We start from the raw sequence: 69,013 nt of genomic DNA, 5'->3' as shown, positions 1-69,013 counted from the left end.
ACTCAGACACCAAGCTGGACCCCAGGGCCACGGTGGAGCTGGTGAAGGTGTTGGAGGCCAACAAGCACTACGGAGCCGTGGGGGTGACGTGCGGATCCTGAACATCTCCGACTCCTTCATCAGCTTCATGAGCAGCTTGCGCTACTGGATGGCCTTCAACGTGGAGCGCGCCTGCCAGTCCTACTTCGACTGCGTCTCCTGCATCAGCGGGCCCCTGGGTGAGCCTGCCAGGGCGCCTGGGTTCTCCCACGCCCTGGGAGGGGAGTGGGGTCCAGTGATTAGAGCCGGGGGCCTGGGTTGTCAGAACTCCTGGGTTCTCTCCCCAGCTCTGGAAGGGGAGTGGAGTCTAGTGGTTAGAGCGGGGGACTGGGAGCCAGGACTCCTGGGTTCTATCCCCAGCTCTGGAAGGGGAGTGGGGTCTAGTGGTTAGAGCGGGAGGCTGGGAGCCAGGAGTCCTGGGTTCTCTTTCCAGCTCTGGAAGGGGAGTGGGGTCTAGTGGTTAGAGCGGGGGACTGGGAGCCAGGACTCCTGGGTTCTATCCCCAGCTCTGGGAGGGGATTGGGGTCTAGTGGTTAGAGAAGGGGGGCTGGCAGCCAGGACATCTCGGTTCTCCACCGCTCTGGGAAGGGAGTGGGGTCTGTTGGTTAGAACGAGGGGCAGGGGCTGGGAGCCAGGACTCCTGGATTCTCTCCCCAGCTCTGGGAGGGGAGTGGGGTCTAGAGGTTAGAGTAGGGGGGCTGGGTGTCAGGACTTCTGGGGTCTCCCCCTCTCCGGGAGGGGAGTGGGGTCTGTTGGCAGGAGTAGGGGGTTCTATCCCGGCTCTAGGAGGGATGGGGAAGGGAGTGCTGGGAATTCTGGCTTTGCTGACCCTGCGCTGCCTGCTGCCCCCTGCAGGCCTGTACCGGAACGACCTCCTGCAGCAGTTCCTGGAGTCCTGGTACAACCAGAAATTCCTGGGCACCCACTGCACCTTTGGTGACGACCGGCACCTCACCAACCGCATGCTGAGCATGGGCTACGCCACCAAGTGAGTGCACGGCCCACCTGCGCCCCAGAACCCCCCTCGGGAGGCTCAGAGCCAGGAGTCCCGGGTTCTCCCTGGCTCTGGGAGGGCAGTGGGGGCCAGCAGTTAGAGTGTGTGTGTGCGGGGGGGCTGGGAGCCAGGATACCTGGGTTCTATCCCCGGTTCTGGGAGAGGAGTGGGGTCTAGTGGTTAACAAAGGGCGGGGCTGGGAGCCAGGACTCCTGAATTCTCTCCCTTGCTGTGGGAGGGAAGTGGGTCTAGGGGTTAGAGCAGGAGGGCCGGGAGTCAGGACTCCTGGGTTCCAACCCCAGCTCTGCATTAGCTAAGCCCCCCTCTTGTCCCGACCAGGTACACAGCCCGCTCCCGCTGCTACTCAGAGACCCCCGCCCAGTTCCTGCGCTGGCTGGCCCAGCAGACCCGCTGGACCAAGTCCTACTTCCGCGAGTGGCTCTACAACGCCCTCTGGTGGCACCGGCACCATCTGTGGATGACCTACGAGGCCGTGGTGGCCGGCGTCTTCCCCTTCTTCGTGACGGCCACCGTCCTGCGCCTCTTCTACGGCGGCAGCCTGTGGGACGTGCTGTGGGTCCTGCTCTGCGTCCAGCTGGTGGCCTGCGTCAAGGCGCTCTACGCCTGCTGGCTGCGGGGCAGCCCCCGCATGATCTTCATGAGCCTCTACGCCCTGCTCTACATGGGCGGCCTCCTGCCGGCCAAGTACTTCGCCATCGCCACCATGAACAAGAGCAGCTGGGGCACCTCCGGGAGGAAGAAGATGGTGGGCAACTTGATGCCCCTGCTCCCCGTCTCCATCTGGGGGCTGCTGCTGCTGGGGGGGCTGGGCTACACCCTCTACCAAGAGGCCCTGGCCGACTGGACCAGCCTGGTCAAGCAGGCCGAGGTGGGCTACCTGGTCATCGGGGTGGGTGTCTACCTGGGCTACTGGGCCGGCATGGTGCTGCTGTACTGGGTGTGGATTCGGCGGTGCTGCCGGAAGCGGGCCGATCACTACACAGTCCAGGTGTGAGGCCCGGACGCCGGGGTTCCTTGTCATTCTCTTCCTACCTCCCACTCCCGGCCTGGCTATGGGGAAGCTGGAAGGCCGGATTAGACAGGGAAGTGATGGCTAATGGGGAGTGAAGGGAGTGAGGGCGCCAGGACTCCTGGGTTCCATCCCCTGCTCTGGGAGGGGAGTGGGGTCTAGTGGTTAGAGCAGGCGGTGTGTGGGAGCCAGGATTCCTGGGTTCTATCCCCAGCTCTGAGAGGGGAGTAAGGTCTAGTGGTGGGAGCAGGGGACTAGTAGCCCGGACTCCCGGATTCTATCTCTGACATTCACAGGGGAATGGGGTCTAGTGCAGGGAGTCTCAAACTGGGGGTCATGACCCCTCAGGGGGTTTCAAAGTTATGTGGGGGTCACAAGCTGTCAGCCTCCACCCCAGACCCTGCCTTGCCTCCAGCATTTATAATAGTGTTTAATATAATGTTTTTAGTAAAATAATAATTTAATTTTAATAACATAAAATAATTTATAAAGGGGGCGGTCACTCTCAGAGGCTTGCTGTGTGAAAGGGGTCACCAATGGAAAAGTTTGAGACCCACTGGCCTAGTGGTTAGAGCAGGGCAGCTGGGAGTCAGGACTCCTGGGTTCTCTCGTCACTACGGCCATGTCTACACTACAGGGACTATAGTGGCATAGCTCCAGTGGCGGAACGATGCCAGCCTAACCCCGTAGCGTAGATTCAACCGACAGCAGCAGAGGGGGGGGGTTCCCTCTGGGACACCCCCCCCGAATGACGCTAGGTCCACTGCTGGACGCCTTCTTCCACTGACTGTTGGGCATCTCTTCAGCGCTCGGGAGGCTGGGGGGGTGGTAGATTTTTCACCCCCGTCAGCCCCGTAGCTCTGTCAGGCCCAAGACACAGTCGCTCGGAAACTTCAGTCTTTCCCCTAGTACCTGGTTAATGTTCAGCTCCAGGCAATTGTCTGACCTCGTTTTATTTATTAATCTCATCGTCTGCGGCTCCCACACCCGCACGTCTCCGTTGGGACTGTCTTAAACCAGTGTTGAAATGCAGCTGCCTCTGGGGTGGGACGCGGGGGCTGTTTACACAGGGAATCCCTTGCCAGGCGCTGAGACATCGCTGTTTCTGCTGTCGGGTGCAGGAGCTGTTTATCTAGTATGGCACTGAGAGGCAGCTGCATCTGGGGTGGGGCAGCTGTTTACACAGGGATCCCTCGCCCAACGCTGAGATTCATCCGTCTCTGGGGAGGAGCGCATCATTGCTGGACTTTATGTTGTGGATGTCGTTACGTCTGCTGAATGGCCACGCTCATTGGTCAAACCTCATCTCTTCCAAATCAGTGATGTCTGCAAGCTTCGGGAGGATCTCCCTTCACGGCGGTAGTAGGTTTTTATCCTGCCCTGCGCAGTTTGCCCACTCCAGTCCGACAAATGCTCCAAACTTTAGATCCTGTCGCCGTTTGCTCGCACTGAAAAAATCCCACCCCAGATTCTGAGTTTGGGGATGAAGGTTTGGAGGGGAAATTTGCTGCTCTTGCTGGGTGGATCCTTTCACCTCGATAAACTTTACAGATTGTGAAGGCGAGAGGAGGCCCCTCTCCAGCAGGGAAATGAAGGAACGTAGTCTATTTATTTGTCTGTAATAATTACAAAGAGCCATTTAAGAGGAGAGATTTTTATTGGATTTATTTTATACAATGTGGCAAATAAAATGTATTTTTTTGGTAAAATCTGTCTCCTCGACCCTTGTCATTAACTTTCCTTGTGTTCATTTGGATTATTATTGATAAGCCTTCGCTTTATACATGGACCCCTGGCCCGGTGCTGAGATGCAGCCACTTCTGGGGTGCAGTGCGTGGGTTGTCTATCCAGGAATCTGACCTCACTCCCTGCAACACAGTAATCCCTACACCACACTGGGTCATTGGGGCAACCAGCCCTGACTGCCAGGTGTCACAGACTCATAGGTCGTGCCCACTCTTGGCCCATGCAGTCCATGGGGGGTGCCCCTTTCAGTGAGACAGCCCTTCTCGGGGGTCCACTCTCGGGGTTAGGCCCCTCCACCTCCTGGAGCCACACCTCTCTGAGCCTTAGCAACGTCTGTCTCTCTCCGTGGGCCCCCTCAGGGAGTCCCCTCGCTCTGGACCCCTTGGGCCTCCACCCCCCAAAGGGGTTGATGCAACCCCGTTCTCTAGACCAGAGCGACTCTCAGCCAGCGTAAAACAGGAGGGTTTATTGAGTGCTGAACTCAGCACAGGAAACTCTCAGGGCCTCAGGCCTGGCTTCCCTCAGCCCAGCACATCCCAGTCTCTCTGCATCCAGGTGGGCTCTGCCTGCTCCCCCTCTCCAGCCCAGAGCCCCCCTGCTCGCAGCTGGGCATCTGATCTCACCAGCCCCAGGCCCCGCCTCTGTCCATTGTCTTCTCTCCAGGGAAACAGGGTCGTAAACAGGGTCGCCTGGGCCTCCTCTCCTCTCTTTGCAGCCCATTGTCCTCCCACTGGCCAGAAGGGCTGTGACTCCTGAGCTGGGTCTCCGGGTCACCAGGTCACCAGTCGCTGGGGTCTCCATTCTCCAGGCCAGTGGCTGGGGTCCCAAGTTCCCTCGCCGGTCCTCTGTACCAACAAACTGCCTCTCGTTAAACCCGTAGCACCCAGGGAAACTGAGTCCCACCCCCTCTGCATGCAAACCATTGGAAAACCAAGAAAATCCCCCATAGGAAACAAGGAAAACAAGAAACTCCCCCACTTCGTCACATCTCTCCCCCCCTTCGAGGCTGAACGGAGCAGGGTCACTTAGCCAGTGACCCGGGGAAGTTCAGGGCCTCCGCCCCGTGATAAAGCATCAGCTATAACATTGGCCCACCTCCATGTCATACCCCTGGAGGAGCAGGGCCCATCTCAGCAGCTTGGCATTAGCCCCTTTCATTGGGTGCAGCCACGTCGGGGCGAATGTGGTCGGTGCACACGGTGAGGCGCCGCCCACATAGATCTGGCTGCAGTTTTTTAAGGGCCCACCCCAGGGCCAGGCATTGCTTCTCGATGGCCGCATAGTGCTTCTCCCGGGGCAGCAGCTTCTCGCTCAGGTACACAATGGGGTGTCTCTCCCCCTTAGTATCCGTTTGCATCAGCACCGCCCCCAGCCCTGTGTCCGAGGCGTCGGTGAACACCAGGAAGGGTTTGTTCAAATCCGGGTTTACCAGCACCGGGCCCTGGATAAGCGCCCCCTTCAGCGCACAGAGAGCCCTCGGGCACTGCTCGGTCCAGACCACCTTGTCCGGCTTTCCCTTCCGACACAGCTCCGGGAGGGGAGCTGCCAGGGAGCTGAAGTGGGGCACAAACCTCCGGTAGTACCCACCATCCCAATGAAAGCCTGGACCTGCTTCTTAGTCTGGGGAGCGGCCAGGCCTTGATTGCCTCCACTTTGGCCGTCTCCTGCTTTAGGTGCCTGCCCCTCACCTTGTGGCCCAGGTATGACACCTCCGCCATCCCCACCTTGCAATTTTCCGCTTTTATGGTCAGTCCTGCATCCTGGAGACGACCCAGCATCCTCTTCACCTGGGACACATGTTCTTCCCAGGTCTGGCTAAAGACACAGATATCGTCAATATACCCTAGAGCAAAGTCCTCCATCCCCCTTAGCAACTGATCCACCAGGCGCTGGAAGGTGGCAGGTGCCCCCTTGAGGCCGAAAGGCAGGACCAGGAAACTCGAAGAGCCCTATTGGGGTGGTGAAGGCAGACTTTGCCCTGGCCTCTGGGTCCAAGGGCACATGCCAGTAGCCTTTGGTAAGATCCATGGTAGTGAGGAACCGGGCGCCCCCCAACTTGTCTAGGATCTCATCGGTCCTCGGCATGGGGTAGGCATCGGACATGGTGATGGCATTGAGCTTCCGATAGTCCACTGAGAACCGGATCGACCCGTCCTTCTTGGGGACCAGCACCACTGGCGAGGCCCAAGGGCTGGAGGACGGCTGGATCACCCCTAAAGCCGGCATGTCTCTGACCTCTCTCCCCAGGTCCTGGGCTGATGGACGGGTTGGCTCCCGTCTCCACCTGGTGGACAGCCGGGTTAGTGAGCCCAGACCAGCTGGAGAACAGCTGCCGGGATGAATGCAGCAACGGCTCTGATCTCTGCCTGCTGGGCAGGGGTTAGCTGGTCTGAGAGGGGAATTGACTCCCGCGAGGGGTTAGCCCCAGCCTCAGGGAGGAGTCCCACCAGGGGGGGTCCTCTCCTTTCTCCTCCCACTGCCCACACACAGCCAGCACCAACTTCTCCCTGTCCCAGTATGGCTTCATCCTGTTGACATGATACACCCGGTGGCTGTGAGCCCGGCTGGACAGTTCCACCACATAGTTCACCTCGTTTACCTGTCTGATGACCGTGAAGGGGCCGTCCCAAGCAGCTTGCAGCTTGTTCTTCCTCACGGGGATGAGGAGCATCACCTGGTCCCCGGTAGCATAGGAGCGGGGACGTGCTGAGCAGTCGTACCAGACCTTCTGCTTCCTCTGGGCCCTGGCTAGGTTTCCCATGGCCAAGCCCATGAGCTCCACGAGCTTTTCCCGGAAAGTCAGTACATACCTCACCACTGATTCTCTATCGGGAGAGGCCTTCCCCTCCCACTCGGCCCTCATCAAGTCCAGGGCCCCCCTCACTCTCCTCCCATACAGCAACTCGAACGGGGAGAATCCTGTGGATTCCTGGGGCACTTCCCTGTAGACGAACAGCAGGTGGGGTAAATACTTGTCCCAGTCCTGCAGGTACTGGTCCATAAAGGTTTTCAGCATCATCTTTACGGTCCCATTGAACCTCTCCACCAGCCCACTGGACTGAGGGTGGTACACCAAGGCCCAGGTGTGTCGGACCCCACACTTGTCCCACAAGCACTGGAGCAGGGTTGACATGAAGTTAGACCCCTGGTCTGTAAGGACCTCTTTGGGGAACCCCACTCTGCTGAAGATGGTCAGCAGCGCATCTGCCACGGTGTCTGCCTCGATAGAGGACAAGGCCACCGCCTCGGGGTAGCGCGTAGCAAAATCTACCACCACCAGGATGTATTTGTTCCCTGACCGGGTCACCCTGCTGAGGGGCCCCACTCTGTCCACGGCCACCTTCTGGAAAGGCTCCTCTATGATGGGCAAAGGTCTCAGCGGGGCTTTACACTTATCCTGGGCCTTCCCCACCCTCTGGCAGGAGTCACAGGACCTGCAATACTGTTGGACAGGGTCAAAGACCCGGGGCCAGTAAAAGTTCTGCAGCAGCCTCTGCCTGGTGCACCGGATGCCCTGATGCCCCGAAAGGGGGATATCGTGGGCCAAGTACAACAGTCTGCGGTGGTACCTCTGGGGAACCACCAGCTGCCTCCTGGCCTTCCAAGGTTCAGTGTGCCCTGAACCAGCCCATTCCCGGTACAGGAATCCCCTCTCCCACAGGAATCGCTCCCGGCGGTTCTCCACCTGGGACCCTGCACCGCCGTGGCCAGCCAGGGCCCTCAGCTTCCCCAAGGAGGGATCCTCCTGCAACTCCGTCTGGAATTCAGCTGCTGGGTTTAAGGGCACAGCCCTGGGTGATAGTGCCCCAGTTTCCCCATGTTGGGACGGAGGCTCCAGCCCAGCCCTGTCAAGTCCTACCCTCAGTGCTTCGGTCCCCCCTTCGGGAGGTCCCGCACCCCTTGCTGGCTCTGGCTCCGGGTAAGGACCAGGGCACTCTGAGTACCATCCGACCAGTTCTCCAAGTCATTACCCATTAGCACCTCGGTATGCAGGTGATCATGCACCCGACCTCTTTGGGTCCCTCCTTACCCCCCCATTTCAGGTGTATCCTCGCTACTGGCACCTTGACGGGGGGTCCGAACACTCCCCTCAGAGTCAGGTAGGCATTGGGCACCAACTGGTCTGGGTCCATCCCCTCGGGCCGCGCCAGCGTCACCTCTGTGCCCGTGTCCCAGAACCCCTGAACTCTCCTTCCCCCCACCTCAATGGGGATGATGTGGCGATTGTCCCCTGGGGCCTGTCCCACGCTCACCCAGCGGATTAAGTACAGGCGCTCCGGACCTGGGGCCCCGCCTTCCCCTGCTGGCCTGGCCTGGTGGTCCCCTCCCCATGGCACAGCCCTCTCGACTGCAGCCCCCAGGCCCGGCGGTGCCCCCTCCCGGTGGGCTTCCACCCAGCTGACACCCCGCGGGTTCTGCTTGGCCGCCATTTCCTTCATCTTCAGGCATTGTGCCACCTTGTGTCCCTTTTGGCCACAGTAATTACATTTCAGGTCCCTCAAGTCCCACGAGGGGGGTCGCCCCGCTCCGGCATTCCCGGACACCCCTGAGTTGGGCTTCCTGGAGTCCCACCTTGGAGAGGTCTCTGGGTGACTCCCCTTCTGAGTCCCCGATGTGGGTCTCCCTCCTGCCCCCGATCTGCTGTCCACAAACTCATCTGCCAGCGCCCCTGCACTGCGCAGATCTTTGGGCTTCCGGTCCACTAGCTACATCTTACGGTCCGGAGGGCAGATGTCATACAGCTGCTCCAACCCCTCCAGGTTATACACGTCCTCTGCGATAGTGGCCCCTGCGCCCTTCCCCCACTTGCGGAGATATTCCCCCAGCAGGTTGGCGACCTCCTTGTAAGTGACACCTGAGGTCTGGCGCACACCCCGGAATCGTTTCCTGTTCGCCTCGGGGGTCAGTTCAAACTTCAGCAGCAAAGCCTGTTTGAACAGGTCGTAGTCCCCCATCTCAACACCATCCATTTGGCTGAACGCCTGTATGGCTTTGGGACCCAGCAGGGGGGTCAGACAGCGAAGCCTGTCTGCAGGGTCAATCTGGTTCAGATCACAAGCCTACTCAAAGGCTGTGAGGTAGGCATCAATATCCCCCACTCCCTGAACTGGGGCAGCAGTTTGGTGTCTAGAGTCCCCACAACACTGGCGTCTCGGGGCCCTTCCCCACTCACCCCCCGTCAGGCCCTCTTGGCCCGCCGCTCCTCCAGCTCCAACTCGTGCTTCCGCTGTTCTACACGGTCCGCTCGTTCTCTCTCTCTGTCCACCAACCTCCGACCCTCCAGCTCCAGCTCCTTCGCTTCCAGCTCCAGCTCCAGTCTCCGCAGCTCCTCTAGGGAGGAACCTGACTGGGTCTCCCTGTACTGACTGGGGAGTCAGGTCTGACCCACTCCCGGTCACTACACAGACTGCCCCCACGGCTACTCCCCGGCTCTCCGGGCACCCCGGGAGTGCCCCTGGGGTCTGGAGCCTGCACCTCAGACAGGTCATTCTCTACCAGCTGAGCAATCAGCCGCTCCTTAGTGAGCCTCCCCACGCTCAGCCCCCTCTCCCTGCAGAGACGGGCCAGGTCGCTCTGACGGAGCTGGTTCTAGGCCATTTCCAGGCTGGTAACGTTCAATACCCTCGTTCTATCGCTGGCAGCCACTCACTGCAAAGCGCCGGCGCCCGCAGCCCACGTCTACAGGGTGCATCCGCCAACCATCCTCTGCTACCACCTTGTCACGGACTCACAGATCGCGCCCACTCTTGGCCCCGTGCAGTCCATGGGGAATGCCCCTTTCAGTGAGACAGCCCTTCTCGGGGGTCCACTCTCTCTTGGGGTCAGGCCCCTCCACCTCCTGGAGCCGCACCTCTCTGAGCCTTAGCACGTCTGTCCCTGCCATGGGCCCCCTCAGGGAGTCCACTCGCTCTGGACCCCCGGGGCCTCCACCCCCCGAAGGGGATGATGCAACCCTGTTCTCTAGACCGGAGTGACTCTCAGCCAGCGTAAAACAGGAGGGTTTATTGAGCGTCTGAACACAGCACAGGAAACTCTCTGACCCTCAGGCCTGGCCTCCCTCAGCCCAGCACATCCAAGTCTCCCCAGCATCCCGGTGGGCTCTGCCTGCTCCCTCTCTCCAGCCCAGAGCCCCCCTGCTTCCCAGCCCCGGGCTCTGCTCCCTGCAGCACAGCACCCCCTAGTGCCATGCTGGGGCATTGGGGCCAGCCCTGACTGCTCCCACGCCGGTCTCCGGAGCACAGCGCCCCCTTGTGCCACACTGGGGCATCGTGGCCGGCATCCCTGTGGGCAGCTTGTGAATTGTACAGCCAGTCTCTCCCCGGCACAGGGGGCGATCGAAGGGCTACGCTCAGGGCAGTGCTAGAGCTAACTGCCTGCTCCAACCCCACGCTGCTAAGCGGTGCTATCCGGCTCCAAACACCCCCTGCTCCTTCCAGGAAGCAGCAGCTCCTTTAAGACCCCGGCCTGGCAGCTTACGTCGATCTAACTCCGTCATTGTCCATGCTACAACCTTGCTGCTGCCGATGGAAGCGCCCCGCTACCCCGACTTAACAACCCCAGCTCCACAGAGGCGCAAGGCTTATGTGGGTGTAGTTAGGGTGACACCATGACCCGATAGTGGCTGTCCTTCTTGTCAATTTCACCGCTGGGGGCTGGAGCCCTGAAACTGACAAGAAAGGCTGGTAGGCTCCTGCTGTGAATCCCGTGCCCAGCTCACAGCTTGGGTTTTCCTCCCCAGGTGGGTGTGGGGTTCCAGATAGACCCCCGCGGCCGCCCGGGCTCCCCACTCCCCACCCTTTCTGGGAGCTCCGCTCCCCAGAGGCCCGGCGGCCCAGCAGGGAGCAAGGAAGCCGTGGAGCGCCGGGGAGCAGCCGGGCTCCCAGCCCCACCCACTGCACCTCTTAAGTCGGTGGTGGACTGAAGTTTGTAGTGTAGAAATTCCCCAGTTTGTCCCTTCGCTGCCCTGGGCCGCCAGCTCCAGGCTGAGGCCTGTGCCAGCAGCAGATGAGCTCGGTGTTATTCACGCCGGTTACTCAGCGGCCAGGCTGGGCCAGGGCTGACGGATTAGAGGCGAGACGAGGCTGGTGACGGGGGATCAGGGTCCCTCCCAGCCCACCCCGACTGCTCTGCACAGCTGGGCTCTGGAAGCGGTTTACAGACGTCTGGCCAGGGCGGATTTCTGGCAAAGTGGGAACCTGGTGGGAAATGATCATCCGTCACTGCCTGGATTTGGCGGGGGAGTGAGGGGAATGGGCCTTGGGTCTTTCCGCTCTAGGGGGTGCCAGCTCCCATCCGGCCCCAGGTGGGGGGCTGGCTGTCTCGGGGAGGGAGAGGAATAGGGCATGGGACCCTACCCCTTTAGGAGCCACCGCAGAGGGGCCGCATCTCAGTGTTGGGCGAGGGGTTCCTGTATAAACAGCCCCCAAGCTCTACCCCAGAGGCAGCTGCATCTCAGCACCAGGGAGGAATCCCTGTATCAACAGCCCCTGTACCCCACCCCAGAGGTGGCTGCATAGAATCATAGAATCTCAGGGCTGGAAGGGACCTCAGGAGGTATCTAGTCCAACCCCCTGCTCAAAGCAGGACCAACCCCAACTAAATCATCCCAGCCAGGGCTTTGTCAACCGGACCTTAAAAACCTCTCAGGAAGGAGATTCCACCACCTCCCTAGGTAACCCATTCCAGTGCTTCACCACCCTCCTAGGGAAATAACCGAGCTGCATCTCAGAGCCAGGTGAGGGATCCCTGTATAAACAGTCCCTGTAGCCCGCCCCAGAAGCGGCCGCATCTCATCACCAGGCGAGCCATCTCCATGCATCCAAGGCTTTGGGGAGCTCCCACGGGACCTGTGGGGGGCTGTGTGGCTGAGCCCATCCCCATGCTGTAATTATCCCTTATCAGCCATGTCGCCAGTTGGTTTCCACCCCACCCAGTCTAGCTCGCAGGCTCTGGGTCCCAGCACAGGGCAGGGGAAGGGGCGGAGGACGCTGAGGGAATGGATAGAAGGGTGGAGGAAGCGATGGGGTGGGAAAGAGGGAGACACCCAATTGAGCTCAACCACGCGCGGGGGGCAGGGGGCTGAACAAGCCACACCCACAGCTCCTCCGCAACACACGCACACCCCTGCCAACATACACCCAGTGCCCCCCTTCCCGCAGGCCCCATGCCCCATTCCCCACCCCCCTGAGCCAGCCAGTCCCCCCGCCCTGGTGCTGGATGGGAGCCAGGATCCCAGACCGGTTCTGGCCAGTAGGACCTGGGCTGAGACCATAACAGCTCATGTCACCCTGACACCGAACGGGCGTCGGGTTGGAGGTGGGGGCTGCATTGGGTGCCATCACCACCTGCTGGACAAAGGGGAACCATCAGCCCCTGGGTGCTGCAGTGAGGGAGACAAGCAAGTCAGCAATTGGTCAGTAAATGTGGGTGTGAGCCCTGGGCTCCCCCACTCCCAGCTCTGCCGATGCCCCTCACTCCCGACCCGCAGCCCCCTGCAACTCAGCCCTGGGCTCCCCCACAGCTCTGCCGGTGCCCCTCAAGCCCAACCCGCAATCCCCGGGTTTCCCAGACCCCATCCCTCCAGCTCCGTGATTCTCCCAGCTGCTCTCCGCAGCGAGGGAATAATAGCGACCCCCCCCCCCAGGCTGTGTGGGGCCTGTCTTTGATCAGAGCAACCTAGCAACCCCCCCGACCTTTGCCTGCCAGGCGGGGCCGGTCAGTGCAGGAGGGAGCAGCTGGGGTAGGGAGAGGTCCCCGTATAATCAGCCCCCGCACCCCACCCAAGAAGTGGTCGCACCTCGGCGCCGGGCAAAGTTTCCTTGTATAAACAGGCTCTGCGCCCCACCCCAGAGGTGGCTGCATCTCAGCACTGGGTGAGGAGTCCCTGTATAAACAGGGCCCACCACAAATATGGTAGCTTTCACTCTGCAGGTGTGTATAGTGGGGTTCTGCATGCCAGGTGTGTGTGTGTGTGTGTGTGTGTGAGAGAGAGAGAGAGAGAGAGAGAGAGAGAGCGAAAACAGAACAACACAATTACAAGCAGGCAGACACAATGCCCCAGAGATACAACCACGGACACATGATCTAATTCAGGTTTCAGAGTAGCAGCCGTGTTAGTCTGTATCCGCAAAAAGAACAGGAGTACTTGTGGCACCTTAGAGACTAACAAATTTATTTGAGCATAGGCTTTCGTGGGCTACAGCCCACTTCTTCGGATGCATGTAGTGGAAAATACAGTAGGAAGATCTATATATACACACAGAGAACATTTCAGTCTATTTCAGACTCTCACAGAGAGCAGAGCTCATTCCCTCCAGCAGGGGGCAGCGCACACGCACGCACAGGGCATGTCACACCCAGGAGGGGGCACCACACCCACACACACACACACACACACACACACACACACACACACTCTTCCTGCCTCTAGCATCACCAAACCCCTATTGAGATGTGTGATGGCTTATGGGGAACACACAGAGAGAACAGATTGGTGTGAATCTCTTATACCAAGGGGGGCTGGGAGCCAGGACTCCTGGGTTCCATACCCAGCTCTGGGAGTGAGTCAGGAATCCAGGATTTTTCGCGAGGGCGGTTGACGAGAAACCAAGGCATTAAATGTCCTTGCACGACCCCGGTGTGAAATGTGCTGGCAGCATAAATTCTGTGACACCATCATCCCCGGCCCGCTCCGTGCAGGGGGGAGGGCGGGTCTCTGGCTCGGAGACAGCTACTAACTGGGGGGAATGTCGGGGGGGGGGGTATAATGGCGAGAGACAGAGAAATGACACCCCAGACCTCCCCCTGCCCCGCAATGGCTCCCAAAGGGTTAAATCCCCCCCAAGTGACTCCTAGGCAGAGCGCCCCCTACTGACCCTGCTATCTGCAACACAGCGCCCCCTACTGACCCCAAACCCGCCCCCTGCAGCCCAGCGCCCCCTACCGACCCTGCAGCCAAGCGCCCCCTACCGACACCCCCATCCCTTCCCCTGCAGCCCAGAGCCCCCTACCGACCCCCACCCCTCCCTCTGCAGCCCAGCGCCCCCTACCGACCCTGCAGCCCAGCGGCCCCTACCGACACCCCCATCCCTCCCCCTGCAGCCCAGCGCCCCCTACTGACCCCCCACCCTCCCCCTGCAGCCCAGCGCCCCCTACTGACCCCACCCCGCCCACTGCAGCCCAGCGCCCCCATTGACCGCCCAACCCTCCCACTGCAGCCCAGCGCCCCCTACTGACGCCACCCCGCCCACTGCAGCCCAGAGCCCCCTACTGACCCCAAACCCGCCCCCCTACCGACACCCCCATCCCTTCCCCTGCAGCCCAGCGCCCCCTACCGACCCCTCACCCTCCCTCTGCAGCCCAACGCCCCGTACTGACCCTCATCCTTTCCCCTGCAGCCCAGCGCCCCCTACTGACCCCCCACCCTCCCTCTGCAGCTCAGCGCCCCCTACCGACCCCTCACCCTCCCTCTGCAGCTCAGCGCCCCCTACTAACCCCACATCCCTTCCCCTGCAGCCCAGCGCCCCCTACTGACCCTCCCACCCCTCATCCTGCAGCCCAGCGCCCCCTACTGACCCCACCTCTCCCCCTGCAGCCCAGAACCCCCTACCGACCCCAACCCCGCACCCTGCAGCCCAGCGCCCCCTACTGACCTCCCACCCTCCCCCTGCAGCCCAGCGCCCCCTATTGACCCCCCACCCTCCCTCTGCAGCCCAGAGCCCCCTACTGACCCCCCACCCTCCCCCTGCAGCCCAGCGCCCCCTAGGCCTTGGTTCTCCCATCCCGGTGGTGACCTGCCCCCCGCTGAGCGCCCCCTGGCCCCCGGGGGGGGGGGCAAGGTGAGCTCAGGGCATCCCGGAATCCTGCCATCGGATTGGCTAGAACGAGCGACCCCAGACGGGATTTCCCCATTGGCTGGGGAATGAGGGCCCGAGGCAGGGGCGGGGCTTCCTCAACATCCCCAGTCTAGACGCTGTCTAAATGTCGGGCCCTGGGGTGACAGGACGTCCCAGCCCCGCCCCCTTGCCTGTTACCTGTCCCCCCCCCCCGCACTCCAGCACAGCCCCCCCCCCAGCTCTCCCAGCCCCCTCAGCCACATCCGACTTTCCATCCCCACCCACCTCTCCAGCCATCCCTCTGTCCACCCTTCCAGGCTAGACACCCTCCAGCTACCCCACCCCTCCCTCCAGCTATCTTCCCCCCCAGAGACCTCTCGGTCCCTCCCTCTGTCCTTTCATCCCCTGACACCCCCTCTATCTATCTCTCTATCCCCATACGCCTATCTATCTATCTATCTATCTATCTATCTATCTATCTATCTATCTATCCCCATCCACCCTATCTATCTATCTCTCTCTCTCTCTATCTATCTATCCCCCCACACACCCTCTATCTATCTATACCCATCCACCCTATCTATCTATCCCCACACACACCCTCTATCTATCTATCTATCTATCTATCTATCTATCTATCTATCTATCTATCTATCTATCCCCACCCACCCCTCTATCTATCTATCTATCTATCTATCTATCTATCTATCTATCCCCATCCACCCCATCTATCTATCTATCACCATACACCCCCTCTATCTATCTATCTATCTATCTATCTATCTATCTATCTATCTATCTATCTATCCCCACACACCCCCTCTATCTATCTATCTATCTATCCCCATCCACCCTATCTATCTATCTATCTATCTATCTATCTATCTATCCCCACACACCCCCTCTATCTATCTATCTATCTATCCCCATCCACCCTATCTATCTATCTATCTATCTATCTATCTATCTATCTATCTATCCCCATCCACCCTATCTATCTATCTATCTATCTATCTATCTATCCCCATACACCCCCTCTATCTATCTATCCCCACACACCCCCTCTATCTATCTATCTATCTATCTATCTATCTATCTATCTATCTATCTATCCCCACACACCCCCTCTATCTATCTATCTCGAGACACACCCAGTGCCCCCCAGACTCACCCTGCTTGTGCCCACCGCCACAGGTTCTGCTCCCTCCAGCTCCCCCCGCGATCGATGGGGTCTGTCCTGCTGGGGTACAGGGCTGGGGGTGCCCCCCTGCACCCCGGCCAGGTGCGCGGAGACGGTGTCACCAAAACCGCCCCGATCCCAACTATCCTGTGCACGCCCCGGGCAGTAGCAGGTACATCCCCGCCCCCCGGTACCCTCCTGCCTGCCTGGGGGGAAGGGGCTGGGTCCCCGTGGCCCACCCAGCCATCGGCCTCTCTGCTGGGGCTGCCAGCCAAGGGTCTGGCTGGCGCCGGGGGCGGGGAGGGGGCTGAGACCCAGCAAACTCCGTTCACCCACCGGGCCACTGAACCGCTGAGCCAAAGGGGCCTTGAGCCCCCCGGCAGCCCCCTGCCCTGGCCCCGGCTCGGAGCCAGCGCCCCCTAGAGGGGAAAGGCCCCATCACCCCCACCCCTCCACCCAGCCAGTCCCCGCCCTGGGGCCGAATCGGAGCTGGGGAGGGGGAATTTCCTTGCCATTGTTACCTCCCTCCCCCTCCCCCCAGCTAAGCCCAGGCACCGCCCCCCCACTCCCCCCCCCCCCTTTCCCGGCGCTCCCCGCTGCAGCAGCCAAGGGGGCGGGAGATGGAATTTTTTGCCTTGGCTTCCAGCCAAAGGCAGAGGCTGCCGGGTGCTGCGGGGCGGGGGAGCTCAGGGCTGCGGGTCGGGAGTGAGGGGCACCGGCAGAGATGCGGGGGCAGGGGGCAGGGCTGGGCTAGCAGGGGGCTGCGGGTTGGGAGTGAGGGGCACCGGCAGAGCTGGGGTGGGAGGGGGCAGGGCTGGGCTAGCAGGGGGCTGCGGGTCGGGAGTGAGGGGCACCGGCAGGGCTAGGGGGAGCCCAGGGCTGGGCTAGCAGGGGGCTGCGGGTCGGGAGTGAGGGGCACCGGCAGAGGTGGGGTGGTAGGGGGAAGGGCTGGGATAGCAGGGGGCTGAGGGTCGGGAGTGAGGGGCACCCGCAGAGCTGGGGTGGAGGGGGCAGGGCTGGGATAGCAGGGGGCTGCGGGTCGGGAGTGAGGGGCACCCGCAGAGCTGGGGTGGGAGGGGGCAGGGCTGGGATAGCAGGGGGCTGCGGGTTGGGAGTGAGGGGCACCCGCAGAGCTGGGGTGGGAGGGGGCAGGGCTGGGATAGCAAGGGGCTGCGGGTCGGGAGTGAGGGGGCACCGGCAGAGCTGGGGTGGGAGGGGGCAGGGCTGGGCTAGCAGGGGGCTGCGGGTCGGGAGTGAGGGGCACCTGCAGAGCTGCGGGGGCAGGGAGCAGGGCTGGGATAGCAGGGGGCTGCGGGTCGGGAGTGAGGGGCACCCGCAGAGCTGGGGTGGGCAGGGCCGGGCTAGCAGGGGGCTGAGGGTCGGGAGTGAGGGGCACCGGCAGAGGTGGGGTGGTAGGGGGAAGGGCTGGGATAGCAGGGAGCTGAGGGTCGGGAGTGAGGGGCACCCGCAGAGCTGGGGTGGGAGGGGGCAGGGCTGGGCTAGCAGGGGGCTGCGGGTCGGGAGTGAGGGGCACCCGCAGAGCTGCGGGGGCAGGGGGCAGGGCTGGGATAGCAGGGGGCTGCGGGTCGGGAGTGAGGGGCACCCGCAGAGCTGGGGTGGACAGGGCCGGGCTAGCAGGGGGCTGAGGGTCGGGAGTGAGGGGTACCAGCATTGGGGGTTCCCTCACTGTACCCTGATTCCAGAACTCAACCCCACATTCCAGGAATATCTCCCCATCCTCATCCCTTTGGCCTAGCGCCTTCCACTTTCTCTCTCATGCGCCCCTCACCCTGGGTCTGGTCCCTATAGACTGACTCAGCCCCACTCCCCTGAGCCAGCAACTCCCCCGCCCCGTCCTGGGTCAGAGCTGGTGCCTCTTTATCTCCCAACCCGTCCCCTCTCAGGCCTCATCACCCCCTCCTTTTTGCCCCATCCCCCCCTTCTGACCCCACTATAAAGAGCCCCAGACATGGCTGCATCTCAGCGCCGGATGAGGGGGTCCCTCTATAAAGAGCGACAGTGCCCCACCCCAGAGACAGCTGCCTCTCGGTGCTGGGTGAGGGATTTGTGTCTGTGCAAAGCCTTTTGGGGATAGAAAGAGAAGTTCAAATACCCCTGACATGGGAACACAGAGACCAGAGAGGTGAAAATGTCCTACCGACAGCCCTCAACACACACCCCCAACACACACACACATACACATCCGCCATCAAACACACACTAACACACACACATGACCTCAACACACACACATACACCCTGACCGCCCTCAACACACACACACCCTGACAGCCCTCAACACACACATACACACACATACACCCTGACAGCCCTCAACACACACACCATCAACACACACATACACCCTGACAGCCCTCAACACACACACACCCTGACAGCCCTCAACACACACATACACACACATACACCCTGATAGTCCTCAACACACACACCATCAACACACACATACATCCTGACAGCCCTCAACACACACACACACATACCGACAACCCTCAACACACACAGACACATGCCCTCAGCACACAGACACACCAACACACACAGACACATGCCTTCAATACACATATGCACCAATACACACACACACACACACACACACACACACACCGACAGCCCTCAACATACACACACCCCAATAGCCCTCCACACTCTCTCTCACACACACACACGCCCTCAACACACACACAGACACCCCTTGTCTGCCAATGCCCAGCTTGTCCTCCCCATCCCCACCTGTAGGTCATGCTGCCCCAGGGCGTCTGAACTGAGCCCAGGAAACCGAGGTCCCCCTGAGAATGCTTCACCCAGCACTGGGCTAGCAGGGGGCTGCGGGTTGGGAGTGAGGGGCACCCGCTGGCAGAGCTGTGAAGGGAAGTCCAGGCCTGGGACAACAGTGATTGTTCGTTATCGTTCTATCTCCTGTTAATTAATTCTGCCCCCGATTAGCAGCGGATAATCCCATTTATGCTACATTATTTTCTTCTCTCCCTGCAGCGGGATGAATCCGAGGTCAGGGAAGCAATTCCCGTCCCCGTCACACCAATGTGAACACGCAGGGGCGCAGGCCCAGCGCCCATGGCAGGCCGGGGGGCACCTGAGACCAGAAACACCTCAGAGATTAACCTACAGTTGAATATAGGTAGAATTGGCTGGCTCGGGCGGGGAGGAGGGAGCAGGGAATGGGGCACGGGGCCTTTCCTCTTGGGGGGTGGGGGCTCCGGCCCCAGGGCAGGGACTGGCTGGCTCTGGGGGGGCAGGGAATGAGGCATGGGGCCTTTCCCCTTGGGGGGGGGGCTCCGGCCCCAGGGCAGGGACTGGCTGGTTCAGTGGGGCAGGGAATGGGGCACGGGGCCTTTCCGCTCTGGGGGGGCTCCGGCCCCAGGGCAGGGACTGGCTGGTTCTGGAGACAGGGAATGGGGCACGGGGCCTTTCCGCTCTGGGGGGGCTCCGGCCCCAGGGCAGGGACTGGCTGGCTCCAGGGGGCAGGGAATGGGGCCTTTCCCCTCGGGGGGGGGGCTCCGACACCAGGCAGGGGACTGGCTGGCGCAGGTGGCAGCAGCGGCCTGGTGGGCATTGACTAAGGAAATCCTGAACTCCAGGGCGGGGAATCTGTCGCTTTTTGCTTCCGGGACTCAGAATCCCTGGCTCTCTCCCAGCCCCCCCCCTCCAGCCGATGATGTCACCAGCACCCCCAAAGAGCCTCTCCCAGCATGCTGCGCAGAGGGCGCCCTCCTTGGCTGGGTGATGCAGATGGGGCTCGGGTCCCGGCAGGTGAGTTGAAGGCGGGGGTTGCGGGGAGGGGGGGGCGGTGTGCGGCTGAAGGGGAGGATAGCATGGATCCCACTCGCCCCACCCAGCCAGCCAGCACCAGGGAAGGACAGAGACGCAGCTGGAGACTGTCTCTCCCTGCGGCTCAACAGCCACTTCGGGGTCTGAAGCTGACACCCCCCTCCCCATACGCCCTGTCTGTCTGTCTGTCTGTCCATCTACCCCCGTACACCAAATCCCTCTCTCCATCCTTCCATCTGTCTGTCCCAGACCCCCCCATCCATCTATCTATCTATCTATCCCCAGACACCGCCTCTATCTATCTATCTATCTATCTATCTATCTATCTATCTATCTATCCCCAGACACCCCCTCTATCTATCTATCTATCTATCTATCCCCATCCACCCCCTCTATCTATCTATCTATCTATCTATCCCCATCCACCCCCTCTATCTATCTATCTATCTATCTATCTATCTATCTATCTATCTATCTATCTATCTATCTATCTATCTATCTATTCCCATCCACCCCCTCTATCTATCTATCCCCACACCCCCCTCTATCTATCTATCTATCTATCTATCTATCTATCTATCTATCTATCTATCTATCCCCAGACACCCCCTCTATCTATCTATCTATCTATCTATCTATCTATCTATCTATCTATCCCCAGACACCCCATCTATCTATCTATCTATCTATCTATCTATCTATCTATCTATCTATCTATCCCCACTCACCCCATCTATCTATCTATCTATCCCCAGACACCCCATCTATCTATCTATCTATCTATCTATCTATCTATCTATCTATCTATCTATCTATCCCCACTCACCCCATCTATCTATCTATCTATCTATCTATCTATCTATCTATACATCCCCATCTATCTATCTATCTATCTATCTATCTATCTATCTATCTATCTATCTATCTATCTATCTATCTACAGACACCCCCTCTGTCTATCTATTTCTGGGTGTATCTTTCTATCCATCTCTCTCTATCCCTGTCTCTCTCTACGTCTCTCCCTCCATCCTTCCTTCTGTGTATTTCTGTCTGTCCATCCACACCCGGAGCTCTCTCTCCATCCCTCCCGTTGGATATTCCGGTCTCTACCCATCCATCCCCGGACACGGGATCTATCTACCCCCCTCCCCCGCATCTCTCCACCCCCCCCGCAGCTCCCCCAGCAGCTCCGGAGCTCCCCCCCCAGCTCCCTCCCTCCTTCTCTCTCCATTTCTGCATCTTTCGCTCTTTCTCCAGGCTCCGACCAGCAACCTGCCACATTCCCCCGCTCCCCCCCCGACCAGCTCCCCCCCGCCCCCCCAGCCCAGCGCGCCAGCGAAAGGGGGGGGGAGGACGGAGACGCAGCGGCTCCTGCCTTTTCCTCTCCTGCTGGGGGGGCGCAGACACTGCCGGGAGGGGGGATCGGCGCTCAGGGGGCCCCTCCCCCCCAGGTGCAGCCTGCAGCGCCCCCCCCTCCCTGCCGGCTTCCCCCAGCCGGGCCCCTCGGAGGCGCCGCGGCCGGGGGGGGGGGGAGCCGGGCGCAGCGGCGGCGGCTGAGCTGGTCAAGTTCGCGCAGAGGAGCCGGAGGATGGGGGGGGAGGTGATCGATGGGGGGATCCCAGCCCCCCAGCACAGCCGGAGCTGACGGGGGGGGGCAGACAGACAGACGGACGGCAGCCTCCCCCCCCCGCCCTGAGTTCTTTGTTCATCTCCATAGGGTGGGGAGGGGGCGCCCCCAAGCGCGCACCGCGTTCCCCCCACCCCCAATTTACGCGTCGCGTCGCCGCCGGCGCTAGGAGCAGGTAGGTGGATCGGGTTTGGGGGGGGGGTCGGTTCGGTGGGGGAGGGGAGGGGGGGCAGAGGAGACCCCCCCGCTTGGCACTGAGCTGTGTGGCCGGGGCTATGGGGGAGTCTCGCCAATCTCGGGGTGAAGGGGAATCCAGCGGAGACACCCCCCTCCCAGATTGGACCTGAGCTGCGGGGGGGTGTTATGGGGATCTCTCTGATCGTGGGGGAGGGGTTGGTGGAGGGAGACCCCCTCAGAATGGCACTGATCTGCGTAAGGAGGGTATCGGGGGTCTCTCTAAGTTGGGGGTCGATGGAGGTAGACCCCCCAGATTGGCACTGAGCTGTGGGGGGGGAGTTTTGGGGTCTCTCTGATCTTGGGGGGCTGGGTTTGGCGAGGGGTCTGGAAAGGGAGACACTGAGGTGGGGGAGAGTTTTGGGGGGTCTATCTCTGATCTCATGCTGAGGGATCTCTGTTGTGGGGGGGGGAGAGAAATGGCGGGCAGATCCCTGTGTCTTCTGTGCCTGGGCTGATCCATCCCAAATGGGGAGGGACCCCAAGGCCAGATGAAGGTGGAGAGTGGGGGCAGGGGGGGAGATGAGACACCACTGTAGGAAGCAGATGGGGGAGCAGAGATTCCCCCCCCCCCGAAAGATAGACACACTGGGGTCCAACTCACCCACTGGAGAATGGGGTGGGGGGGGGAGTGCAGGAAGGGAGTGGGATCTAGTGGCTAGAGCAGGGGGAGACTGGAAGTCAGGACACCTGGGTTCTCTTCCCAGCTCTGGGAGGGGAGTGGGTCTAGTGGTTAGAGCGAGTGGCGCTGGGAGCCAGGACTCCTGGGTTCTCTTCCCAGCTCTGGGAGGGACTGGGGTCTAGTGGTTAGAGTGGGTGGAGCTGGAAGCCAGGACTCCTGGGTTCTCTCCCTGGCTCTGGGAGGGGAATGGGGTCTAGTGGTTAGAGCACTCAGAGGCGGATGGGAGGTGATGGGGCCTGCTGGCTTTTCCTCCCGAGACTGGCTGGATATTCTTGTATAATGAATATTGCTGAGGACAGGGGAAAGGGTCAGCACAGAATATACCCGGGGGGGGGTGGGGGGGAGTGTATTTTAGGAAGTGTATGTAACAACCCCCCGCCTGATTTCTGCCTATCCCTTGGCAATATAATTTATTCCTCCCAAGATGCACCACGCTGCAGTTACAAAGAGGGGGAGGGGGAATCCTTGGCTCCCCATGACTGTGTGTAACCAGCCAGGAGGGGCTGCGGGTCGGGAGTGAGGGGCACCGGCAGAGCTGGGGGGACACCCAGGGCTAGGCTAGCAGGGGGCTGTGGGTCAGGAGTGAGGGGCACTGTTTCCTCACACAAGGGTTAATGATTTTGACTTGAACTTCCCAGAGACGGGACATTCCGGGGAGGGTGGCTAATGTCAAGGAAAGGGGGGGGGGGCAGGATGAGGAGGGGCTTCCCTTTGGGGGAGGAGTCTGGGGCTCTGTTTGGGGGGGCAGGTTCCACTTTCCCTGAATTGACCAGCCCTACCCCCGCATTCCTGCGGCTCAGCCCCCCTAGATCTGAGCCGGCGCCTGGGGGATCCCACTGGGGATTTGGGGAGGGGGGTCGTGGGGAGTTTCTGCGGGGGAAGGTGGTCAGAGAAGGGCTCAGACACCCCCGCCCAATTCCAGAGCTGGGGAGAGAACCCAGAAGTCCTAGCGCCCAGCCGCCCCCATCCCCCACTGGACCCCATTCCCTTCCCAGAGCCAGGTTAGACCCAGGTTAGGTGCAGACTGTGCAGGGCCGTGGCGCTCGCGGGGTTAATGTCTGGCAGCGGTTGGTGGGGGAGTATTAAGGGGTCAAGGGGGAGCAAGTCCCAGGTGCAGACTGTCTGTGAAGCCAGACGAGGTCAGAGGTCATGGGCAGGGTCAGGGGTCGTTCCCAGCACTGTCGCCTATGCATAAATCATAGTGTCTGGGAGAGGAGGAGGGGCTGGTGGGTCAGAGCGGGGGAGGGGGAGGGCTGGGAGCCAGGACTCCTGGGTTCAGATAACTGCCACATTCCCATTACATACAGCCGTAGAAACAGTCACACACACAGTGTGTATATATGTTCATGCACACTGAGCTGTCGTGTGTGTGTGTCTGTGTGTGTGTGTGTGTGTGTGTGTGTGTGTGACTATGCACGTGTGGCTCTGTGTGTATGTGTGTAGGGTGTTTGTGTGTCTGCAGACGGAGGGTGTATTTCCAACTGTGTGGGTAGGTGATCGAACAGGTGCATTTGTGGAGGGACCCACGCACACACACACACACACAGAGTCACCTGAACACTCAGAGTTACACAATCACAGTTAAACACTGTTATACAATCAGATTTACAGTTTCACACAGTGACAATCGGACACTCAGATGTTTGCAGTCGCACACATTCACTTGCACACAGTGACAATTGCACCCATGAACAGTGACAACCAGGCATACAGTCATGCAGTGACAGTCGCACACATGGACAGCCCCAATCACACCCACTCAGTCACACACAGTGACAGTTGCACAAATGGGTGTTCACAACCACACACACATTTACATACAGTGACAGTCACACACCCTGACAATGACAATTGCACAGCCTTGCAGTGACAATTATACACACTCTGTTAGACACAACTGCACGCAACACCTCCCAGGCACATGCTCACAGTCGCACACAATGCTGTTCACAACTATACACACAGAGTTGCATATGGTGACAGTTTCACACGCTCACAAGTTAGACACAATCGCACTGCATGACTGCCAGTCACATGCTCACAGTCACACACACTGATTTTCACAATCACACACACAGTTACATACTGTGACAGTCACACACTCACAGTTATAGTCATACACATTGCTGTCACAATCGCACACACACACAATTACATACACTGGCAGTCACACACTCACAGTGACAGTCGCACACACTGCTGGTCACAATTGCATATGCACAATTACATACAGTGACAGTCACACACTCACAGTGACAGTCGCACACACTGCTGTTCACAATCACACACACACAATCTCAGACTTCACCCCCTCCCCCCCTTCACTTTAACTGTCTGGGTCAGAGCCAGAAGCCTCTTAGAAACCTGACCTTCTGGGACCTGGGAGGGAGCTGTGGAAAGGGGGAGAAGGAGTGAGGGTGGCATGTCAAGAATGAAGGGCACCAAGCGGGGGGGCTCTCAGCAGGACCCCCACCCCTCGTGATTCTTACCTCAGCCTCCCCCCCCAGACTAAACTCCCTCTGCTGCCACCACTCCAGCCCCATTTCTGGCCTCTCTTCACATGGATAGAACCTGGGTCGGGAATGAGGGGCACCGGCAGAGCTGCGGGGGGCAGCCCAGGGCTGGGCTGGCAGGGGGCTGCAGGTCGGGAGTGAGGGGCACCGGCAGAGCTGGTGGCGGGGGTGGGAGCGTTATTTTCTACTTGAATGCTCTGGTTGATCCAGCTGGTTCTGTGACCTTTGACCCTAGGGGACTGGGGTGGGGATGAATTTGGGCCTGGGGAAGTGAGCTGGATTTGGGAGGGGGTTGGCTGGGAGATTTGGCAGTTTCTGTGCTGAGCTGGCAGGTGGGTGTGGGTGTCCCTGCTGCCCCCTGCTGGAGGGGACAGGTGCTGTTGCTGTGTGTGTGTGTGTGTTTGTGTGTGTGTGTGTGTTTCACTGCTGCCCCCTGGTGGAGGGGACGGGCTTTGTTCTGTGTGTGTGTGTGTGTGTCCCTTCTGCCCCCGTGGTGGAGGGGACAGGCCCTGTTCTCTCTGTGTGTGTGTGCTACCCCCTGGTGGAGGGGACGAGTCCTGCTCTGTGTGTGTGTGTGTGTGTGTGTGTGTGTGTGTGTGTCCCTGCTGCCCCCTGGTGGAGGAGATGGGCCCTGCTCTGTGTCTGTGTATGTCTGTGTGTGTGTGCAGGGCCGGCTCCAGGGTTTTGGCTGCCCCAAGCAGCTAAAAAAAAAAAAAAAACCCGCGATCGCAATCGCGATCTGCGGCAGCAATTCGGCGGGAGGTCCTTCGCTCCGAGCGGGAGTGAGGGACCGTCCGCTGAATTGCCGCTGAATAGCTGGACGTGCCGCCCCTCTCCGAAGTGGCCACCCCAAGCACCTGCTTGGTAAGCTACTGCCTGGAGCCGGTCCTCTGTGTGTGTGTGTGTATGTGTGTGTGTGTGTATCCCTGCTGCCCCCTGGTGGAGAGGACGGGCCCTGCTCTGTGTGTGTGTGTGGTTGAGGGACAAAGCCTGGTTCCCATTACAGGATGGCAGTGCTGCTCCATTGTGTTGCAGTTACACCACAATGTGCATTGCTGCACAGCTCCGGTGGCAGGGTGGTACCAGTGCTGTGCGCTGGGGTTGCCGTTGTGTCACAGCAGTGGTGTGGGCTGGGGTGTGTTCTCATTACGCGCAGGGGGGTGTCAGCCCTGTCTGGCTGTGGTCACGTGACCATGGTTGTGGCGCCGAGCGACTGTGCTGCTGTCTGGTTGTGGTACAAGCGCGGAGTTGTGTTGCAGTTGCATGACACTGAGCGGGTGTTTTCGGCAATGTTGTCATTCCATGCACACGAGGCCCCTATGGGGTGGAGCGTGGGCTGGTTAGACAGGGACCCCTTGCCCGCCACTGAGATGCAACCACCTCTAGGGTGGGACACTGGGCCTGCTTATACAGGGCCCCCTTGTCCGCCGCTGAGACGCAGCCACCTCTGGGGTGGGGCACCAGCCTCTCTAGCCCCCACTTTCCTGCCCCCACTCAGATCTGTTCACCCCAATTGCCCAGGGAAGGAGCTGGCTGGGGAGCTGGAGAGGTTGAAGGAGGCTGAGAGGGATGAAAAGAGGTGGGGAGGGGGGGCAGAAGAAAGGGTGGAAGGTGGGGGAGATGGAGGAGGAGAAGAAGGAAAGATGGGGGGGATGGAGGAGCTCTTTGCTGGGACAACCAGCTGGTAAGGCCTCCCCCCCCCCCCCGCCCAGAAGGGGTTAAAAGTTCAAGGCCAATGGGGTGATTTAAAGGGCCAAGCGCATGTATTCTTTTGGGGGGTGTTCTTTGAGGAATTGGGGGGGATAGGATGAGGGGTCATTCCAGGGTCCAGCCATATTGGTGGCTATTCCAGACAGACAGACCCCCCTCCCCCGCCTGGGTCCCCAGTGTCTCCCCACACCCTGTATCCCTTCAGGGTGTGCTGGGGACTCCTTCAGGTGTCCTTAGTCAGCAGCTGTTGCTTTAAGAAACACCCCCCCCCCCCCACCTACACTGGCTAAAGCAGAGAGCCTGGACTCCTGGGTTCTTTCCCTGGCTCTGGAAGGGGAGCGGGGACTAGTGGTTGAGCAGGGGGGCTGGGAGCCAGGACTCCTGGCTCTTGGAGGGGAGTGGGGCCTAGTGGTTAGAATGGGCTGGGGGCTGGGAGTCAATCCTATCTGCTTCAAGACAGCCAGTTCCCCCGCTCTGGGGCTAGATTGGGGCTGATGGCCCCTAGCAGGGAAAGGCCCCGTGCCCACAAACTGTCCAGATTATTTCTTGTGGCAGAGTCAAGTTGCACCCCTGATGTGTGTGTGTGTGTGTGTGTGTGTGTGTGTGTGTGTGTGTCCCTGCTGCCCCCTGCTGGAGGGGGTGGGCACTGCTCTGTGTGTGAGTGTACGCGCACACGCATTGTTGTTTCTGACTGTATTTTTTGGCCTTGGTGTGTCATTGTACCTGCTGTGTGTGTGACTGTGAGTCTCTCTGCTTGTATGGGCCTGCTTTGTACGTGTGTTACTGTGTGGTGTGTGCACATGCTCACTCTCTGTTGTTGTGTCTCCGTTTCTCAATACGTTGTGCGTAGCCCAGTGTTGTTGTGTCCCAACCTCCGTGTTAGGTTGTGTATCTTTTTCTCAGCGTGTGCCCCCCTGTGATGTTGTGTCTCTGCATAGCCAGGTGGCTGTGTGTCAGTGTGTTGCTCTCGGTGGGTGTCACGGGGTTGTTGGGTGTCTCTCTGGGTGATACGGTGTATGGCTGTGTCACTGTGCTGCTTTGCGTCTCATTGTGGTGCGAGGGGTCTGTAGGAGGCGCTACGTGGGTCTGTGCATCGCTCAGAGGTTGTGGGTCGTCTGTGCGAATCCCCTGCTCCCTACGGGACCCCCAACAACCCCCCTTCAGGGGTCAGGGAGAGCCAGCAAGACAGTCTGCTGCCATGGCAACGGGGCCTAACACAGCCCAGAGCCTGACCCCCCCCTCTATTAACCCTTCCTGGCCCAGGCCCTGCTCCCACCCCCCAGCTCTGTCAGTGGCTCTCAGTCCCGACCCGCAGGCCCCTGCTAGCACAGCCCTGGGCACCCCCCACCCCAGCTCTACCCATTTTGTCTGTAGTGAGTAAGTTATAAGGCTCCCTCCCAGCCCCCCTGCTCTCCCACTCCCCTCCCAGAGCCAGGGAGAGAACCCAGGAGTCCTAGCTCCCAGCCCCCCCCCCCCCCACCCGCTCTAACCACTAGAGTCTAGACCCCTCGCCTGAGGTTAATTCACCCCTGTTCACGAGATGATATTAACTTGGTGGAACAGTTTCACCCATATTTGTGAACAGGGCAGTTTTAACTCAGTGAAACACAATGCAGTGTGTGTGTGACATTTGTGTATAATGCCCTTGACTGTTAAGACAACTCTCTGATTGTGGAGTGTTGCATGAGTTTCTCCACACACAGGAGCGTTAGCACAATGATTGTGTGGTCACACAAGTGTGTCCACACACACAGGAGCTTTGAGAGGATTGTGTAGTATCACACAGGTGTGCATGCACACACTGGAATAATAACACAGTGACTGTGACATGTCACACAAGAGTGTCCACAGAAACATACACGCGCACATCAGCACCATGCTTATGTGACACACACTAGCACTACAACACAACGATTGTGTAGTGTCACACAACTGTATAGACACCCAGGCACATCAACACAATGATTGTGTAGTATCACATAAAAGTGTAGACAGACAGACGTGTCAACCCAACCGTTTGTGTGTGCGTTATCTGTACAGGGCCAATCTGAGTCTAACCCCAACACCCTTGGCTTTTGTGTTAACTACACAATGTCCAACAACCCTCCCCCTTTGCCTGTGAAGTGGGGGTGCAAACACACAGCTGTGTCACCACAACAGGGCTTGTGCTTCACCACAGCCCCCCCCCCCCCCCCAAACACAATCTCAGCGACAAGTAGGGCAACCAGATAGCAAGTGAGAAGAATCGGGACGGGGGTGGGGGGTAATAGGAGCCTATGTAAGAAAAAGACCCGAATATCGGGACTGTCCCTATAAAATCGGGACATCTGGTCACCCTATACAAGCGACTTTCCTTTTGGGAGGGAAAATGTATCCTTGTAAGCCCCGCCCCCTCCCTCATAGCCCCGCCCCAACCCCACACTTCCTGGGCAGTGGTGGGGGGGAGCTGAGAGGGAGGGGTCCCCCAGCTCCACCCCGCAGGACTCAGGAAGACACAGGCCAGCAGGGAAGCCACCCACGATTGCCGAGCCTAGCCAAAAACCTGCTGAGCTGAACTCCTAATGAAGATCCAGGGAGAGAACCCAGGAGTCCTGGCTCCCAGTCCCCCCTCCCCCCCCGTTGTGACCACTAGACTCCACTCCCCTCCCAGAGCAGGGGAGAGAAGCCAGGAGTCCTGGCTCCCAGCCTGCCCCCCCACCCCAACCACTAGGCGCCACTGCCCTCCCACGCCGGTCTCTGGGGGCGATGCCATGGGGGCCTGGGGGCTCGAGGCTGGGGCCAGCCGGGCGCTGCCGATCCACCCCGGGGGGGGAGGAGAGAGTTAACCACAGGGCCGGCTGCTCCTTGGATACCAGCCCAGCTCTGTTCTTGTTACCCACAATCCTTCATTCCTCCCCCCCCTTCTCTGGCACCGACCGGATCCCTGGCACCGAGGTTGGTCCTACAGTCCCCCCCCCCAGCCGGACCCCCCTCCCCGCCACCCTCCCTCCCTTCCTGCCCCCCGGGCACTTCCTGGCAGCCCTGCCCAGCCCCACGGCTCCCGCGCGCCATCCTTCCACTCCTCCTCTCACCCCCTTTTCTCCTTCCTTTCTTCCCCGCAGCTCGGCCGCGCCCGGGACCCAGCCGGAGCCCTTGGGCCCATCCTGGGGAGATTTCAGGGTGAGCGTCTCCCCCCTCCTCCGTCGCCCCTTTTCGGATCAGCCGGGGCTGCGGGTCGGGAACGAGGGGCACCGGCACAGCGGTGGATGGGAGTCGAGGGCTGGGCTAGTAGGGGGCTGCGGGTCGGGATTGAGGGGCACCGGCGGAGCAGTGGGGTGCGGGTCGGGATTGAGGGGCACCGGCAGGGCTGTGGGGGTGGGGAGCCAAGGGGGCTGCGGGTCGAGATTGAGGGGCACTGGCAGAGCTGTGGGGGTGGGGAGCCAAGGGGGCTGTGGGTCGGTACTGAGGGGCACCATCAGAGCTGTAAGGGGGGATCCCCATTTGTTCAGATCCCTGGATCACAGCAGGGAGAGCATGTGACGGGCGGACAAGAGTCTTGGCTGGACAGACGGACGCGGGGTGGGGGGGCAGATCGCTCTGGGCACTGGATACAAAATGGCAGCTGGTTGGTCGCACCCCACCCCCAGCCTGGAGAGTTGGGGAGTGGGACAATTTGGGGTTAACCCTTCCGATGCCAGGAGGATTTTAAGTTCCCTGGCCCACCCCTGCATCTGCTCGCTGGGCCCCTTACTCCTGACCCGCAGCTGCCCTGCCATCCCCGCCCTGGGTCCACCCCCCAGCTCTGCCAGTGCCCCTCACTCCCGACCTGCAGCCCCTGCCAGCCCAGCCCCACCCCCCCAGCTCTGCCGGTGCCCCTCACTCCCGACCCGCAGCCCTTGCCACCCCAGCCCTGCACCCCTCTGCTGTACCAACGCTGGGCTGCATTGCAGGGCTACACCGTGATGGATCAGCTTGTCAGGAATTCCCCCCGAGGGTCGGATCCGTACGCCGCTCTAGACAGGATGGCGTTGGCTGCGGGGGGTGGAAAGGGCCTGAAGATTGAGGGGTCCCTGACCCCCCATCCCACCTCACCCCCCCCCCAATCCCAGCTTCTAGCATCAGGAGAGAAGCCAAGAACGCCGGAGCCCAGCCGCCCCTTCTCCAGGCCTGTACGTTGTCTCGGCCCTGGCAGAATGACTGAGGGCTGGGAGAGCTGGGGGGCTGCAGGTCGGGAGTGAGGGGCACTGGCAGGGCTGGGGGGAGCCTAGGGCTGGGCTAGTAGGGGGCTGCAGGTCGGAAGTGAGGGGCACTGGCGGGGGGGGGGAAGGGTAGGGTTGCTGGGCACGCGGGGAGGGGCCTGGCCCGTTGCCAAGCGCCCGGAGGCCGTTGCTAGGGAACCAGGTTCCCTTGGCAGCCGACCAGCTCTTTCACTTTCGCTGAGTGGCGCGGAGGGGGAGGGGTTGAGCCCGTTGGGGGGTGCGCTCCCCTCAGGACAGGCTGAGGGGGAGGGGAAGGTCCCCCATTGACACCCCCTCTTACCCCCTCCCCCTCATGGAACAGAGCCATAGACCCCTCCCCTCATTGACTCCACCCCTGAGGGACCCCACTCCCATAGGGCCCACCCCCTCATAGAACACAGCCATAGGCCCCGCCCCATAGACCCCTCCCCTCATTGACTCCACCCCCTTAGGAATTCTAGTCCCATAGGCCCCTCCCCCTCATAGTGCCCTGACATAGACCCCGCCCCTCATTGACCAGGACCCTTAGGAACCCCCACTCCTCATAGGCCCCTTTCCCTTATGGAGAACTATCATCAACTGTCCTCATAGGGCCCCCCCCCACCATTGGCCTCACACCTTTCTAGACTCCGCCCTTAAGGACCCTCCTCCCATTGGCCCCACCCCCAATAGGTCCCACCCCCTTATGGAATGCTCTTATTGACTCCTCCCCTTTATGGAATGACTCCTATTGGCCCCTCCCTCCATTGACTCCACCCCATTGACCCTGCCCAGTCCCATCAGCCCCACCCTCAATAGGCCCCACCCCCTAATGGAATGTTCCTATTGACTCCTCCCCTTTATGAAACTGAGCCCTCTTAGCCTCTCCCTCCATTGGCCCCACCCCCTTGGGGGACCCCCCCTGCCATTGACCCTGCCCCCTTCATTGACTGTCCCTTCTTGACCCATCCCCCAACCCCCCTACCCCACTGATCTCTAGGGATGGAGGGTGGCAGCTGGAGTCCTGAGGGGGGAAGGGAAGGGCCCCCCGGGAGAGGCATTTCCCTGTGGGGGGGGTTAGACTGGGTCTCCCCATCCCCCCATGTCCTCCACCCCACTTTGCTCTATGCGGGGGGCTGCTAGGGTGCTTGGCAGGGTAGCTGGGGCTCTGGGCAATGGAGGGAGGTTGTCCAGGGGGGCTGCCAGATCGGGGGGCTCTCGCTGGTTTAGACGGGGCAGATGCTCTCAGGCTGGTCGTGTTTGGCTGCCAGGTCTGGGGGGGTCTCTGGTGGGGCGTTCGCCGAGGGGGGGTGTCTGCTGCGTGCGGTGATGTGAATTCATTACAGCCTGGGGGAGGGGAGGCGGGCACCGACCTGCCGGCCAGACAATGGCAGCGGTCGCCATGGCAACGCGCCCAGCCGTGCCAGCGCCCCCCCAACCGCCACGCTGTCTGGGGGAGGCATGATAGACAGACACAGTTCCCCCGCACCCAGAATGGCCCCTCCCCCAGGCTGGGTGTGGGGGGGGTCACTCATTATGGGGCAGTCTGTACCCTGGGAGCCCCCCCAGGTCCCCCAGCCCCATGCTCCCCCATTACAGCTGAGGAACCGGGCGGGATGGGGGAGTGCTGGCAGCGGTGCCCACTGCCTGGGGGGGCGTGAGGGAGCTGGCACCGTGCCCGGCTCTGGGCATTTTCCTCTGTCTGCATCGCTCCTTTCCATTGTCTGCTTCGTTCCCTCACGCCCTGGCAGCCCCCCCCCCCGCCCGGTTCTTCCTTTCTCCTTCCTCCCCCCCCCCCACCTCCTTCCACGTCCATCCGTCCATCCATCCTGTCCCCCTCGACCTTCCAGAGAGGCGGTCACGCTCTTCTTCCCCCCAAACATTGGGGGTGAGTCTGAGGCTTGGGGGAAGGGGCCCACCCCGTCCTTCCTTCCATCCGTCTGCCCCCTCAGAATGGCCAGTGACTGAAAAGACGAGGTAAGTCATGGGGGGGGGGGGGTTCCTCTCGTTCCCCCTTTCCGCTCGTGTCCTCTCCTTCGCTCCTTTCTTCTCTTGCCTCTTCCCCTGGGAGGCAGGGGGTCTCGTGCAGTGGGTGGCGAGAGACGGGTCCCCTCATGGAGTTTTTCCAGGATTTGGGGTGATGGTTCTGGTGGAGGCAGGGAGAAGGGAGGGGCCTCATGGGCCTCGGGGGAAACCATGGGACGTCAGACCATCAGAGAACCCAGGAGTCCTGGCTCCCAGCCCCCCCTTGCTCTAACCACTAGACTCCACTCCCCTCCCAGAGCGGGGGATCTCAGAGCTAAATTTGGGGAAAATGCTCACAGATGGCTGAGGCTGAGAAACCCAGCACTGGTCGGGATTCACTGGGCAGGGAACTCGGGGCTGTGGGGAGCCCAGGGCTGGGCTAGAAGGGGGCTGCAGGTTGGGCGTGAGCAGCAGGGCTGGGCTGTCAGGCGCAGTGACTGGGACGTACCTCTAGGGGGTGTTAGTCTCCCCCAGTTCCCCTCTGTGATGTCGTCCCTGCTGGGGGTGCAGCCTGGCCGCCGCTCCCCGCTTGCGTCTGGCCGTCCGGGGTGACAGCATAGGAGGGACGTGGGTCAGAGCTGGACAGCTAGCAGTCAGGGCTAGCTCCATGCCTGCTGAGTGCTGTTTATTAGGTGTATTACGGTAGCCCCTAACAGTGCCAGTGTTGGCCCTGGACCCCATCACGCCAGGCACTGTACATTATGAGTGCTATTTATTAGGGGTATTACGGTAGAACCCAGCAGCCCCAGTGCTGGCCCCGGCCCCCATCGCGCCAGGCGCTGTATGTTATGAGAGTTATTTATTAGGGGAATTACGACTTCCTGCCTTAGTCAGCTCCCAGACTCCCTCCTGAGCCTACCCTTCTGCCCCCCCCCCCCCAAGCCCTCTCTGCTCCGCTCCCTGCACTGCGGCAGGGAGATCCGTCCCCCACTGGGTGGCCCTGTCCTGGCAAGTGAGTTTGCCAGTCTCCTCCGATTCCCATTGATATGGACCGACCTTGGACTGTCTGTTCAGGGACCCATTCAGTTCCCTCCCCTCTCAGACATCTGGGTGGCACGTACACACCTGTGTCTCTTGGCCTGCCCGGAGAGATCACTGGTGGGTGGGGGAGAACTGAGGCACACACGGGCTTCATCAAAATACGACCCAAACTTCCCACTTTGTCACACCTTGGCCAAGTCATTTAACCCCCTCCGTGCCTCAGTTTCCCCATCTGTAAAGTGGGGTGATAGCAGAGCCCTGCCCCACTGTAATGCTGGGAGCATAAATACCTTGATGACTGTGAAGTGGTCTGAGAGCTGCTGGTGAGAATCACTATAGAAGCACTAGGTGGTATTTGTAGATTATAGATTCTAACCCGTAAACATGATCTTCATTAAGGACCAGTATAGTTAAGCATCTTTACGTTATGATAAGATAACTGTGTGTAAATGCATTGAGGGATGGCTTAGCCTATAAAATAGAAATACCATCCCATAAAATGTACCTTACATCACATGGTGTCTCTCTTATATTTTATTTTATTTTATGTTTTCTATTCTAACACAGAGATATATTCAGTATGCAGAGACTATGATGTTTAAGCTACATATCAATTATATTATATTTATTAAACAATGCTTAAACTCACTCTACAGTAATATAGAACTTTATCTGTAAGAATATATAATATAAAATGAAATACAGTGTATAGATAGCATGAATTTAATTTAACAGTGCTGGAACATAATTTAATATTGAGTGAGTTTTTAATTATTGTTACGTTTAATTAATAATGCTTAAACATAGTTTATCTTAATATAGAGCATGTTTATCTGTTGGAATACATTTGTAATATAAAACCAAAAATGAAATATAGTATATAGATAGTCTATATTATATTATATTATATTATATTATATTATATTATCAATCCTTAAACATAAATTAAAGTAATATAGAACTTGATTAGCTGTACAAATTTATAATATAAAATTAAATATAGTGTATAGATAGAATATACGTATTTATATTATATTTTACATTTAATTTAACAATACTTACACATACTTTACGTTAATACTGAGTAAGAGTTTTTATATTATATTAGGTTTAACAATGCTTAAACATACGCTACATTAAAAAGCAACAGAGGGTCCTGTGGCACCTTTAAGACTAACTGTTAGTCTTAAAGGTTTCAGAGTAACAGCCGTGTTAGTCTGTATCCGCAAAAAGAAGAACAGGAGTACTTGTGGCACCTTAGAGACTAACAAATTTATTAGAGCATAAGCTTTCGTGGACTACAGCCCACTTCTTCGGAAGAACGAAAGCTTATGCTCTAATAAATTTGTTAGTCTCTATGGTGCCACAAGTACTCCTGTTCTTCTTTTTGTTAGTCTTAAAGGTGCCACAGGACCCTTTGTTGCTTTTTACAGATTCAGACTAACTCGGCTACCCCCTCTGATACTATACGCTACATTAATATACAATATGGGTTTTTATATTATATTTTGTATTTAACAATGCTTAAATCTAATTGACATTACTATAGACATACTGTTTATCTGCTAGGATATGTAATACACGACCTAAACTGAAATATAGTGTCTCACTAGTCTACATTATGTGATATGAGCGACCAGGCGGGGAAGGAAATCTCTTTTCTTTGGGAGAGGGGACGCTCTGGAGCCAGGCCGAGCGGTGCTGCGGGACTGGGATGGGGTGCCGAGTGGCCCAGCTACAGGCCGGGCAGAGCAGATTGTGCAGCATAAGCAGGTAGCCCGTGGCATGAGGGCCCGTTTGAGGCGGAGCGACCCGGGACAAGGGGTTAGTGGGTTCCGGGCAGTCAGAATGAGCCAGAAACCAGCGTCTCTGTGCAGCCAACCCATGAGTCTCAGTGTCTAGCACCACACCGCGCACCTAGGCTATTCTGTGATGCTTATCGGCCACACACAACCATCCATCGCATTGCACCCTACCACACCTCCCGGCAAATCCAGCCTGGCTCCCATCTAGGATCCCCCTCCACACAACCCGGTTCTGCTCCCTTCCACCACCGCAGGTGGAGAAAGCTGCAGTCGCAGAGCCCCTCTCCGCCCCCCCTGTTCTCAGACTGTTTCCCCCCCTCGTCCCCACCCCCCAACCTTACCTTCCTCCATCACCCAACCTGGAGTCTCCGGGGGCTTCTAGCGAGGCGGGTGCTCCCTTTGCCCTCACGCCCAGAAGGGTGCATGCAATCAGCAGCAGGAAGAGGGCGAGTTCCTATGAGAAAAAGGGTGAAACGGAGGCACAAGGAATGGGGTTTGTTAACCACAGAAATGGTCTCTGGTATTTGTGAGAATCGGAGAAAGAGTCAAAGAATTAAATGAAAAAAGCTGGAAGCCCGGACTCCTGGGTTCTTTCCCCAGCTCTGGGAGGGGAGTGGGGTCTAGAGGGTTAGAGGAGGTGGTAATGGGAGCCCGGACTCCTGGGTTCTCTCCCCAGCTCTGGGAGGGGAGTGGGGCCTACTAGGTTGGAACAGAGGGGGAGGAGGGAGGCTGGGAGCCAGGACACCTGGCTTCTGTTCCCTGCTCTGGGCGTGTTCTGTTGTTTTAAATATAGGAATGAAAAACGTTTTTGTTTTTCCAAGTTGAGAAATTTGTTCCTTGCAAGACTGACTATCTATCTATCTATCCACCGCCATACACACCCCTCTGTCCGTCCAGCCATCTCTCCCACCCGCCTTTCAGGTTCACCCCTGCTATCTGGCAGTCACCGTCTCGTCTCGGAGGGCTCCGAGGCCGGGGCTGCCAGCCGCTGGGTCCCGCCGCGGCGTTGCCGGTTGCCATAAACCCGTAGATCCGAACTTGCGGTACGACTGCCTCACACAAGCTCGAGTCTGTGGGTATGTGTCGATCCTGGCCAGGACATCTGGAGACCGACCCCGGGCTGACTCCGCCCACCGGCATTCCAGGCCCGCCCACTCATCCATAGGTTCCACCCACCGGAATGGGGCCAGATCAGAACCAGCGCCCCCTAGAGGGGAAAGGCCCCATGTCCCATTCCCCACCCCCCTGGGCCCAGCAGTTCCCCACCTTGAGGCCAGATCAGAACCAGCCCTAGATGGTCCTGTCCCCCTGGGCCTGCCAGCCCCCCGCCCTGGGACTGGATCAGGGCCGGCTCCCCCTAGAGGTGAAAGGCCAGTCAGACGAGAACCCACCAAATCATTCCACCCAGAGACAGCCGACGCCTCTGGAGAAACCTCCCCAGCCGCTCTGGGCTGCTTCCTTCCCACTCCCCCAGCCGATCCCTAGACCCCCAGCCGCACCTGACTCGAACCCCCTCTCCCCGGCCCGGCTCTTCTGCGTGCCCCAGGCTGAGGTAGTAGGTTGTATGGTTTAGAATAACACCCGTAGGAGATAACTGTACAGCCTCCTAGCTTTCCCTGGGGCGCTGCTCAGCCCCGGAGACGAGCCAGCAGGGGGCAGCAACGAGCGGAGGTGAGTAATGCAGTAATTCGCCATGGTGGGATATGATTATCGATGATGATCTGCGAAACTCCCTGCTTCCGGGGATTGGCAGGGTTAACCCGTGGGACTCCCCGCCACTGGGAATTGGCCGGGCTGCTCCACAGGACTCCCTGCCACTGGGGATTGGCTGGGTTAACCTGCGGGACTCCCTGTGGCTGAGGATTGGCCGGGTTAATTCCTGAGTTGCCTGTAGAGACATGGCTGGGGTTGTGTGTGCTGTGTAGTCAGGGAATTGTGTGTAGTTGTGCGCTGATATGGGCGGAGTGGTTGTTGGGATGTTTAGGATTGTGTGGTATTGTGGTGGTGCGTGGTTGTGTTGTGCTGTCAAGGAACTGTGGATGTGATTGTGAGGCGCTGCTGGGTTGTGAGATGTTGTCATGTCTTGTGTGTGTGGTTGAACAGTGTTGTGTGTGGTGGGAACGGGGGATATAGGTGTGTTTTGCTGGTATCTTGTTTTACATGTACATGATTCTTGTGTCCACTTGTGTATAATTGTGTGACATTGTGGTGTGTGTAGTTGTGCAGCATTGTTGTGGGTGTGTTCAGGCATGTGTATTTGTTTGGTGTTGGGTAGTTGTGCAGGGGATGTGTGGTTAGCATAATTGTTATGTTGTGCGTGAGGTTGTATTTTACAGTGTGTGTGATGGTGTTGGGATATTGTGTTGGGTGAGTTATTTTGGTTGTGGGATATTTGCGGTGTTGTGTGTGTACTGTGGTAGTGGGGTGTTGTGTTTTATGTGTTACTGTGGTGGCTGTGGTGTTGTGTGTGTGTTGTGTTGTGTTATGGTGGTGAGGTGTTGTATTGTGGCGTGTTGTATGTGTGATGTGTGTGTATTATGGTGGTGGTGATATTGTGTTTGTGTGTTATTGTGGTGGGGGATATTGTGGGGGTTGTTATAGTGGAGGTGTATGTTATTGTGGTGTGTGTGTGTGTTATGGTGGGGTGCTGTGTTGTGGGTCTGTTATTGTGGGGGTGTTGTGTTATATGCAGGTGTGTTGTGGTGTAGGTCTTGTGTTGTGTGGGTGTGTTGTGGCGGGGAGGGTTGTTGTATGGGTGGGTGTTATGGGAGTGGTGTTTTGTGGCAGGGTGTAATTGGGGAGGTGTGTTGTGTTATGTGGGGTGTGTTGTATGGGTGTGTGTTATTGTAGCATGTGGCTGTGTGTTACGGTGGAGGTGCTGTGTTGTGGGGGTGTTATTGTGGCGGTGTTGGGGTGTTTTGTTATATGCGTGTGTGTTATTGTGGTGGGGGTGTTGTATTATGTGGGGTGTGTTGTGTGGGTGTTTATGTTGTGGTGTGTGGGGATGTGTGGGTGTGTGTTACGGTGGAGGTGCTGTGTCGGGGGGGTGTCATTGTGGTGTTGTGTGGGTGTGTGTTGTGGTGTGTGGGTATGTGTTACGGTGGAAGTGCTGTATCGGGGGGAGTGTCATTGGGGTGTTGTGTGGGTGTGTGTTGTGGTGTGTGGGGGATGTGTGGGTGTGTGTTACGGTGGAGGTGCTGTGTCGGGGGGGTGTCATTGTGGTGTTGTGTGGGTGTGTGTTGTGGTGTGTGGGGGATGTGCGGGTGAGTGTTATGGTGGAGGTGCTGTGTCGGGGGGGTGTCATTGTGGTGTTGTGTGGGTATGTGTTGTGGTGTGTGGGGGATGTGTGGGTGTGTGTTACGGTGGAGGTGCTGTGTCGGGGTGTATGTCATTGTGGTGTTGTGTGGGTGTGTGTTGTGGTGTGTGGGGATGTGTGGGTGTGTGTTACGGTGGAAGTGCCGTGTCGGGGGGGTGTCATTGTGGTGTTGTGTGGGTGTGTTTTGTGGTGTGTGGGTGTGTGTTACGGTGGAGGTGCCGTGTCGGGGTGTGTGTCATTGTGGTGTTGTGTGGGTGTGTGTTGTGGTGTGTGGGGATGTGTGGGTGTGTGTTACGGTGGAGGTGCTGTGTCGGGGGGGTGTCATTGTGGTGTTGTGTGGGTGTGTGTTGTGGTGTGTGGGTGTGTGTTACGGTGGAGGTGCCGTGTCGGGGTGTGTGTCATTGTGGTGTTGTGTGGGTGTGTGTTGTGGTGTATGGGGGATGTGTGTGTGTGTGTGTTACGGTGGAGGTGCTGTGTCGGGGGTGTCATTGTGGTGTTATGTGGGTGTGTGTTGTGGTGTATGGGGGATGTGTGTGTGTGTGTTACGGTGGAGGTGCTGTGTCGGGGGTGTGTGTCATTGTGGTGTTGTGTGGGTGTGTGTTGTGGTGTGTGGGGATGTGTGGGTGTGTGTTACGGTGGAGGTGCTGTGTCGGGGGGGTGTCATTGTGGTGTTGTGTGGGTGTGTGTTGTGGTGTGTGGGGATGTGTGGGTGTGTGTTACGGTGGAAGTGCCGTGTCGGGGTGTGTGTCATTGTGGTGTTGTGTGGGTGGGTGCGGGTCCCACCTGCCGCTCGCTGGCTGCTCGGCCCTGGGCCGCCCCCGCCCCCCCCCCGCCGGGCCCGGCAGCGGCGCGGCTCCAGCCAGACAAGCGCCGCATTGCGATACCGGCCCCGCCGCCGGAGAGGGGGAGCGAGACAGACGCCGCGGAGGAGAGAGACGCGGGGAGCGGCCGAGCGCCACAGACACCGCCCGGGGCAGCGACCGACAGACAGATCCCGCGTCCGTCCCTCCGTCCGATCCGCCCGGGGCAGCGCGGACACCGGCGGAGCGAGGGAAGGAGACAGCCAAGGACGGAGGAGAGCGACAGGCTGAGTCCCGCCGCGGGGCGGGGACGGGCGGGCGCGGGGGGAGCAGCGGAAGAGGGAGGAAAGGGGGAGCGAGAAAGGCTCAGGGATGGAGGGGTGCGGGGGGGATGGGAAGGCAGAGATGGAGGGATAGAGGAATGGGGGGATGGGATGGAGGGATAGAGGAAGGGTGAGATGGAGGGGTACAGGGGGTGGAAAGGCAGGGGAGGGATAGAGGAAGAGTGGGATGGAAGGGTATGGGGCAATGGGAAGGCAGGGATGGAGGGATAGAGGAAGAGTGGGATGGAAGGGTAAGGGGCAATGGGAAGGCAGGGATGGAGAGATAGAAGAAGAGTGGGATGGTGGGATGGGAAGGCAGAGATGGAGGGAGAGAGGAAGGGAGATGGAGGGAGAGAGGAAGGGGGATGGGAAGGCAGGGGTGGAAGGATAGAGGAAGGGTGGGATGGGGGAATGGGAAGGCAGGGATGGAGGGATAGAGGAAGAGTGGGATGGGAAGGCAAGGATGGAGGGATAGAGGAAGGATGGGATGGGGGGATGGGAAGGCAGGGATGGAGGGATAGAGGAAGGGGGATGGAGGGGTGCAGGGGGATGGGACGGCAGAGATGGAAGGATAGAGGAAGGGTGGGATGGGGGGATGGGAAGGCGGGTATGGGGGGATGGGAAGGCAGGGATGGAAGGATAGAGGAAGAGGGATGGAGGGGTGCAGGGGGATGGGAAGGCAGAGATGGAAGGATAGAGGAAGGATGGGATGGGACGGCAAGGATGGAGGGATAGAGGAAGAGGGATGGAGGGGTGCAGGGGGATGGGAAAGGCAGGGATGGAGGGATAGAAGAAGGGGATTGAAGTGGGATGGGAAAGGCAGACCCTGCCCAGTTACAGGTGTGTGTGTGTGTGTGTGTGTGTGTTTTACAGGCTGTGGGGGGGGGGGGGTATTGGGAGACATGGGAGTTGTTGCAAGAGATGTGGGGCATTACACAGGATGTTGGGGGCATTACAGGCTGTGGAGGTGCTAGGCGTAGTTGGAGGTTATGCAGGTGTTGGGAGCATGGGGGTTGTTGAGGGGGTTGTTGGGACATATTGCAGCCTGTGGGGCGGGTGTTGGGGGTTCTTGCAGGAGATGTTGGGCATGTTATGGGCTGTGGGGGTGTTACATGGGGTGTTGGGGGGTGTTACAGGCTGTGGGGTGTGTGTGTGTCATGCTGCAGGTCTCCAAGCACCCCAGTCCCTCTGTCACAAGGGGCAACAGGTGAGTATAACAGGGTCCCCCCAGCTCCTGGCCCCCTGTATCCCAGAGCCGGGGAGGGGCTGGGTCCCTGTGGCCCATCAACCCTCGGCCTCCTGCCAGCAAGGGAAGCTGAGACCGAGCAAACTTGGTTCACACACGGAGTTGCTGAACCACATTGTGTCCACACACAACCCCCCAAGCCAGCCACCTCCTGCTGTCACTAGGGCCCTATCGGGAGTGGTGCCCCTTAGAGGGGAAGGGCCCCATGTCCCTATTTGGGGTCTGCTGGGAACTGACAGAAATTGGGTCTGGCTGATTCTCCAATAGTCTAGAAACCTTTGAATTTAGATAAAAATGTGGGGGTGGCCCAGGGACACTCGGGGGTCTTGGCAAGGATATCGGGGGCCTGGGGAAGAGAGAGGCCTGGGGGATATTGGGGGGTCTGAGGAAGAGTGGGGGGACCTGAGGAATATCGGGGGAGACGGGAGAGGGAGGTGGGGGTGACACACAGCCAGCATCTCTGCCCCTTGGTGTCAGGCGGGATAGTTCAGGGTTCAAAGCCTTGTTTTCCAGGGGAATTCGGGGTGGCTCCGTTTCTCTGAATTTGGGGCCAGCAATGGGGCTGTGGGGAAGGTCCCCAAGGCTGTGGCCGTCGCCCTGGCTTGGTGGATCCCTCCCCTTCCGGGTGCCCCGGCCGTGGAGAGCCGGCCCAGCAGTGCTACCTGTTGGTGACCAGCCAGGGCTGGGGATAGCTGCTGGCCGCCCTCCCGCCATCCACCGCTCGCTGGCAGGTCACTGGCCTTCCTGGGCCCCAGTAGCCCGGTCTGGTGGCCACGTGCTGATGGGGAGCCCGTTCTGGTACCTGACTGGCGGCTCTTGCCAAGGGCCGATCAGTACCCACGGCCGAGCCCCCCCAAGCCCTCCCTGGCTGATAAAATCTGCATTTAACTGGCGCCCCCAACGCACCTCATTGCAACCCCCCCCCCCCCCGATTGGGATTTTGTTCAGGCAACAAAATCTGTCATTCCCCCGCCCCCCACCCATTGGGGAAAGGTCGACTAGTTCGGGGTGGGCTTCCTAGCGGGATGGAAGGACAGGCCTCTGCCCCCAACAGCTCCCTCTTGGAGCAGCGCTTCCTGGCTCCCCCTCCTGACAGCATCAGCAGAAAGACAGAGAAGAAAACCAGGGGAACACCCCAGTGTGTGTGTGGGGCTGGGCCAGCAGAGGGCTGTGGGTCAGGAGCGAAGGGCACCGGCAGAGCTGGGGGAAGGGAGCCTGGGCTAGCAGGGGGCTGTGGGTCAGGAGTGAGGGGCACTGGCAGAGCTGGGGGAAGGGAGCCTGGGCTAGCAGGGGGCTGTGGGTCAGGAGTGAGGGGCATTGGCAGAGCTGGGGGAAGGGAGCCTGGGCTGGCAGGGGGTGTGGGTCAGGAGTGAGGGGCATTGGCAGAGCTGGGGAAAGGGAGCCTGGGCTAACAGGGGGCTGTGGGTCAGGAGTGAGGGGCATTGGCAGAGCTGGGGGAAGGGAGCTTGGGCTGGCAGGGGGCTGTGGGTCAGGAGTGAGGGGCATTGGCAGAGCTGGGGGAAGAGAGCCTGGGCTGGTAGGGGGTGTGGGTCAGGAGTGAGGGGCACTGGCAGAGCTGGGGGAAGGGACGTTGGGCTGGCAGGGGGCTGTGGGTCAGGAGTGAGGGGCATTGGCAGAGCTGGGGGAAGGGACCCTGGGCTAGCAGGGGGCTGTGGGTCAGGAGTGAGGGGCATTGGCAGAGCTGGGGGAAGGGAGCCTGGCCTGGCAGGGGCGTGCGGGTTGGGATTGAGGGGCACCAGCAGAGCCGAGGGGAGCCCAGAGTGGAGATAAATGGTATGGGGTGTGTGTCAGGATTGAGGGGCATTGACAAAATCCATCCCAAATCCCCCATCCCTCCAAAGTTAGCCGCAGCCCAGGCTCCTCCTTCCAGTCCACTCAGCCCGCACCCTGGGTGCTCTCCCCCCTCTAACCTCTCAGCACCCGCTCTCTTCCTCTGCTCCAGCTGGACGAACGGGACCCCCGGGGCTGCGCTCTCCTCCCCCGGCTCTGTCTCGCTCCCGGCAGCCGTCTCTGTCCCTGAGACCCTTAACCTGTGAGGGCAGCGCAGAATTCACAGGTGAGGTTCTTGGGAACCGAGCGACTGGCCCCGACACAGCGCAGCCAGCGGGGCAGGTCTCAGCCCGTCGCACCGGGGGCGGGGGCAGCGTCGCCGCCGGGGACTCAGACAACCGAACATCCCCCCCTTAACCACTAGACTCCCTTCCCTCCCGGAGTCAGGCTAGAACCCAGGAGTCCTGGCTCCCCCCGGGATTCCACCACAGACGCCTTGTGCTACCCTGGAGAAATAGCTTTCCTGCTCGGTGCCTCGGTTTCCCCAGGGGCCCTGATCGTGGTCGGAGTCTTGGCTGAGCTCTGCCTGCGTTTGAGCTGAGACCACAGGCCTGGGAGGACACAACGCTGAGCCCCTCGCCAGCCCCCCTGGGGAGATCCCTCCTCACCCGCCCACCCGAGGGAGCAGGTTTGACGGGTGTCTCTGTGCCTTCAAGGCTCAAACTCTCACAGACACCATCAAACAGCTGAACCCCCCAAGCTAAGCGGCACAAGACCCCCTGAGGAGCACGGGGAGGCCCCTCGTCACTCCCATCTCTCCACCCCCCCCCCGCCCCTGTGCTCCAACCACCTGACAGAGCTGGGGAGAGAACCCAGGAGTCCGGGCTCCCTGCCCCCGCCCTCCCAGCTCCAAACTCCTGCCTCCTTTTCCAAGGTTACTACTATGGAGAAATCGTTTTGTGCCAGGCTCTAGCAGCCCCCCCCCCCCCCCCCCGGCTAGGGCAGTTCTGCAGAGGGTGGGAGTAGGGAGGCCAGGGCTGGGCTAGCAGGGGGCTGTGGGTCGGGAGTGAGGGGCACCGGCAGAGCTGGGGGGGGTGTGCCCAGGGCTGGGCTAGCAGGGGGCTGTGGGTCGGGAGTGAGGGGCACCGGCAGAGCTGGGGGGGGTGTGCCCAGGGCTGGGCTAGCAGGGGGCTGTGGGTCGGGAGTGAGGGGCACCGGCAGAGCTGGGGGGTGGGGTGTTTCTCATCCCTTTGATGCACTCATCCCCCCGCCCCGCAGGCCCCCCTCTGTTTAAGGGACATATTAATTCTCAGTTTCATGCCCGGCTGTCTGGTTTCCATGGAGACGGATCTCTGAGGCCGACAGCTCCCCCCACCCCTTCTCCCGTCGGCCGGAGCTGCCTTCCTCCAGCCCTGGGTATGCGGGGAACCCTTGCCTGGCGCTGGGATGCAGCCACCCTCTGGGGTGGGGCTGGGGGCTGGTTATACAGGGACCCCTTGCCCGGCGCTGGGCTGCAGCCACCTCTGGGGTGGGCGTGGCCGGGTCGTAGCCCTGCCCCCTCCATTGTGATGTCCCAGTGGGTTCCGTGCCCCTTGTGCTGGGCGATGCCTGTGGCCTCCCAGCTGCTGTTGCCCCTTTGCCTCGGCCTCCTTCTGGCCCCCCGGGCACCCGGCTGCCTCGACTGTTTCTCCACCCCGCAGCAGCGTCTGCGCGTCTGCCAGGTCTTCCTGGGTCACACCAGCTCCCGGCACGTGGCCTGCCTGGGCGCCCTGCGGGCCGCCTTCCAGCCCCACACCCAGCTGGTGGTGGGTGAGTGGGGCCCTGGAGCCAGGCGGCCGGCAGCTCTGTCTTCCATTCCCTCTGTCCCTCCTGTCTGTCTGTCCAGCCCTCCCACAGCTCCACTGCGCTCCAGCCTGTCCTTTGGCCTCTGCTTTAGCTTCCCCTGAGCCTTTGTTCCATTTCCAGCTCCATCACCCACCCATCCCTCAGCTCCATCCTTCCCTTCCTCCAGCTTAACCGCTCCCTGGCCCTCCATCCCTAGCTCCGTCATCCCTCCGCCTTCACCTCCATCCATCCCTAGCGCCATCATCCCTCCGCCTTCACCTCCATCCATCCCTAGCGCCATCATCCCTCTGTCTTCACCCTGTCCATCCCTAGCTCCATCATCCCTCCATCTTCACCTCCATCCATCCCTAGCTCCGTCATCCCTCCGTCTTCACCCCGTCCATCCCTACCTCCATCATCCCTCCGTCTTCACCCCATCCATCCCTAGCTCCATCATCCCTCCGTCTTCACCCCGTCCATCCCTAGCTCCATCATCCCTCCGTCTTCACCCCGTCCATCCCTACCTCCATCATCCCTCCGTCTTCACCCCGTCCATCCCTAGCTCCATCATCCCTCCGTCTTCACCCCGTCCATCCCTAGCTCCATCATCCCTCCACCTTCACCTCCATCCATCCCTAGCGCCATCATCCCTCCGTCTTCACCCCATCCATCCCTAGCTCCATCATCCCTCCGTCTTCACCCCGTCCATCCCTAGCTCCATCATCCCTCCGTCTTCACCCCATCCATCCCTAGCTCCATCATCCCTCCGTCTTCACCCCGTCCATCCCTAGCTCCATCATCCCTCCGTCTTCAGCCCCATCCATCCCTACCTCCATCATCCCTCCGTCTTCACCCCATCCATCCCTACCTCCATCATCCCTCTAGCTCCATCATCTCCTCCATCCATCCCTCTGCCCATCCCTCCATTCATGCCCCCCCAGGGATGGACCCCGGAGCAGAACCTGTCCCCTCACCAGCCCCCTCCCACCATCCCCAGGTGTGGCAGAGATGGAGAAGCTGAAGGACGTCTTCTCCAACGTCATCTTCTCCCTGGAGCAGAAGGGCATGGCCAAGGGTGGGTCAGAGCCGGGGTGGCGGCCACGGGGAAGGAGGGAGGGGAGGGGAAGGATCCTGGGGGGGGAGCAAGGGGAAGTGGCTGGGAAAAGGGGAGGAGAGGGGAGAGATAGGGTGGTGGGGGCTGGAAAGGCAGGGGGAGGGTGTGGACGGGGGGCTTGGTTCTGACCTCCTCTCCCCCCCAGTTCCCTACCAGGTGGCTGTGCCGGAGACCGTGGCGCGGATCCAGCCAGAGCTGGCTCAGCTGAAACCAGGTGAGAGGGGGGCTGGGAGCCGACTACCCAGTGTGACCCCCCCCGATACACAGCCCCCCATGCACCCCCTGTCCTGGAACAGGTGGGGGAAGGGAGCCCGGTCCCCATGGCCCACCCAGCCCTCAGCCTATTGGGACGCAGGGGCTGAGACCCGGAAAACACCCCCGCCCACCCCCCAGCAGCCATCCAGTCCCTGCCGGGAGGCTGGATCAGACACGACGCCCCCTACAGGGCAGCAGGGTGTGGGTCTCTGCTGCTGGTGTAATTCCCTGCTATGGCCTCATCCTCGCTCGTTTCTCTCCCTTCGCAGCTCCTGCCTGCGTCCCGCCATGTGGTGAGTCCTGACATCTGGCTGGGCTCCCCCCTCGCAGCCCTGCCGGTGCCCCTCACTCCCGACCAGCAGCCCCTGCCAGCCCAGCCCTGCCCCCTCCCCCCAGCTCCGCCGGTGCCCCTCACTCCCGACCCGCAGCCCCTGCCAGCCCAGCCCTGGGCCCCCCCTTCCCGCAGCTCCGCCGGTGCCCCTCACTCCCGACCCGCAGCCCCTGCCAGCCCAGCCCTGCCCCCTCCCCCCAGCTCCGCCGGTGCCCCTCACTCCCGACCCGCAGCCCCTGCCAGCCCAGCCCTGTCCCCCCCAGCTCCGCCGGTGCCCCTCACTCCCGACCCGCAGCCCCTGCCAGCCCAGCCCTGCCCCCTCCCCCCAGCTCCGCCGGTGCCCCTCACTCCTGACCCGCAGCCCCTGCCAGCCCAGCCCTGTCCCCCCCAGCTCCGCCGGTGCCCCTCACTCCCGACCCGCAGCCCCTGCCAGCCCAGCCCTGGGCCCCCCCTTCCCAAAGCTCCACCGGTGCCCCTCACTCCCGATCCACAGCTCCCTGCTAGCCCAGCCCTGGGCCCCCCTTCCTGCAGCTCCGCTGGTGCCCCTCACTCCCGACCCGCAGCCCCCTGCTAGCCCAGCCCTGGGCCCCCCTGCCACTTTGCTATTCTCCGCAGGGTACCAGAAAGACGCCCAGGTCTACAAATGTGCCTCGTGCAGCCGAGTGGCGTGTCAGCTCCCCCTGGACTGTCCAGGTACGTGCTAAACCCTCAAATCCCCACATGGCACTAGGGGGCGCTGTGCTGCGGGGTTCCCTGGCCGTTCCAGATGATGAACCCAGGAGTCCTGGCCAAACCCAACCCAAGGGATTCTATTCAGCCTCCAGAAATCCCCCTTTTGCTTGTAGCTCTACACAGGAATCCCTGGATAACCAGCCCCACGCCCCACCCGAGGTGGCCGCATCTCAGTGCTGGGCCAGGGATTCCCTGTGGGGCGGGGTCCCTATATAACCAGCCCCTGTGCCCTGCCCCAGAGATGGCCGCACTGCCATCCCCACCCGCAATCACCCCTGCTCTTTGCCTGCCAGTGGAGGATGTCTGGAAGAACGAGGGGGAGAGGACGGTTCTGACATGCAGGGTCCAGTTCCAGACCCCCCCTGACGTCCGGCACAGCTGGAAGTTTGTCAAAGACGTGAGTGTGGGGGGTGGGAGGGTCTGTCTCGCGTTGTGGTTGCCTCTTAGGGTAGCAGGAAGACATGGGGAGGGCACCTTGGCAGATGGGGGTGGGGGTGAAAGGAAGTAATTTTACTGGGAGGGGTGTCTGCTGCCCTGACTCCATGCCCCTTGCACCCTACAACCCCTAGTGGCAGCCTTCGAGTCAGCCCAGCCCCTTTGCTCTGCCCACGGTCCTGAGTTCGATTCCCCTGACGCCTGCCCCCCGTCTCCCTGTCACCCCCTCAATTTGCTCTCCCCTGCCCCCCAGCTCCGGACCCGAGATCTCTCCCTCTTCCGGGACCTGCACCCGGGTGCCAGCTCCTCCATCGTCCTCCGCCCCACACGGGGCTCGCACCGTGGCACCTACGCCTGCCAGCTAGCCCAGGAGGACGACGTGCTAGCCCGGAACTACTTCTACCTCAATGGTAAGAAGGGGAGTGGGGCTGAGTGGTTAGAGCAGGGGGGGCTGGGAGCCAGGACTCCTGGGTTCTATCCCTAGTTCTGGGAGGGGAGTGGGGTCTGGTGGATTAGACCCAGATGGGCTGGGAGCCAGGACTCCTGAGTTGTCTCCCTGGCTGTCAGAGGGGAGTGAAGTTTAGTGGTTGGAGCAGCGGGGGGCTGGGAGCCAGGACTCCTGGGTTCTATCTCTAGCTCTCGGAGGGGAGTGGGGTTTAGTACTTGGAGCAGCAGGGGGGTGGGGCTGGGAGCCAGGACTCCTGGGTTCTGTCTCCCCGCAGTGACTGCCAGCAGCCAGGGGGCAGAGACAGAGCTGCAGGACATGTTCCGCGCCATCTTGCAGTCCCCAGCGGGGCGGGGGGCTGAGGGCCAGCTCCCTGGGCTCTCAGAGCTGCTGGCCGAGCCCAACTCGCTGCACAAGAGGAACGTGGTGCTGCTGATGGTGGGGCTGGCGCTCAGCGCCCTGCTGGGCACCCTGCTGCTGGGGTGAGCTTCCCGGGACCCTCCATATTAGTGCCGTGGGCCCCTCCGGCCCAGGAACCTCCCCCCGCCCACTGCCGGGCCTGACCAATGGGCCCATCCAGCCTGGGACTCTGCCCCCACCAGACCTGACCCACGGACCCGCCCATCCAGCCTGGTATCCAGTTGCAGGGAGTTCCCCAGGTCTCCACTTTCCCTTCCTCCAGCCACCAAGCCCTTCAGGGCCCCGAACTCCCCACCCTGGGGGGAACCCTGCCCAGCCCCCGAGACCCCCTGCCCTTCTGGGTCCCAGCTCGGTCCAGCCCCCCTCCATCCAGGCACTGGGAGCAACACGCAGAGAGGGGCAGTGTGGTGGGGGCTGGGGGCGGCCTTCCTCCAATGGCTTGTCCTTCCTCTGCTATGGCTCCCTTCTCGCTCGCTCTTTGTGCTCCGTCCCCGCCCCCCATCTTCCCTCTCTCTCTCCCCGCAGGGGCGTCTGTCGCTGGGCCATGGGCTGGCCCTGATGCACCCGGCCTGGGCCCTGGACTCGCCTCTGCTTCAGCGCCCCAGACTGGCACCATCAATTTTCTGATCAGAATAAACCCAAATTCCAACCTGAGCCGGGAGTCTCTGTCTCGGCCGCAAAAGGGAGGTCGCTCCTGGTGGTCAGAGCTGGACCGATGCCCCGGGGTGGCACTGGGGGGCGCTGTGCTGCTGGGGGTGGGGTGGGGGGGTCTCCCCGGCGGTCAGGGCTGGTCCGCTGGTCCCGGTGCCCCGGGGTGGCACTGGGGGGCGCTGTGCTGCTGGGGGCGGGGTGTGGGGGGGTCTCCCCGGCGGTCAGGGCTGGTCCCGGTGCCCCGGGGTGGCACTGGGGGGCACTGTGCTGCTGGGGGCGGGGTGGGGGGGTCTCCCCTGGCCGTTAGAGCTGGCCCGATGCCCTGGGGTGGCACTGGGGGGCGCTGTGCTGCTGGGGGCGGGGTGGGGGGGTCTCCCCTGGTACTCAGGTCTGGCCCCCGGTGCCCCAGGGCGGCTGAACATTTTTGTGATTCTGTAAATAGCGGGTGCTGGGCAGGACCCTGGGGTGAAGGGGGATCCCCCTGGAGCGGGGGAGGGGTCAGTCGGGGGGAGGGGGAGAGGGAAGTTTGGGGAGCCGCTCGGTCCCCCTGCGCCCCTGTCACGTCTCCCCTCCCCCTTTGCTCCCCCGCCCCCCAGTGCCCCCGCTTGGGGTGTGTGGGAGGGGAGGGGAGGGGCGGGGCGGGGCGAGGGCCGGGAAGTTCCCACGGCCCCAGGATCTCCTAATATGGTCAGTGATGCGAGGCGAGGCGGGGCGGGGAACCCCCCTCCCCCTCCCGGCCGAGCCAGGCCCGGAGCAAACAGAACCGCGTGGCCAGGCGGCGAGAGCGCAGCGCACGGTGAGGGGCGCGGGGGGATCGCGGGGGGCTGGAGAAGGGGAGGGGGATCGCGAGGGGGGGGCCGGAGAAGGGGGAGGGGGATCGCGAGGGGGGGCCGGAGAAGGGGGAGGGGGACAGAGCTCTTGTCTGTGTTGGGGGGCGGGGGGGGTCACTGGGTTTGGGGGAGCCCCACGCGAGGGCCCGGCAGAGTTTGGGGGCCCCGGGCTCAGGTGGGGGGGGGGTCTGATCAGCCTCTTCGCTCCGGCCGGGGGCTCTGTTCTTGGGTCTGGGGCCGAAAGCCCGGCAACCCCCCCCCCCAGGGGGGGACTGAGACCTGGGGTCCCCCCGGGGCTGAGACATGGGGTCCCCCCCCCGGCAGCTTTTTCTTTCATTTTTTCCTTCCCTTTGTGTCTCCCCCGCTCCGGCGTCTGCAACTTCCTCATAGGGTGGCGGAACCCCCCCCCCCCCCCCCGCACACACACACACACACACACACACACACACACGGATGGGAAGGGGAAGCTATGGGGAAGGGGGCCTTGGGGGTGCCGGGGAGCAGAGGAGGGGGTGGGGGTTATGAGATGCTGGGGGGCGGAGGGGCTGTGGGGTGGGGGAAGGGGTTGGGGTGCAGGGGAGGAGGAGGAGAGGTGGGGGGAGAGAAAGGGGTGCGGGGATTGGTTATGGGGTGGTGGAGGGAGGGGTTATGGGGTGCCGGGGGGAAGGAGAAGGGGTGGGGAGGGCGGGAATAATGGGATTTCCCGAACGCCAGGAAATGTTTCCAAACATCCTGGTGTGAGGAAAGAGGCTGTGACGTGGGGAGTAGGAGGGAGACCCCTGCCTGGGGGAACGGGGGGGGGGCGGGGATTGGGGCATGTGAGTCATAGGACTCAGGCGTCCGGCCGATATCTCCCCCCTCCTCTGGTGACCCTGACATTGAGCCCGGCCATGTGGCGAGGGGGATCGAGATCAAAAGTGTGGGGGGGAGCCATGGGGGGAGCTGTAGGAATGTGGCCCCCCCTTCCTCGCCCAGCTGTTTGGGGGACAGTGACCACCTCTCCCCCACCATGGTCACCCACAGTGGAGACCAGCTTTGGATTCCCCCACCCACCCACTCACTCCTGGGGGAGCCCTGGGACCTGGGGAGGGAGTGTCTGGGATTTGGGGGGGGACAGGAGGGTGGGGTTCCCCAGGGCTTGGTCCAGGATTCCCCTCCTTGGGAAGTTTTCTTGACAGTCCCACAACTGAGAGGATATGTCGGGTTGGCGGGGAAGATTGTGGGGGGTGGTTCTGGGTACCTCTGTGAGACCATGCGGCTGTGTGGCTGTATCCTTGTGGCTGTGTGTGTCTGCATGTGACTGTGTATCAGTATGGCTGTATCCTTGTGGTTGTGTGAGTGTGTGTCTGGGTGTGACTGTTTATTTGTATGGCTGTATCTTTGTGACTGGGTGTCCCTGAGTGTGACTGTATCTGCCTGACTGCATCTTTGTGGTTGTGTGTGGGGATGTGTCTGGGTGCAATTGTGCATCTGTCTGGCTGTACTGTGGTAATATTTGTGTGTCTCTGGGTGCGATTGCGTGTGCATATCTGCGGTTGTGCATCTGCATCTCTGAGTGTCTATATCTTTGTGATGGTGTGTCTCTGGGTGGCGGTGTGTATCGATAAACCTCTATCTGGTGTGTGCGTGTGTCTTTACATTTCCCCTCTCCCCTGGACATAAATGATTGCCAATTAACTCCAGCTAATTAACGCCTCTCTGGCCTGGTCAGAGCCATACACACAAGGGGTTGGCTTCCCCAGCTGTGTCTCTGTGGCCTTGTCTCTAGACAATCGAGCCCTGTTGGAGCCTGGCCGCAGGGCATCCCGTTAACCAAGATGGTGCTCAAGGCGGCCACGCAGGTCATGTTTAGCAGAACTACGTCTGGCCATGGGTCGGCCCCACTGGGTTAGCCGTGGCCAGCGGAGGCTGGAGGCCGCCAGCCCCGCGTCCATACCTGGCCGGGGGTGTCTCGTTGTCTGACTCCACACCTGTGTCTTTGGGCGCCTGTTTCTCCAGGGGTGTCTTTCCCTCTTTCTGTCTATGTTGGGGGCTGCCTGACTGTGTATGTGTGTCTGTGTCATGTGTGTGTCCTTCTTTGGGGGGGGTCTTTGTGTGTGTGTGTGTTGGGGATTGCCCGTGTGTGTGTGTCTGTCTGTTTCTCTGGGGGTGTCTTTTACCCTGACTCTGCCCTCTCTGCCTGTATCTCTGTCTGACGGGTGTGTGGGGAGGCGTCTGTCTGCGAGTGTCTCTCCCCCGCCTGTCGCCTCTGGATTTCCAGAGCACGGGGTTGTGTTGTAACCCCCTTGCGACACTCTGGGCAGGCTGAGGGTGGGGACAGGCTGTGCCAGGAAATAGGCCAAGTCCACCCAGGGAGAGCAGAGGTGATACCGGAGTGATGGGCCCATGGAGGGGATCTGATGTGGGGCAGGATGCCAGGGTGATGGGCCCATGGGGGGAGGATCTGATGGGGGCAGGATGCCAGGGTGATGGGCCCATGGAGGGGATCTGATGTGGGGCAGGATGCCAGGGTGATGGGCCCCTGGGGGAGGATCTGATGGGGGGCAGGATGCCAGGGTGATGGGCCCATGGAGGGGATCTGATGGGGGGCAGGATGCCAGGGTGATGGGCCCATGGAGGGGATCTGATGGGGGGCAGGATGCCAGGCAGGCCGTGGGTCTGAGCCCAGCCGAGCAGACCGTTGCTGATGTAACGGGGCTGCAATCCTGCCGTGTTTTCCTGACTCATGGTGATGTCACCGGTTTGCGTCAGCCCCACAAACCCCCTCCCCCTGCTCGGGCACCGAGAGGCACCCCGGCCCCTTGGAGCAGCTTTAACCCCTCACTGCCCGGAGCTCCCCTGGGATCCAGCCCCTCAAGCCCCCTGAGCCCCATTCTCCAGCCCCCCTTGGTCTCCCTGGCTTCAACCCCCCCCAGCGTCTCACAGGCGTCCTGTCCCGTCACAGGACAAGCCCTGCCATGAGAGAGGAGGTGGAGACAGGCGCCCGGTTCCTGTCGCGCCTGGTGAACCGGCACGGCCGGCTGGACGAGGGGTGCATGGAACAGTTCGGGGAGCGCCTGGCCGCCATCCTGCAGGAGAGGTACAGCCGGCACTGGTACCCCGAGAACCCCGCCAAGGGGCAGGCCTACAGGTACGTGGCCCGAGCGCGGAGGGGGGCGGCGCGGGGAGCAGGACGGCCGCTCGCACAGCAGTTTGGCATAGCCGGGTGCACCGCAGGTGGCCCGTCACAGGGTGGGGGCAGCTGGGGGCGCCGTCCATGGGCTGCATCGCGTGGCCGTTTGCCAGGCGGGTCGGTAACTCTTTGCCCCGGGTGCGGGGCCATCATGGGGGGCCGCAGCTGGGGGTCGCCACACAGGTGGCGGGGAGGGGAGCTCTTTTGCAGGGCGCTTGGTGGGGCGGTCACCTGCTGGGGGTCCTGTAGGGTCCCTGGCGCTCTGACCCCCGGAACCCCCCTTCCCCCCCCCCGGCCTCTCCCACTCCAGGTGTATCCGCATCAACCGACGGCAGCGGGTGGACGAGTCGCTGCTCCGGGCCTGCGCGGGCTGCGGGCTGGAGTACTCGGAGCTGGCGCTGCCGCGGGAGCTCTCGCTCTGGATCGACCCGGGGGAGGTCTGCTGTAGGTGAGCTTCCCCCCTGCCCCCCCGATCTGCTGGCTGGGGTCAGCCCTCTCCCCAGCTCCCGGCTGCCTCCGTCTGGCAGGGGACAAAAGCCCTACTATCGCTGCAGCGCCTGGAGAATCGCCCAATGGCGTGGCCAGCTGCGCCAGGACTCCTGGGTTCTCTCCTCCATGGGGACCCCCTTCGTGCACGTGGGGCTCACAGTGCTCCCACCAGGCACTAAACCCTGCCCCATACCCCTCTAGGGGGAGCAGGCTCTGCTCCAGCCCCAGGGTGGGGGGCTGGCTTGCTCAGGGGGGTAGGGAATGGGGCTTTTCCCCTCTAGGGGGCGCCGGTTCTGATTCAGCCGCAGGGGTGGGGACTGGCCGGCTTGGGCGGGGTGGGGCTCGGGGACCATTGTGCGCTAATGGGTCCGTGGTCCCAATTTCTAAAGCATTTTCTCCCCCCCCTCCCCCCCAGGCTCGGGGAGAACAGCCAGTACTTCACGGTGAGCCCCTCGGAAAGGGGCGGTGGCAAAGGGACCCCAGAGCCCGAGACGTCGGACTATCACTCGGAGTCACCGTCGGAGAGCTCCTCGGAGGACGAGGGATCAGTCCGGCCCTCTCCAGCACCGGCCCCAGCCCCGAGTAGACCCACCCTGCGGGAGCCCGGCAAACAGGTGATTGTGAATTGGGGGGGCTGGGTCCCCATGGCCCGTTTGGTGCCTGAGGTATGTAGGAGGGGAGCGGGGGTCCCTTTCCCTGCTGGGAATGGGGCTGAGACCCAGCAAACTCAACACACGCACAGGGCTGCTGAAGGGCTGAGCCAGAGGGGCCTGGAGCCCGTCCCCCCACAAGCCAGCCAGTCCACCCCCTTGGGCTGGAGCGGAGCTGGTGCCCCCTAGAGAAAGGCCCCATATCCTATTCCCCCGAGCCGTGCCCCTGCCCCGGGGACAGGTCACAGCAGATGCTCCAGAGGTGGCTGCATCTCAGCACCAGGCAAGAGGTTCCTTCAAAACCAGCCCCTGCACCCCACCCCAGAGGTGGCTGCATCTTGGTGTTGGGCAAAGGGTTCCTGCATAAACCGCCCCCACACCCCACCCCAGAAGTGGCTGCATCTCAGTGCCAGGCGAGGGGTCTCTGGTTATTTCAGACTCCTGCTAAGGTCTCTTTTCTCTCCCCGCAGGCCGCCGAGTTGTTCTACGTCCCGGCCCCCATGTGGGTCCCCTGCACCGCTCAGCGCCTGGTCAGCTACATCCCCACCTACCAGCCCCTCACCTTCTACTACGTCAGTGTCGGAGCAAAGCCCTTGCCGGCGAAGAGATCCAACCCCGACCGGCTGCGGCGCCTCACCCACCGGGCTGCCAAGGCTTAGGGGCGGGGCAGGGAGAGGGGAGAGCCCCCAGCCCCTCTCCCTCCTGCCCCCCATCCCTTCCCCCCCAATGATCTCCACCACACTCCCAGGTGGAGACTGGGGGGAACTCACCACAGCAGTACAAACAGCGCCACCTGGTGGCCACGCAGCGAGCCAGGCTGGAAACGGCAGGAAGTCGGGGATGTCCTGCCTCCACCCCCTGCCCAGCTGGCATCTTAAGGGTTAACAGCCCCTCTTCTCGAGCAGTGGGTGCGGCCCCATGGCCGTGGGGCTGAGCCAGTTGAGACTCAGTATCCTACGGGCCCATCTACACAGGCAAAGCGCACGGGCAAACTTGCTATGGAAGGGAAGCCAGGACGCCTGGGTTCTATCCCCAGTGCTGGGAGGATAGTGGGGTCTACTGGTTAGTGCAGAGGGGGCTGGGGGCCAGGACTCCTGGGTTCCATTGTCAGCTCTTCTGACCAGCTTCTGGCAAAAAAACCAAGCGCCCGCGCACACAGACAAAACCACCAAATATGTGCCTCAGTTTCCCCGTCTGTAAAACTGGGATCACAACACTCACCTACCTCAGATTGGTGCCGCGGTGCAAACAAACGCAGGGGCACTTTATAAAGGCTTTTTCCGTGCTGCTTTGCCGGGCAGGGGAAAGGATTATTCTAATGATTTTAATATATATGCTGTAAATAGCGAACCGCTGGTATTTAATTTATGGAAGCAGAGAGAGCTGTTTAGCAGGGAGGTGCTCGGGCCGGGGGGGGGCGGGGGGGTTAATGCCAAATCTATTTATAGAGGTTTTTTTGCAAAAAAAATCAAAAACAAATCCTTTTTCTATAAAAATTTGCAAGTGCCTATTAAAGAGATCTCTGTGGTGATGCAGGAAATTGTGTGTCAGAGCTACGCAGAGCCGTCCTTTCATACCCTGAGCGGGCAGGGCTGGGGTCTGAGGGGCTGGGCGATTATTTCTGTTACGGCACAAGCTAGTGGCCCCGGGCATGGCATGGCCCCCGAGTGCGCTAGTCGCAGTGCATTGTTACTGCTATTGGGTATATTATGGCTGGAGGAGGAGGGCTGGGAGCCAGCTCTTCCGGGTTCTCTCCCCAGTTCTGGGAAGGGAGTGGGGTCTAGTGGTTAGAGCAGAAGGGGGCTGGGATTCCTGGGTTTTATTTCAGGGTCTGTTCTGGGACCTTGAGCAGGTAATTTCCCCCTGGTCTCAGGACACCCACCACCACCACCTGCCTCTAAAATGTCCCAAAGGAAAAAAAAATGGTAGGAAATGTGAACAGGTGAGATTGGGGCCAGAGCAGCGGCACCTCTAGATACAGCCACTGGAGGGAGCCAGTGGGCTACGTATGACCTGCCTGTGGCGAGCCTGGATGCAATTCCCAGCTCGTCCAAGGAAAGCGCCTTCCTTTGGCCCTGTGGAACTCGCTGCTGCTGGATGGTGTTGGGGGGCCGGAGATTCCAAGCGGGATTGACGCTCCATCTAGAGGAGAAGATCCAGTTAGAAGAGCTCAGGCTCCCAAAAGCATGGGGCGGCAGCACAGGACTGGACCCCTCGGGGTCATTGAGGGTCCTGCGTCATTCTTTGCCCCCCCCCCCCCCCCCCCCCCCAAGCTGCTCTCTCTCTGGATGGTCCCCAACCTCGTCCTCGGTCCTGGGCTCAGCTGATCCTTGGCCAGTTCGTTCTCGTGCCAGCCCTGTCCCTGAGCGTCCGATTCCCCTCCCTGGTGGTCTCCCCGATGTATTTCTGGGGTGCAATCACTCCCCCCGGAGCCTGCAACACCCTTCTGAGTCTCCTCTCATACAACCGCCCCCGCGCTGCCCCCCGCGGCCTCATCTCTGCTCTGCGCTCGGAGTTCCTCTCAGACGGGGGTGCCCAGAATTAACGGGGATCGGCGCTGGAGGGCAGCGAATGTTGGGGGGGTCAGAGGCTGGCTGGGCCTTCGGAGCAAGCTAGGGTCCGCCCTGCCCAGGACTTAGCCGTGAGCCATAAGAACATCTGAATGGCCAGACTGGGTCAAAGCAATGGCCCATCTAGCCCAGGGTCGTGTGTCTGAGAGTGGCTGGTGCCAGGAGCATCAGAGGGAATGAACAGAACGGGGGAGTTATTGACTGGTCCATCCACTGTCTGCCACTCCCATCTTCTGGCAGTGGGGGGTTAGGGACACCCAGAGCATGGGCTGCATCCCTGGCCGTCCTGGCTCATAGCCATTGATGGACTAGTCCTCCAGGAACTCACCTAGGTCTTTTTTCAACCCAGCTATACTTTTGGCCTTCAAACATCCCCTGGCAAGGAGTTCCACAGACTGACTGTGCATTGGGTGAAGAAATACTTCCTTTTGTTTGTTTTAAACCTAGTGCCTATTCATTTCATTGGGTGAGCCCTGGTTCTTGTGTTATGGGAAGGAGTAAATAACACTTCCTTACTTTCTCCACACCTGTCATGATCTTATAGACCTGTATCATATCCCCCCTTAGTCGTCTCTTTTCCAAGCTGAAAAGTCCCAACCTTATTAATCTCTCCTCATACGGAAGCTGTTCCATCCCCCTAATCATTTTTGTTGCCCTTTTCTGAAGCTTTTCCAATTCCAACATATCTTTTTGAGCTGGGGCAACCACATCTGCCTCAGTATTCAAGATGTGGGCGTACCATGGATTTATAAAGAGGCAATATGGTATTTTCTGTCTTATTATCTATTCCTTTCCTAATAATTTCCAACATTCTGTTCACTTTTTTGACGGCCGCTGCACATTGAGTGGAGGTTTTCAGAGAACTATCCACAGTGACTGCAAGAACTGTCTTGAGTGGTTCCAGTTAATTTAGAGCCCATCATTTTATATGTATAGCTGTGATTATGTTTTCCAATGTGCATTACTTTGCATTTATCGACATTGAATTTCATCTGCCATTTTGTTGCCCAGTCACCCAGTTTTGTGAGATCCCTTTGTAACTCTTCACAGTCAGCTTTGGACTTAACTAATTTGACTGATTTTTGTATCATCTGCAAACTTCGCCATCTCTCTGTTTGGCACCTTTTTCCAGTTCATTTCTGAATATGTTGAATAGCACCTGGTCCCAGTACAGATCCCTGGGGGATACCACTATTTACCGCTCTCCCTTCTGAAAACTGACCATTTATTCCTACCCTTTGTTTCCTGTCTTTTACCTAGTTACTGATCCATGAGAGAACCTTCCCTCTTAATCCGTGACAGCTTAATTTGCGTAAGAGCCTTTGATGAGAGACCTTGTCAAAGTCTTTCTGAAAATCTAAGTACACGATATCCACTGGATGCCCTCTGTCCACATAGAATCATAGGACTGGAAGGGACCTCGAGAGGTCATCTAGTCCAGTCCCCTGCACTCAAGGAAGGACAAAGTATTATCTAGACCATCCCTGACAGGTGTTTGTCCAACCTGCTCTTAAAAATCCCCGGTGATGGATGAACCTCCCTAGGGAATCTATTCCAGTGCTTAACCGCCCTGACAGGAAGTTTTTCTAATGTCCAACCTAAACCTCCCTTGCTGCAATTTAAGCCCCTTGCTTCTTGTCCTGTTCTCAGAGGTTAAGAAGAACAATTTTTCTCCCTCTTCCTTGTAACAACCTTTTATGTACTTGAAAACTGTTATCATGTCCCCTCTCGGTCTTCTCTTCTCCAGACTAAACAAACCCAATTTTTTCAATCTTCCCTCAAAACTCATGTTTTCTAGACCTTTAATCATTTCTGTTGCTCTTCTCTGGACTTTCTCCAATTTGTCCCCATCTTTCCTGAAATGTGGTGCCCAGAACTGGACATAATACTCCAGTTGAGGCCTAATCAGCGCGGAGCGGAAGAATTACTTCTCATGTCTTGCTTACAACACTCCTGCTAATACATCCCAGAATAATGTTCACTTTTTTTGCAACAATGTTACACTGTTGACTCATCTTTAGCTTGTGATCCACTGTGACCCCCAGATCCCTTTCCACAGTTCTCCTTCCTAGGCCGTCATTGCCCATTGTGTGTGTGCAACTGATTGTTCCTTCCTAAGTGGAGCACTTTGCATTTGTTCTTATTGAATTTCATCCTATTTACTTCAGACCATTTCTCCAGTTTGTCCAGATGATTTTGAATTTTAATCCTATCCTCCAAAGCACTTGCAACCACTCCCAGCTTGGTATTGTCTGCAAACTTTATAAGTGTACTCGCTATGCCATGATCTAAAGCACTGATGAAGATATTGAACAGAACATGCTAGTTGACCCTCTCAAAGAATTCTAATAGATTGGTGAGGCATGATTTCCCTTGACAAAAACCATGCTGACTGTTCCCTAATGAATCGTGTTTATCTCTATGTCTGATAATTCTGTTCTTTACGTTGGTTTCAACCAGTTTGCCAGTACTGAAGTTAGGCTTCCTGGCCTGTAATTGCCGGGATCACCTCTGGGTTTCAGGTGGAAAGGAGGAAATTCATCACTGATGGTGGGGTGGAGTTTGGGGATCAGGCGGGGACGGAGGAAGCCAGCGGGGTGTGAATGTCCCAGGGCCCATGACCTGCCGGGGTCTCATTACGTTAATAATTGATAGCACCTGAACCAAGCACCCTTGGCAATTGTTTAAGGCGGGAAGGGGGAGTTTTCAGTGCTCAGATCAGAGCAAAGGGGAGATGCGGAGCAGGAATTTGCTGTCCTGGCAGAGAAGGAGAGAGAGAGAGATTCCCTCTCTCTACAGCAGGTGTGATCTCTAAGATCTCTCACGAAGTGTGTTAATAAGTGAGACGATACCGTCCTCGGGGTCTGCGCCAGCGCCCTGCCCTGCCAAGGAGAAATGAATCATTTTGTGCATTACAGAAGCATCTACAAGTCACAACTGAGATCAGGGCCCGGTTGCGCTGGGCGCAGGGCCAGCGCAACCCATTAGGCGACCTAGGCAGTCGCCTAGGGCGCTGCGATTTGGGGAGCGGCGACCGCAGCGGTATTTCTGCGGCGGAAAAGCCGGCGGCGCTCCTGACTGGGCGCTGCCCAGACACAGTGAGATCTGGCCCTGTCACATGGGACGCTGCATGGACAGAGACTGTCCCTTCAGTGAAAAGCTCCCCCTTGGCTCAGACACATCCCCTGCCCCATAAGTACCTAGCCCAGGCCCTGTGGCTGTTAACACCCAGCGCCCTGACTTGGCAGCCAGGAATTCGTTTACACGGTTTGTCTGGACGTAGCCGGGTACAGATCCCCCAGGCCAGCGAGAGGAACCCCCTGCCTCCGCAAATCATTGCAAACAGGCCAGACAACCGGAGGCGCAGGCCGACCGGGGGCACTCACCAGGCTCAGAGCAGTAGGGGGATGGTTAGCGAAGCCGGGGCCTAGGCAGTCGCTCACCACAGGTGCAGTGGTGGAGAGAAGAAAAGACACGACACCAGCCCTGGGGGCAGTGCAGAAAATGGGACGTGGAAGCTTCAAACTCCCCCCAGACCTGACATCTTTGGTTAGAGCTGCTCAAATAGGTGGGGTCATTTTGGGGGCCTGAAAAATGCCTTTAAACAACAAAAAATGTCCCCCCACCAAAAACAGTTTCCTTCAGAATTCACTGACAGTTTTCCAGCTTTGTCGCCCTTGTCTCTCCATGAAGAAGGGGAAGGCGTGGGGCGGGGGGGGGGGAAGAGGGAGAAATAACAAGCAAACCCCCCCCCCAACCAAAATGCCAGTTTGGGGTCTGGTTAGGGGTGTCACTTTCAAAAGGCCCGCGCTGACTAATGTGACCCCCTGGCTATTCTCCGGCACGTCCCCTCGGGCACGCGCCACACCCAGATCCACTCAGGTGGCTCCAGGCCCCGCGTGGCCGCGCTCGTGGGGACTAAGCGGCTCTAAGTCGGTTTCTCTAATTCCTTTCCAAAGCGGCGTGACTCCTCGGGGCTGACGGCGCCTGTGTCCCCGAATACGGCGCTAGGAGGGGAGCTGTTTCTGCCGAGCTGGACCGGCCCCCCCAGGGGCACTGAGCACTGGCTAGTGTGAAAAATCGTGACCATTTCTTTTTGGGTGGGGGGGACGGCAGGGTAGTTGTCTATATAAGCCAAAGCGCCTCCTATCGGAACGGCTGGGCACCCTGTCCCTGTTCACCCACTTTATGGCTCGTCACCGGATTTTCCTAGCTCACCTCTGGGGAGGAGCAACACCAACCTTTTTGAACGGCCGGCTGAGCGCGATGTCGCCCGTTCGCTCAGCCCTTTGCTCCCATGTGGCAAAGGGACCCGATTCTGCCTTGTGCTACGGCCCTGCTGCCCGAGCCTGGCAGCGTTAATCACCGCGACAGCTTCACTGAACCCCAAACAGCCAAAGATCCCGCCCCCAAGGGCGGGCGGGGAAATCCTGAGATTGCATTAAACAATCCCGCGATTTTAAAGCAATCTTGAGGGGGTTTGTTCGCTGTCTTGTGGTGTTTGGCAGGGGGGTTGAGGGTCCTTCATGGCACATTTTCAAGCGTTTCTGTGTCACTGCAAGGGCTGGGTCTTTCGTCCTTCCCCACGACTGTACCAATAGCAAGAACCCACCCGGGTGCGGCTACGGGCTGAACAAAGTGACTGCCCGTTTTCAGGCCAGTCTACCAAATGCTGCAGCGAGCAGCTAAACGCAGGGTGGCCGGGGGCCCAAGGGGTTGGGGTGTTTCTTGACACCTGATACAGTCAGGAGCTCGAGGGCAGCTTTTCCGCTTAGCTCCAGCGCGGCTGCTTCGAGGATCCCGTTAGTTCAGGGGCCCTGGACGTCGCTGTTTTAAACACCAGCCTGCCGGGCCCCCAGGGGCTCGTTAGCCCCCTGCAACTCTTGGATTTGGGGCAGGGATTAGTGAAAATGCCCAGGTGTGTCAGGATTTTGCTGGGAGTTTCTCGTTTCTCCACAGGATGGAGGCTGAGATGGGAGATATTCTGGCCTTTCTGACACCAGGTCGGGGACCCTAGAAGCTGTTTGAGTTGGGGGAGGGAGGGCGAATGGTGACTTGCTCCAGGTCTCTCCGGCCCCCCCGGGGAGGAGATCTCTGAGCGGAGGCTCTTTAAAGCAGCCGGGCGAGAGCCAACAGCTGCAGCGAGCCAAATCCGGATGGGGAAGAAGGGGCCAAGGCCAATCAGGGTCGCTGGGGACAGGGGGGCTGGGGCCCACCCGCTTTTTAACCCAAGAACCCTGCTCAGCTGGGCCGACTCCTGCCTGTCTCTCGTGGGCGGGCTCCGCAGGCGACTCCCGGCGTTTAAACCCCCGGCTCATTTAAGGCCCCCCATGCCCCTCGTCCCAGCAGATTCTGGCCCCCCCAGTTCCCCAGGCCGCCCAGCAGCTCACTCCACGGCGCCGCTGGAGGGGGGGCTGCTCCTGGGTACCCCCACTGACTCAGGAACTGGGGCGGAGGGGGGGGGGGGGAAGGAGCCATGGTCCACCCCACTCTTTAGTAAGCAAAAAAAAATGAGTTTGCCCCCCGGTGGTGCCCCATAGGTTTTGGGGGGGGCAGCAGCTTCAGCAGATGTTACTGTTAAGCAGCAAATCTGAGGGGGCACATGGACCCCCCCCACACACACACGTCACCTCTCCCCCACACACACACTTCTACAAAGGCCCCAGTGCCACTGATGCCAACATTTAACCGGGAGGAGGGGGTGAGGCTGGCCAGACCGGGTCACTTGTGGCTAGTACAGAGCAGAGCGGTTGGGAAAGGCCTGAGTGTCTTTGGGGTTTAAACTGCATGAATCTACTGGGGCTGTTACTCGCCGTGTTCTCATGTCTCCGCGCCCCGTTCTAGCGCGGTGCCAAGCGATGCCAAGGTGTGTGCCCAGCCCGGGGAACGAAAGACCCATCCACCGGGCAAGGCGCTATGTGGGACGCAGAGGAAGGACTTGGACAGGCTCATTTCAAAGCAAGTTGGAGTCATTGTGTGTAATAACCGAGGTCAAAGATTTGAAATGCTTCCTCGCTCTCCAGCCTCAAAGGAAGAGCCCCCGGGGGTGGGGAGTCTGGCGGCTGCTCTCTGGGAGCGGGAGCTGTCGGTTGGGTTGAGGGAAAGATCCTGCATTTGGCGTCTAACGGCGCGGAATAGCTGGACAAGAAGAGGGAGTTTCCCCGAGTTAGTCTGGGCCGCCCTGAGCGACGTGTGGGGACCTGGCAGGTTGCTGCATCTCGGCCCCCCTTGGGAATTACAGACCGTGACTCACCTGGGCAGGTATTGGACCTGCTTTAACCTCTCCATCACCCTCACTTCCTTTTCCGAGCTAATAAACCCTCAGGCGGGTTACTGTAGAATTAGCCGCCGGCGGTGTCGTCGGACCCAGAGTCCTACTTGAGCGGGGGTGAGTGACTGGACTCTCGGGACTGCGGGTGATTTTTGGTGAAAGTGACCACTGATGACAAAGCTCCGTTTGTCTCGGTGGCCAGACAGACTGGAGAGACTCAGGGACTGGCTGTGACTCCATGGTCTAGTGCTCCAGGAGTTCACGTTTGTTACTGGGTTGGTGAAATCGAATTCTAGCCCCCAGCACCGGCTTGGGGGGGCTGCCCTGCATCTGACGTCTGCCCTGAGGGTGGCACTCACGGGGGTGAGCCACTCCAGAGAGCGGGACAAACACCATCAGAAACGGCTTCCAAAGGGGGCATTGGACCCTCCATCATGTAGGGTCTTTAAACCCAGCCTGGGCGACTCTGGCTAGCTCCCCCATCAGCTATGGGCTGGGTGGGGAGGTTCCTTGGGCGTGGGCTCTGGCCCGTGTTATGCAGGTGGCCGGGGGGGACTCATGGCTGCCCGGTGCCAGTTCTTTGCTCTGGAGACAATCACAGACCCAGGTGAAGTTGGTGGCTCTGCCGACAAGATGCCCAGGGGCCCCGTATCTCCCATTTCCCCCCTCCCGGGTGTTGCAATGTGCACCCAGACCAGCAGGGTTCTGCCCCCGGACGCCTGGCCCGGTCCCCGACGATGTGGAAAGGTTCAGACACAACGTTGTCGTGTGGCAACCACACGGCGCAAGTCCGGCGGGTTGAGTTTCTCTTCGCTCAGCCACCAACCCCTGGCTATTCCCAACACACGTCCGGCCCCTTTCAGACCCTTGCTATGTTCCTGTCCTACCCGCTGCCCAGCTCCCCTGGACTCTGTGTCCGCTGGGAGTCACACGCCTGTTCGGAGCGTCACATTTCCAATCGCAGAAGGATTTCCCGTCGGCTTCCCTAGCCCCTGGGGTCTGGCCAGAACGGCCTGTTCCGGGTGTCCAGCGGGCTGCGGGTCGGGAGTGAGGGGCACCAGCAGAGCTGGGAGTGGGGGCAGCCCAGGGCTGGGCTAGCAGGGGGCTGTGGGTCAGGATTGAGGGGCACTGCCATAGCTGCCCTCCCCCACCCACAGCTGTCCCTAAACATTCCCAGAAGCCCTTGGAAAACAGAGTAGTGACATGGGTTTTCTGGAATCTGCTTCTTTGGGGCCCTTCTCAGCCCATCGACAAGGGCAAGGTCCAGCCAGTGACCCCCAGCTATGTCCCCCCAGTTCCTGGAACCGTCCCCTGTCCCGAATGGACCAGGAACCACACACAGGGGTCAGGAGCCGTGGATGCCTGGCTCCCTTCCCCAGCTCCGCCTCCCACTGGCAAGTCAGGGCCACTCACTCTGCCTCAGTTGCCCTGTCTGTAAAATAGGGATGATGATCCTGTTAGACCGTGAGCGCTCGGGGCAGGGCCTGTCTCTGGCTGTGTGTGGGCAGCGCCCAGCGCGACGGGCCCCGATCTCAGCTGTGAGTTGTTGACACCACTGTAATGCACAGAATTATTCATTTCTCCTCGGCAGGGATGGGAACTGGCACAGACCGCAGGGACGGTTCAGCCTCATTTAGTTACCCGCACAGTGAGGGAGCTCAGAGATTTCACCTCCAGCAGAGAAAGTGGGAAACACCCCAGGGGGACAGATAGACACAGAGCAGGGCTCATCTCCTCCACAAGGGGGCAGCAAACACACACACAAATTCATGCCTTGAACGTGCAGACAGATGTCTGACCTTCAGCACAACACAGGACCCGTCACCTCAGCCAGTGACTACAGCAAACAGCCCATAGCTGGTCACTGAGCTAGCGCCGATGGCTCAGACACACCCAGGCTTGATTAAAGGCTCCTCCACACCCCTTGGTAACTTGTTCCATGGGTCGATTCCCCCCGTCTGTTAACAAGCTGCACCTTCGCTCCAGGCCGAATTCGTCTCACTTCAGCTTCCCGCCGCCGGCTCAGGCTGCTGGAGTCACGTCAAACTCCTGACGTCTCTCACGAGGTGTTTTCCAGACCCCGGCTCGTTCTTGTGGCTTTCCAGCAACAGCCGGGTTTAAAAAGAGGCCCCCTTCTGCTTTCCGACACACGATACATTAAAGGGGAATCTTCCTCCAGGGGAAGGCAGTGTGGAGCATAGGATACGGATTTTAAATTCCCCTTTGTCTCTTTGGTACCAAGTATCAGAGGGGTAGAGTCTGTATCCACAAAAACGAGGAGTCCGGTGGCACCTTAAAGACTTTCATATGACTCCATGCATCTGAAGAAGTGGGTTTTTACCCACGAAAGCTTCTGCCCAAATAAATCTGTTAGTCTTTAAGGTGCTACCGGACTCCTCGTTGTTTTTGTCTCTTTAAATGTCACATGTGAAGAGCCCCTGAAAGACCCGAATGGCCGAGGGGGGAATGAGGGAAGGGAAAGGTAAAATAGAACCGAGTCTAAAGGGACGTGACGACATCCAGGAATTAATTTCAGTTTTAAATAAAATGGCTTAAATTGCATCAGGGAATGGGGCCGGGGGCCTTTCCCCTCTAGGGGGCGCCAGGCCTAATCCGGCCCCACAGCAGGGACTGGCTGGCTCAGAGGGGCAGGGAATGGGACACGGGGCCTTTCCCCGCTAGGGGGCGCCAGGCCTGATCCGGCCCCACAGCAGGGACTGGCTGGCTCAGAGGGGCAGGGAATGGGACACAGGGCCTTTCCCCGCTAGGGGGCGCCAGGCCTGATCCGGCCCCACAGCAGAGGACTGGCTGGCTCAGAGGGGCAGGGAATGGGACACGGGGCCTTTCCCCTCTAGGGGGCGCAGGCGGACCCTGGTGTCAATTCGTTATTCTAAGGTCTGCAAATGGCTCCCCCGTGTGGCCACAGCTGGAAGTGCAGCTACCCTGGCTCCAATCTCCCCTATGCCATTTCCTATGTAAGATTTTTCTTGTAAGGGACATTTTTGTGGCGGGGGGAGGCAGATGCTGGCTCAGAAATGCCTAGAGCTCGACCCCTCTGTGGGTTCCTGTGGTGCAGCCAGCTCCCAGCCCATTGTACAGAGGTGGAAACAAACACTGAGCGGGGCGGAATTACTTGTTCTAAGTCATAGAGTGGAACTGGAGATAGAACCCAGGAGTCCTGGCTCTGAGCCCCCCACTGATCTAACCACTAGACCCCATTTCCCCCCCAGCCAGGGGTAGAACCCAGGAGTCCCGATTCCCAGCCCCCTTTTTTAATCCACTAGAACCCACACCTCTCCCAGAGCTGGGAAGAGAACCCAGGAGTCCTAGCCCGCAGCCGCCCCTGCTGTAACCCAGTCCAGTGTTTGAATGTCCGGCTCACCCCTTTAGCAGCATGCAGGGAGGATGCAAGATTTTTGTGACTCAGGATAACAGGAGATAACACAGTCTAACCCTGCGGCTTTGTCCCGTAACAACCTGCCTACCCTGCACCCGTAACAGAGCCGATTCAGTCCCTTGGCTGCGAAGAAGTGAAAACCGGATTGCAAAGCGAGCGCGTGAGTTTTAATCACAGTGTCAAAGAGTCGAGATCCCACCCAAGCCCCTGAAGTTCTCTTGCGCGCCAGCTCTAACTTCATCTGATGCCATTAAGCTGCCGTCTGCACGGCCTCGTCTTCCCGGCAGCATCCCCAAAGCTGCTCGAAGGTGCAGTTCCTCGCACTGTCCCCCCAGGCAAACACTCCCACGGGCATGGGTGTGCATTTAACTCCAGCTGGCCGGCCTGGCTGGGGGATCGCGGACACAGGCCAGCCCCTTGTCCTCCCCACTCCTCCATCGCTGCCCACGGCTGCCTCTGTCTGCGCGAGCTGGGCTGATGCCGACATGTGGCCTGGCTGATTTTAATTCCCAGTCGCCGGGTGAGTCCCGCTTCTGGAAAGGCCGGACCTGTCCTCCCACGTCCCACCAGGACAGACCCCGGTGAATGACCCCGAGAGCCCCGGGAGACAGCCCCAGACACCCTGGCATCACACCTCAGCCACTGCAACCAAATCAGCTGGAGGGTCATAGCAAGAGGGGTCACTCCGGTGGAGATCACTGCAGGCCTGTCCCTCTGCGGGCGGCACGGCTCCGCCCATCGCTGGCATCCCACGGCCAGTCCCGGGGCAGGTGTTTGACAAGGGAGGGTGGAGAAACTGGGGACAGTGCAGAGAAGAGCCCCAAGGGCTCAGGGGAAGGGCTGAGACCAGGCCAGGGCTCCGGGCGCTCCGGCAGCACAGTGCCAGAGGAAGGGTTTTCCCCTCACTGTTTTACCCCGAGCGGCAGTAGCTGGGGTGCCAGGAGCATTTTCCCATCAGCCTGGCCATGGCCGCACCAGGGGCTGGGTCGGTTTAGCTGCCCCACTGAGCGGTGGGAATTTTACACACATCCTCCCCCCCCCCAATCCCCGAGCGCTGTAGTGATGCCGACGTGGCTGTTGGGTGCGGCCCAGGCCGGAGAGACCTCAGTCGGTTTCGCAGCTCAAGCTCAAGGGGAGGAAATGCCTCTCAGGCCTCGTCGACACGACCGAGTTTTGTCGATAAAAGTTATGCCGACATACCTTATCCCTGGGAGAGAACGCCCAGTGAGAAAATAAAGCCACCACCAGCGAGGGGCAGGAGCTTCGTCCCCCGAAGTGCTGGCCACCCCGGCGCTTTCCATCGTTAAAACACAGCCCGGAGTGAGCGACGTTTGAACGGTGCAAGTGCCAGTGGAGACACGGCCTGTGTGCCTTGCAGCCGCGGAGCGTGGCCACGCCAGCCGCTCTCGCACGGCCACAGAGAGCGGCCCATGGTGGGCAGCCGGCCGCGGTGGGCTTTGGGAAGGGTTTGCAGCACCTCACAGGGCAGGGACAGCGTCACTTGATGCAGGTTTCTCAATCACATCTTTCCCTGGGCATCCTACTACATTGCCCGCTGCTTTTCAACTGAAGGGGGGCAGGAGGGGGAGGGGGGGAAAGTGTGTCACAGGGAGTGTGTGTGTGTGTGTGTGTGTGAGAGAGAGAGAGAGTGTTGGGGAAGCGTATGAGAGAATTTGTGAAGGGGGGAGTGTGTATGGGAGAGAGACTGTGACGAACTGGGACTGTTCTTACTGGGGTCTTTGAATGCTGACAGGGGACTGTGGCTAGGATAGTCTGCATTGGGGGATGGGAGTCGGCCTGAAGGAGAATACCTGAGCGTGTAACATGAGAACCCAGGAAGGGGTTAGAGGCCAGGTGACACCTTTGCCCGGGAAACTGAACAAAGGCTGTGGGAGGGGTCGCTGAGTTTCAGGAGCTGGCTGGTGAGATGGCTGGGAGGCAGACGGGGCTCTGACCTCCCAAGGGGGGCTGGGGTGCCCGGGGACCCCAAGATGGACCTAACTGAGGGGGATCCTGTTGTCTGTGCCTGCAAGACCTGTCTTGGACTGTGTTCCTGTCGTCTAAATAAACCTTCTGCTTTACTGGCTGGCTGAGAGTCATGGTGAATCGCAGGAAGCCGGGGGTACAGGGTCCTGAGTCCCCCACACTCTGCAACAACTGGTGGTAGCGGTGGGATCTACTGCACCCCCGTGGACGGCGCTTCCTGCAGTAAGTGACTGGGGAGCAGTAAAACGAAGGGGGATCGATGGGGACCAGGCGGGCTGAAGAGTCAGAGAGAGACGGTTCAGGGGGCGATTAACCCCTGGGAGTGTGTGACCAGTGAGAAGGACTGTTGCGGTAACAGGGTCCCCCGGGGGGATTGCAACGAGCGGTCCCGGGGCGGAGGAGTCTGCAGCTCGACCCTGGCAGAGAGGGGGTGACCTGAAGAGGGGCTGACACACTAGGGGTCCCCCGGGAACGGTGGAAAGCGGAGAGCACAGGCCGGCGAGTGGCCAGCAGGAGGATGTATGCTAAACGCCTTAAGAGCGACCTGGTGGAGCTGTG

At 59.9% G+C, this 69,013-nt stretch overlaps 2 protein-coding genes and 1 long non-coding RNA gene across 7 annotated transcripts in view; all 3 read left to right on the top strand.

Annotated features, from left to right (window-relative positions):
* HAS1 (hyaluronan synthase 1) overlaps positions 1-3,740 on the top strand; it is a 6,028-nt gene extending 2,288 nt beyond the window's left edge. The window contains 4 exon segments of the mRNA XM_065574291.1: positions 1-75; positions 78-218; positions 895-1,027; positions 1,373-3,740. The exon segment at positions 1-75 is cut by the window's left edge and continues 7 nt beyond it. Of these exon segments, the coding sequence (XP_065430363.1) occupies positions 1-75; positions 78-218; positions 895-1,027; positions 1,373-2,048 (1,025 nt within the window). The 3' untranslated portion in view covers positions 2,049-3,740.
* Positions 3,741-23,043: 19,303 nt separating this feature from the next.
* On the top strand, positions 23,044-32,347 carry LOC135976923 (uncharacterized). Its single transcript, XR_010594179.1, has 2 exons — positions 23,044-29,334; positions 29,502-32,347. It is a non-coding gene; the product is annotated as an uncharacterized LOC135976923 (long non-coding RNA).
* Positions 32,348-34,951: 2,604 nt separating this feature from the next.
* Positions 34,952-55,352, top strand: LOC101936863 (sperm acrosome membrane-associated protein 6). Of its 5 annotated transcripts, XM_065574777.1 has the most exons (8): positions 34,952-45,782; positions 45,967-46,035; positions 46,346-46,369; positions 47,023-47,100; positions 47,433-47,536; positions 47,828-47,984; positions 48,297-48,501; positions 48,965-49,201. In XM_065574777.1, exons 1-8 carry the CDS (start codon positions 45,716-45,718, stop codon positions 48,996-48,998), a joined length of 738 nt encoding a protein of 245 aa, XP_065430849.1. In that variant the 5' UTR covers positions 34,952-45,715; the 3' UTR covers positions 48,999-49,201. The 5 variants fall into 5 exon arrangements, with proteins under 5 accessions (XP_065430849.1, XP_065430848.1, XP_065430847.1 ...); XM_065574776.1 differs by lacking the exon at positions 34,952-45,782 and having other exon boundaries at positions 46,001-46,035; positions 47,023-47,536; XM_042846513.2 differs by lacking the exons at positions 34,952-45,782; positions 45,967-46,035; positions 46,346-46,369; ... (2 more) ...; positions 48,297-48,501; positions 48,965-49,201 and adding exons at positions 52,865-53,050; positions 53,403-53,540; positions 53,997-54,195; positions 54,702-55,352 and having other exon boundaries at positions 47,872-47,984.
* Positions 55,353-69,013: the final 13,661 nt, after the last annotated feature.

Source organism: Chrysemys picta, chromosome 20, assembly GCF_011386835.1.
Source record: "Chrysemys picta bellii isolate R12L10 chromosome 20, ASM1138683v2, whole genome shotgun sequence".
Classification (NCBI taxonomy): Eukaryota; Metazoa; Chordata; order Testudines; family Emydidae; genus Chrysemys; species Chrysemys picta.
Note: the sequence above shows the minus strand (reverse complement) of the source record. Positions and strands in the feature narration are given on the sequence as shown.

Excerpts from the sequence above, each read along its gene's own strand:
- LOC101936863 (XM_065574776.1), top strand. The coding sequence starts at position 47,174 with ATGATGAACCCAGGAGTCCTGGCCAAACCCAACCCAAGGGATTCTATT. Across the intron at positions 47,985-48,296 it reads GAACTACTTCTACCTCAATG|TGACTGCCAGCAGCCAGGGG; the intron begins GTAAGAAGGGGA and ends GTCTCCCCGCAG. Across the intron at positions 48,502-48,964 it reads CTGGGCACCCTGCTGCTGGG|GGGCGTCTGTCGCTGGGCCA; the intron begins GTGAGCTTCCCG and ends CTCTCCCCGCAG.